The sequence below is a fragment of the Heterocephalus glaber genome, unplaced genomic scaffold (genome assembly GCF_053883595.1).
Source record: "Heterocephalus glaber isolate CG9 unplaced genomic scaffold, H.glaber_assembly_v1.0 deba00001472, whole genome shotgun sequence".
Taxonomy (NCBI): domain Eukaryota; kingdom Metazoa; phylum Chordata; class Mammalia; order Rodentia; family Bathyergidae; genus Heterocephalus; species Heterocephalus glaber.
The window spans coordinates 25,227,830-25,280,983 of NW_028258315.1; the positions used below are offsets into that span (position 1 = coordinate 25,227,830).

General features: G+C 37.3%; 2 protein-coding genes and 1 long non-coding RNA gene across 3 annotated transcripts in view; 1 reads left to right on the plus strand and 2 right to left on the minus strand.

Annotated features, from left to right (window-relative positions):
* LOC101723812 (olfactory receptor 2V2) overlaps positions 1–1,153 on the minus strand; it is a 3,992-nt gene extending 2,839 nt beyond the window's left edge. Inside the window, exon 1 of the mRNA XM_087181880.1 lies at positions 1–1,153. This exon is cut by the window's left edge and continues 2,839 nt beyond it. Coding sequence (XP_087038006.1) covers positions 1–711 — 711 coding nt within the window. The 5' untranslated portion in view covers positions 712–1,153.
* Positions 1,154–11,328: 10,175 nt separating this feature from the next.
* LOC147826259 (uncharacterized) lies at positions 11,329–51,228 on the minus strand. Its single transcript, XR_015439402.1, has 2 exons — positions 51,116–51,228; positions 11,329–14,042 (listed from the first exon to the last, which is right to left on the minus strand). It is a non-coding gene; the product is annotated as an uncharacterized LOC147826259 (long non-coding RNA).
* Or14j1 (olfactory receptor family 14 subfamily J member 1) lies at positions 23,032–24,053 on the plus strand. The gene has a single exon (XM_004847853.3). It carries the CDS (start codon positions 23,032–23,034, stop codon positions 23,992–23,994), a length of 963 nt encoding a protein of 320 aa, XP_004847910.1. The 3' UTR covers positions 23,995–24,053.
* Positions 51,229–53,154: the final 1,926 nt, after the last annotated feature.

The following is a 53,154-nucleotide window of genomic DNA, read 5'->3' on the forward strand; positions in this document are numbered from 1 at the left end:
CTTCTTTTGGGCCTGAGCAGAGTGCATACGAAGCACAGTCCCCAGAATTCGACCATAAGAGGCCACAATGATGGAGAAGGGAAAGAGTAGCATGAAAACACAGCAAACAAATATCACTGTCTCAAAAATGGATGTATCTACACAGGCCAGTTTCAACAAGGATAGCATCTCACAGAAAAAGTGGTTCACCTCCCTCAAGTCACAATAAGGGAAGTTCATTACTACCACCATCTGAATCAAGCCATCTAGTATCCCAAAAGCCCAGGAGCTCACAACAATCCAGAGGCAGACCTTCTGATTCATTAGGATGGGATAGTGAAGTGGATGGCTAATGGCTACGTAACGGTCATAAGCCATAAGTCCAAGCAAGAGCCCCTCAGACCCCACAAGACAGACAAAAAGGCCAATTTGTATACCACAACCTACAAAGGAGATGGACTTCATTCCAGATAGGAAGTTGAATGCCATCTTTGGAACATTGGTACAGAGCAACATTAGGTCCATGAGGGAGAGCTGACTGAGGAAGAAGTACATGGGAGTATGAAGTTGTGGATCAATGTAGATGAGGAAGATGAGGAGAATGTTCCCACATAGGGCCACTGTGAAGATTATCATGACCACAGAGAAAAGAACAAGATCAGTTAGGCTGTGGGAAAAAATGCCCACAAGGATAAATTCATCTGCTGATGATTGGTTTAACCATATCTCCATGGCTCAGTTCTTAGTCACCTAAAGAATAGGGATAAAAATATATTGAATTGAGTGACTTTTTTGACGTTGTCAGAATCAAACCCAAAGCACTTGTCATGCTAAGCAAGCACTACCATTTAGCAATATGCCTAACCCCTTTTTTGACATTTAAAAAATATTGCACTCTGTGTTCTACATTTTAATTCAGCTACTCATCAAACCTCAACAGTGTAAGCATTGGGACATAGATGAGGACCCACCTCAATGTTTTCATGACATAGTTATAGGAGCCCTCTTAGCTAATAGAATTGTACCATATATCTGTATTGGTTTGTATCATTACCAAGAAGTGAATAAATGGAGTGTTTTTTATGTGTTACATGAACTTTCAACAATCCCATTCAGCAGTCAAAGTCTTGGCTTTAATATATATATAAAATGGGATTGAATCCAGGGCCTTTACACTGAGCTACATTCCTAGCTTTATTTATTTTTTTTTACTTGTTATTTTTGAAACAGGGCCTCACAAAGTCACTAAATTGTCCAGGCTGGGCTTGGACTTTCCATTTTCCTGCCTCAGCCTCCTGAATGCTGGAAATACAAGTATATGACACCATACTCAGCAATACTGTCTTTTACCTGGGATCATACAGATTTGGTAAATTATCTGTAACAGTGTTTGAATGATTTTATTCCCAAGAGTTAATTTATATATGTTCCAAAAAGAAAAGGAATGATTCATGAGTTACTTGTTAGTCTGTATGTATTTAGATTCTGAGAGTTTATCATGGTAGCCTCTCTGTTATAATGTGGATAAAGGAAATGTTCTTTTAGTGCCCCACATTCACAGAGCTGACGGAAAGAAACAATGACTTGGGACTTCAGCCTTCTAAAACAATGAAGTACTCAGTTATACTGAGACTTTATTTTTTATTTTATTTTATTTATTCATTTGTATTCACACTTGTTTGTAGTACATAATGTTTATACTCCTTGTGTGCAGTTGGTACGTGGACATAACACAGCCTAATTCCTTCCCTACTCCTTCTATCTCATGGTCCCCTTCCCATTTGAGAAAGATGTATCTCCCTATTTCCTATTATCATCTATCTTTTATTTTGCTCCTTATTTGTTATTTGGGTTTCTCACATAAGAGAAACCATGCAACATTTAAGCTTGTGTGTCTGAATTATTTCATTTAACAGTGTGGTCTCAAGATGCATCCCTTTTTCTATAAATGACTCATTTATCTTTTTAATCTCACAATCATGACCACAGTAAATATGGCTTACAAACCAGTGTAAGTATGCTATGTTTAGTATAAATTAAAAAGCATCCTTTTAAAATCCTTCTAACTGATATTTTCTACCCTTTTAGAGGACAGGGTCTCACTGCACAGTATTGTCCAAGCTGGCACTGAATTCATTAGCTCCAGTGATCCTCCTGCCTAAGTCTTTCTAATTACTATGATTATAGATGTGCATCACAATGCCTATCTTCCACTTGTTTTCGTAAATCATTTACTCATTGTCTTATCAAAGTTCTAATTGATTTATTTGAGGCTTGTCAATGAAGAGAAATTTCTCTTAATGTTTGGCCAAGAATTTGTTCTAAACACCTTTTTATGGAAAGAAGTCAAAGATAAAATGTAATTTTACATGGGCAAAGCCAAATCAGATATAAATCTACATATTTAAAGTGCCAAGCTCCCTTGATCATAGTCAAAATATCAGAACTCAAGCCAAATACAAGAATAAATATTTATAAACAACTGGGTGGAAAACATCACCATACTCTGAAAACAACTCTTTTATCATTGGCCTTATAAGTCACCTGGCTGAATCTTGTCATCCCTCTCACAGGCATTTCAAGAGTACTACTCTGCCATAAGGAGGGAAATTTGATTCATTTGTAGGAAAATGGATGCACATTGAGACCATAATGCTAAGTAGAATAAATCAGACACAGAAGGTTAAATATCACATGGTTTTTCTTAAGAGAAACTCAAAATAGAAATAATTTAAAGAGGAAAAATACAAGACAGATGAAATGAAATAGGTATGTAGAATTTGTGGAGACTGGAAAGCGATCTGGGGATGGCAGGAGATGAGAGGGGGGAAGAGGAGGTAAAAGTAAAAAAGATTTGGATGCAATATATGTAGGTACCATTTCTCAAAGATGAATGTAATTACTGTATATCACAAACATATACTAATAAAAATAAAATACAATAATGAAAATTGTAAAAAAAAAAAAAAAAAAAGAAGAGTGGAAAGGTTTTGACTCATACCTCCAAGTTTTTCACAGGCCTCTTGTTCTATTTTCCTCACCCATCCAGTTTCCCTCCCTTCTTCATCTCTCCAAGGCTGTAGTGTCAAGCATTTCTGTGCTTCTGCAAGTAGCACAACAGTGTAGTATTTTTCCCATAAGTTTGAATCAGTTACATGTTGCTATGTAAGTTATTGTTCCAAAAGTTAGCAGCTTAAAATACAATAATACTTATTATCTCAGTTTCTGTGGGTCAGGAATCCCAGGGCAGTTTAGCTGAAACCTCTAATTTAAGGCCTCCCATGGGGTTACTGTCCAGCTGTTGTCCATGGCCAGTCCTCCAGAAGCATGACAGGAAGAGACTCCCCTTCAAGATCACTCATGTGGCAGTGGAAGGCTGCTCTCCTCACAGCATGGAAGCTGATTTCTCCCAGGGCGAATGATCCACAACTGAGGGGAAGCCAAAGCAGCCTAAGCAGAAGGGGAAGTCTCTTATCATCTAATATTAGAAGTAGCATTGCATCACTTCTGCTGCCTACACACAAGGGGATGGGAGCTCAGTGAGGGCTGTCTTGACCTATCACGTTTCCAGTCTCAAATCCTAATGACTGGAATAAAGTGGATTCTGAGGAATTTTAGCACGTATTCTCATAATACAGGATAGGGATTTGCAGGGAGCCTAGAAAGGTAGAAATCAACTACTTTGAGTTCATCAGTCTATCTTTAACCTACTGAGAAGAGGCAGGGATCCTTGCTTTGTTCTAGTAATGAACAGTTCATAATTGGTAAACTGGCATTTTACCTTCCAAGCTCTACAGTCCTAACATTCATTATTCTACTTTACCTCATAGTAATGCAGATTAAAGACAGAGAATATGCTGGTACATAAACAGAAAAGGGGAAACAAACCAACAACCAGCATTAAGAACTACAAGGAAGAGAGAAAAATGGAAGTGACAGGAAAATGACATTCACCTTTGGGTGAGGCCCTTGCAGGAAGTCAAATTCAGCAGAGATGTCCTATGGAGGAGATTCTAGCATCAAAGTAACTCCATTGCCCTTTTCCTGTGATTCCACCTACTAAGTCCTCCAGATAAGATCTCATTCTGTAGCCTCCACCAATCCCTTCAGCCCGTTTTAGATGTTCATGTCACCCTTGGTTTCCCTGGAAACTCTCACAACAGCCTCCTCCAATAGACAATAGCCTCTTTTCATGGGAAGGAGAAAGTAAAAAAAAATTATGAATGTTTGAGGTGATAGGTATGCCAATTATTCTGACCTGGTCATTACATATCATATATATATATATATATATATATATATATATATATATATATATATATTACAATATCACAATATACCCCATACACATCTATAATTATTATGTGTGTCAGTTTAGAACAGGATGGCAAGGGCAAAAGGAGACTTACGCAAGGAGATGGTGGGGATAAATGGGGTCATAGCCAGCATCTGGACACCCGCTCTGCCTACTCACCTTTCATAGTGCACCTTCCTCTCACCCATGTGTAGAGCTCCTCAGTGTCCACGCAGATACTTAGCATGGACACCGAGGGAGGAAGGTAAGGTTAACAACTCCCAAGGGAGCCTACACACACAAGCAGTGGAACAGGAGCTCCCAAGCTTACAATTAAAGAGAGCTCAGGAGGGAGCTTTGAGATATGACCGAGATTGAGGCCAGTGGAGACAGAGTGAAGAATCTTGGTAAGAGGAGTTCCACAGAGCCAGCCAGAGGACAGGAAGACAAGAATTTGAGGAGACTTTACCCTGAGTCTCCTACCGCTACATTTTAGCACTTCCTTTGTGACCCTAAGGTCCTCGTGGGTCTTTTTATATTTTCTTAAATTCTTTTCTTGATACATTTTAGATACACAATACATTTACATTTATCATTGTGTATTTGTACCTATACATGATGTGTCTTGGTTCTTATTTTTCCCCTATTCCCTGTTCTCCCTTCAGCACCTCCACCCTTCCCTATTTAGAAAGACTTTGTTTCCATTTCTTCACTTTCTCATAATTTTTCAAGTTATCAATTATTCATTTTAATCATTTTAATCCTTATTTAAACTTTCAGTTTCTCACACCAGAGAAACTATTTGGTATTTACACATGTGTGTCCTATTTATTTCACTTCTGAGTATGGCTCAATATGCATCCATTTAGCTATAAATGGCTCTAGTTTCTCATTCTTTATGGCTGAGTAGTACTCCATTTTATTAAAAAACCACATCTTCTTTATCCAGTTTCCAGTTGATGGGCAATTGGGCTGTTTCCAAGCTTTAGCTATTAGAAACTGTGCCGCTATAAACATGGGTGCACATATATCGCTGTGCTATGATTCTTTTAATTCTTTTGGGAAGATACCCAGCAGGGGAATAGCTGGGTCAAATGGAACCTCTAGTCCTAGTTCTTTGAGGTATCAGCATACTGATTTCCACAGCAGTTGAACCAGCCTGCACTCCCACCAACAATGGAGAAGGGTTTCTTTCTCTCCACACCCCTGCCAGCATTTGTTATTGGTTGATTTCTTGATAGCAGCCATTCTTTCTGGGGTGAGGTAGAATCTCAGTGTTGTTTTCATCTGCATCTCTTGAATGACCAGTTATTTTGAACATTTTTTCATATATTTATTTGCTGTTTTTACTTCTTTGTCTGAAGTATGTTCCTTTCACATGCTCATTTTTGAATTGGATCTTTAAATTTGGGGGGTCTGATTTTTAAAAAGTTTTTTATATATTCTAGATAGTAGTCCTTTGTCTGAGGTACAGCTGCTAAAAATTTTTTTCCCCATTGTAGGCTGTCTCTTAGCTCTGTTGGTGGTTTCTCTTGCAGTGCAGAAGCTTTTTAATAAGATGAGATCCCAGTTGTTGATTCTTTGTGTAAGTGCATGTCTACTGAGGTTTTGTTCATAAAGTCTTTTTCCTATGCCAATGTCTTCAAGAGTTCCACCTAACTTATCTTCCAGCAAATTTAGTGTTTCTGACTTAATATTTAGATCTTTAATCCACTTCGATCTTAGTTTACTGCATGGTGATAGATATGGGTCTAGTTCTAATCTTTGCCAGTTGAAATCCAGTTTTTCCAACACCATTTATTAAATAGGCTATCTTTCCTCCAATGAGGGTGGTTGGTTCTTTTGTCAAAGATGAGGTGGCTGAGTATGTCTGGAGTTGTTTCTGCATCTTCTAATCTATTCCACTGATCCTCGGGTCTGTGTCTTTTCCAGTACCATGGTGTTTTTATCACAGTAGCTTTGTAGTATAGTTTCAAGTTGGGGGTTGTGATACCCCATGCCATGTCTCTGTTGCCTAGAATCACTTTTGCTCTTCCAGGTCTCTTCTGGCTCCAAATGAATTTTGGATTGTTTTCTCTAGTTCTGTGAAATATACTGTTGGAATTTCAATTGGCATTGTATTAAATCTATATAATAGTTTTGGAAGTATGACCATTTTCACTAGATGGTTCTTCCTACCCAGGAACAAGGGATGTCTTTCCATTTTCTTACATCCTCCTTGATGTCCTTTTTCAGAGTGCTGTAGTTTACTGGGTAGAGGTCTTTTGCTTCCTTTCTTAGATTGATTCCTAGAAATTTCTTTTTTTTGGATGCTATTATAAAAGGAATTGTTTCTCTAATTTCTCTCTCAGTGAGTCTGTTATTTGTGTACCAGAAGGCTACTGTTTTTTGATTGTTGACCTTGTATCCAGCTACTCTACTGAATCTGTCAATTAAGTCTAAAAGTCTTTTGGCCGAGTTTTTTGGGTCTTCAATGAAAAGTATCATATCATCTGCAAATAATGACAGTTTAATTTCTTCCTTTCCTATCTTTATTGCTTTTATTTCTTTCTCTTTTCTAATTTCTGTGGGTAATGTTTTCAGAACTATACTGAATAGGAGTGATGATAGTGGGCATCCTAGTCTTATTCCTGATTTTAGTGTGAAAGTTTTCAGTTTTTGACCATTTAGTATGATGTTGGCTGTTGGTTTTTCATAGATAGCCTTAATCAGGTTAAGATAAAGACCTTCTATTCCAATTTTTGGTAGTGTTTTTTATCATGAATGGGTGTTGGATTTTGTCAAATGCTTTTTCTGCATCTATTGAGATGATCATATGGTTTTTGTCCTTGACTCTGTGAATATAGTGTATTACATTTATTGATTTATGAATGTTGAACCATCCTTGCATCCGTGGGATAAATCTGACTTGGTTAGGGTGTATGATCTTCTTGATGACCATCTGTATTCTGTTTGCCAGTATCTTGTTGAGAATTTTTGCATCTATGTTCATTAGGGAGATTGGCCTGTAGTTCTCTTTTAGAGTTGCGTCTTTCCCTGGTTTTGGAATCAAAGTAACACTTGCTTCCAGGAATGAATTCAGAAGTATTGCTTCCTTTTTAATTTCATTGATGAGTTTAAAGAGTAATGGTGATAGGTCTTCTTAAATGTCTTGCAGAATTCAGCAGTGAAGGCATCAGGACCTGGGCTTCTTTGTTAGTAAATTTTAAATTATGTTTTCAATTTACCCATTGTAATTGGGGTGTTTAGAATTTCTATATTTTCTTTATTTAACTTTGACAATTTGTATGTATCTAGGAATCTGTCCATTTCTTCTGTGTTTTCCATTTTATTATAGTACAGGTTCTCGAAGTAGGTATTGATGATTCTCTGGATTTCTGCTGGGTCTGTTGTGACTTCACCTTTTTCATTCTTAATTGCATGGATTTGAGCCTTTTCTTTCCTTTTTTGATAAGGTTAGCTAAAGGTTTATTTATTCTTTAAAAAACCCATTTTGATTCATTGATTTTTTGTATTGCTCTCTTAGTCTTCATTACATTGATTTCTGCTCTGATTTTTATAATTTCCTCTCTTGTATGAGTTTTGGGTTTGTCATACTCTTCTTTTTCTAGAAGCTTGAGGTTCAGCATTAGGCTGTTTACTTGAGCTCTTTCTGTTTTCCTAATATGGCATTCATTGCTATGAATTTCCCTCATAGAACTGCTTTCATTGTGTCCCATAGATACCTGTATATTGTCCTGGCATTATCATTTACTTGTAGAAACTGTCTAATTTCTTCTTTAATTTCCTCTGTGACCCTTTGGTGGTTCAGGAGAGTGTTATTCACTTTCCATGTGTTTCTGGGGTTTTTGTGGTTTCTTATGCTATTGATGTCCAATTTTATTGCACTATGGTCTGATAATTTACAGGGAGTAACGTTAATTCTTTTGAATTTTCTTAAACATGTCCCAAGAGCTGGCATGTGGTCTATTTTAGGAATGACCCATGTGCAGCTGAAAAGAATGTATATTCTGATTTTGTGGGGTGGATCACTCTGTAAACATCTCTTAAGTCCATTTGTTCAATAGCTTGGTTCAGTTCTAGAATTTCATTGTTAATTTTTTCTCTAGATGATCTGTGTATTTGTGATAGTGGGGTATTGATGCCCCCCACTACAATTGTATTAGTGCTTATTGGGTTTTTCATGTCCATTAATATTTGTTTTGTATAGTTGGGGCATTCATATTTGGTGCATATATATTTTTTTTCTTTTAAATTCTTTTATTGGTACATTTTAGGTATAAAATACATTTACATTTATCATTGTGTGCTTGTACCTGTACATGGTGAATCTTGCTTATTTTTTACCCCATTACCTGTGAACCCCTGACCCCCTCCACCCTTCCCTAATTTATATAGATTTCATTTCCATTTTTTTTCTTTTCTCATAATTTTTCCTTTCCCTTCTTTCCTTTCCACTTCCCCTCCTACCACCCCTACACCTTTGGACCTTTTAATATTTCAAATTACCAGTTATTCATTTTAATCACTTTAGTCCTTAGCTACACTTTCAGTTTCTCACACTAGAGAAACTATTTGGTATTTTCACGTGTGTGTCTTATTTATTTCACTTAAGAGTGTGACCTCAATATGCATCCATTTAGCTATAAATGGCTCTAGTTTCTCATTCTTTATGGCTGAGTAGTACTCCATTTTATTAAAAAACCACATCTTCTTTATCCAGTTTCCAGTTGATGGGCAATTGGGCTGTTTCCAAGCTTTAGCTATTAGAAACTGTGCCGCTATAAACATGGGTGCACATATATCGCTGTGCTATGATTCTTTTAATTCTTTTGGGAAGATACCCAGCAGGGGAATAGCTGGGTCAAATGGGACCTCTAGTCCTAGTTCTTTGAGGTATCAGCATACTGATTTCCACAGTGGTTGCACCAGCCTGCACTCCCACCAACAATGGAGAAGGGTTTCTTTCTCTCCACACCCCTGCCAGCATTTGTTATTGGTTGATTTCTTGATAGCAGCCATTCTTTCTGGGGTGAGGTAGAATCTCAGTTTTGTTTTCATCTGTATCTCTTGAATGACCAGTTATTTTGAACATTTTTTCATATATTTATTTGCTGCTTTTACTTCTTTGTCTGAGAAATGTATGTTCCTTTCACATGCCCATTTTTGAATTGGGTCTTTAAATCTGGGGGGTCTGATTTTTAAAAAGTTTTTTATATATTCTAGATAGTAGTCCTTTGTCTGAGGTACAGCTGCTAAAAATTTTTTCCCCATTGTAGGCTGTCTCTTAGCTCTGTTGGTGGTTTCTCTTGCAGTGCAGAAGCTTTTTAATAAGATGAGATTCCAGTTGTTGATTCTTTGTGCAAGTGCATGTCTACTAAGGTTTTTTCATAAAGTCTTTTCCTATGCCAGTGTCTTCACGAATTCCACCTAAGAGTCACGCGGAAGACGCCAAATCACCCTGCTGCAGACAGGCAGGTCTGCCCATGCCCTACCGAGGTCCCCAGTTGCGCGGAATACACCGAATCAGCCCACTGCACACAGGAAGGTCTGTGCACGCCCTACCGAGGTCCTGACTAGTGCGGAAGACACCGAATCACCCCGCTGCAGACAAGCAGCCACCTGGTTCCACACTACAAAGGCCCAGAGGACACCAGACCACCAGACCAAGGTACTGAGTCCCGCTGTTCCCGGCCCAGTTGTAGGGGCTTCTGAGCCATCGTCCCACTGCTCCTGGTCCAGAGGAAGGGGCTTTCTGGCCACCATCCCAGCGTCACACACCATAGATCCATCCACTTCTGAAACTTTCCATCTGTGAGCACATGAGGCTTTGGGGCTATCTAGATACAAGCCATAACAAGTGGTAAGATTAAAGCTCATTTATGTGCTCTAAAGTCAACTCATGTTGAAAATCAAAGCATGAATCTCATACCAAATTTAATCATTTCTCCTTTTGACCTTGCTTAAATCAGGTCTAACTTAGGTCTTGAAGATTCAAAGTAGGGGAAAAAAAATCTGTGAATAGCAGTTTCCTTGTTTATCCTTTAAGATTTTAAAAGCCTTGGAGATGCTCTTTGAAATTTCTGTTTTTCTCAAAAAATTTCCTCCTACATCTCAACTTACACTTCTTTTATTTAAAAACACACTATCTGTATAAAGTTTTTAAATATAATGTGCAAGTCTAATTTATTAATTTCCCAAGTGGTTGAGGGTATTTAAATATTTTTTCGAATATTTAACACTAGGGCTGGGGATTTAGTTCAGTGGTTCCTGCCCCTGCCTTGCAAGCACAAGGTCCTGAGTTTGATCCCTGGTACCAAAAAAAAAAAAAAAAATTAACACTAAATGAAAATAGTAAATATCACATACATGTTCATGAGATTTAATATTTTTCTGTTAGAAATTCTTTTTAAATGTCCATCCAACTCTTGTATACTGGGGATCAAATCCAGGGCTTCACACATCCAAGCAAAATGCACTACCACTAAGCTACATTCCCAATTCCTTATAATTTTTTTCCCCTCATTGTTTAGAGAAATGCACTAAAGTATTCATTCATGAAATTATATTATTTTTACATAATATGATTGTGAATGGACAGAGCTAAAAGAAGGGGAGTATAAATGAAATGTTATTGGCCCTGAATTGATAATTGTTAGAAGTAGATGATGACTACATGAAAAGTATATAATGTTTATGCAAGGTACAGTGTACACAGTATTCTATTCCTTATATATAAGAAAGGAAAAAAAATTGATGAAGTTTGTAATTGAATCCAGAATTTCTGCATGCTAAGAAAGCACTTTAATACTATGTTATAACCCTATCTCTAGAAAAGAAAATTTTACACATATTTCTTTATATTTATTTATTTATTTTATTTGGTACCTGGGATCGAACTTGGGACCTTGCGAGGCACGTGTCGCAACCACTGAGCTAAATCCCCAGCCATATTTGTTTATATTTAGAAAACCAAACAGCAGAAGATTAACAAAACCTCGTAAATGTGGTTATATAAAATGTAGGGCAGAAATATGAGGGAACAGAGATTAAAATTATGCACATTTGAGTATAATTTATTTCACAGTTTGGACTTTTATAAATATTTTATGAAGTTAAAAATGAAAATTAAATTAAAACGAATTTCCAGCTATTTTGAACTAGTTCTTATCAGAACAACTTTCACAGTTAGAAAAATTAAGTTGCATAAAATTCAAGTAAAACTTTTTGAAATCATCACAAAGATTCCACAATGTCCATGACATGAGAGGTGGCAATCCCAAGGAAGCCTTTTGAAGTGAGTTGAGCATTGTGTAGTGCCTTTCCTTTCAAGAAATTTACTGTTTCATAAGTGACACAGTGTTTCCTAGCTGCAAAGCTGAAGCATGGGAAACAAAAATTAGAATTCAGAGCCCTCAAAATATTCCAGATTTCCAGCTATACCTCCAGAAAAACTATACCTAAGAGTAGTTATTAATCAGAAATAATACACATGGCCTCTACAGTGGAATCCTTCCCAGCAGAAATCTCCCGAGCCTGTCCTTTGTTGCCTCCATTTCTATCATCATTCTGGTCCTCTGAGCTCTGATTAGTATCATGCATCAACTACCGCTTGCAACATTCTAGGGCTTCTGGAGCCCAGTTCTTCAAACTTTTCCAAACTCTCCCATGACCAAGTCCCAAAGGCTTCTAAACCACATATTAAAGTATAGTTACAATGATTCCACTTATGATACCAAAATCTGTCTTACATAGAGCTAATCTAAGAAGAGATGCCCAAAAAAGGTATAACTGGTTCACATGGAATTTCTATTATTAATATTTTGAGCAATCTCCATATTGATTTCCATAACAGTTTTGCTAGTTTACATTCTCGCCAACAAGTGGAAGGGCCTCATTTTCCCAACAACTGGACAGCATTTGTTGTTTTTTCAGTTTTTTGACAGCTCTTCTCTCTCTGGAGTAATGTGAAATCTCAGTGGTGTTTTGATTTGAATATCCCTGATGGGAAAAAAGGCTAAACATGTTTTCATATACCTATTACCCATTTCTATGTCTTCTTTTCTATTCATTCAAATTTCTATTTTTTATTGGGTCTTTTATTTCAGGGGGATCTTGGGGGTTTTTTTGAGTTCTTTATATATTCTAGATATTAGTCATCTGTCTGCGGAGTAGCTGTAAATTTTTCCCCCATTTTAGAGGTTTTATCTTCACAAGATTGCTTGGGGAAAAAAAGGTGTGAGTGTGATACTGCCTGTCACCTCCCCCCCATTCCTCTCTTACTTATTGGCACTATTTCTGGATTCCTGAAGCAGCATTCATGCTTCACATCTTCCCTTGGCCTCTCCACCTGAATGATGGCCTTATGAGGTCTTCTGCTTTCCATTCCTGCTCAGGATCGATGTTTCCCCGCTGAAAGCTTGTAACTGGTCTTGGAGCCTTAGCTCACTCACACCAAGGAGGGGGGCATGGACCAAGAGTTCAGGTTCTGCCCCAAATTTATCTTTGCAGACTAAGATTACGGCACAAAGAGCCTCAGGAGGGGTGGCAAATGACCTGTTTACTTGAATCAAGCTCTGCCAAGACAGGAAGAGATGGCATACAAAAAGCTTCTGGATTGTGGCAGGGCATCTGTGATTTCTGCAAGTCATGGTTGTATGAGAGAATAAGCCACAGATGGGTGCAAGGGGGACCATAGAACCATAGCCAGTGCACATGCCGGGGAGAGGGTTGAAGGAGCAGTGCTCACCATGTGGATGTGCAATTTCTGAGGCTCCAAACCACACATGGACGTTGGAGGGCCAAGGCCGCTAGCCTTGTTTTTCTGGGGTGTGTATGTATTCATGAACTCCAAGGAAGGAGGGGACTGCCAGCATCCACACCCTGAACCAGAAGAGTCAGAAACCTGTGCCTGTGTCTGTTCTGACCTCCTGGCCATCTAGCTCACTGGGAGGCATAGACTATAGGGCAAAGGAACGAGTGCTCTCTGGAGAATCCTTCTTGTACATCAGGGTTTCATGTCCCCATTATCCCATGAGAGAAGTGAGTTGGGAATCCAACATTGTGGTATGAAATTCTGCTAGACTGCCCTTTCATTCTGCATGTCCAGGTCCCTCCATGAGCCTCCTTTCTGCCATGTCACCAGAACCTGGGAACTGAGCACCTGGAGCCTCCTGGAGAAGATGGAGGCATTCACCTGGTCTTCAAGTCTCAGGTCCCATGTGCAATGCTGCTGCTGAATTCCTTTCTCTGTGGCTGAACTTGACTCATGAGTCTCCATATCACCCAGCATGAGAAACTTGATCTTATCATTTCAAGGCATTTCTGCTTTCACATTCAGCAGCTTTGGGGTGTCTGTTCAATCAGTTCAGATTCCTCCCTCCCCTTCTTGCCTGCATCTCCCAGGAACAGAATCCAAGTTCTTAGAGGTCTCATGTCTGATCCAGGGTAGAAAGTTTCCCTTAGGTTGTCACTGTCCTTCTTGCTGCAGAGTAGTCTCTAGGCCAGCAAACAAGTTCAGGGAGAGGTGTGGCAACGCGGTCACTCTGATCTTTTATTGAGTGTGAGTCTTGTCTCCTCCATCAAGGACCCTATGATCTCCTTCTTGAGGGACATGGGTCTTGGTTGCGCTTGGATTTCTTGAGCAGCAAGGCTCCCTAGAGCACCCAACAGGGCACTTGTTTATGTTGTGGACTCTGAAGAAAGATTGATGCTTGGTCTAGGCAGCTGAAATTCCTTTCTCGGCTGCAAATGTTAGAATTCCTACAGTCTAAAAGAAATAAAAGCAGCAAGTAAATATATGAAAATATGTTCAACATCACTGGTCATTTGAGAGATGCAGATGAAAACAACACTGAGATTCCACATCAGCCCAGAATGAATGGCTGCTATCAAGAAATCAACCAATGACAAATGCTGGTGGGGGTGTGGGGAGAAAGGAACCCTTATCCATTGTTGGTGGGAGTGCAGACTGGTGCAACCACTGTGGAAGTCAGTATGGAGATACTCACAGTTGCCACTGAAATATATCTGCCCTGTCCATGTGGGGTGTGCAGTCAACAGGATGAGTCAAGCTGAATTTCTATGTTTTACTACATTTTCTGTAGAATAAATGTATCCAGATTCTCTGGTATATATGAACTGCCAAAATTGAACCAAGAAAATGTAAAAATTTAATCCAATAAAAAAGGCAATGAAATTGAAACAGTAATTTAAAAAACCCAACCAACTTAAAAAAAACCCAGAACCAGGCTGGGGATTTAGCTCAGTGGCACCATGCCTGTCTCACAAACCCAGAACCCAGTCAAATGACCACTGAATTCTACATAAACTTCAGAGAAAATCTAATACCATTATTCCTCAGAATCTTTAATGAAATTGAAAGGGAAAGACCACAGCCAAACACATTCCTAGAAGCTTGATTACCTTGATTCCAAAATCAGACAAGAATTCAAAACAAACAAACAAACACCCAAACCAAACTACAGGCCAGTCTCACTCATGAACATAGATGCAAAGATTCTCAACAAGATACTTCCAAATATAATGCAACAAATCATCTAAAAGTTCATACATCATGTTCAAGTAGGCTCCATACCAGGGATACAAGGCTGGTTCAACATACTCAGATCAGTAAATGTAATACATACCATAAATAGAAGCAAAAACAAAACCCACATGATCATTTCAGTAGTTATAGAAGGAGACTTTAACAGAATCCAACATCCATTTATGATGAAATCTCCACTTCTCTTCAGTGTAGTACTTGAGATTTAGCCAGAGGAATCAGGAAAGAGAAAGAAATAAAAGGGATGTGTATGGGAAAAAAAGAAATCAAACCCTACTTATTTACAGATGACATTATCCTTTACATAAAAGACCCCCAAAATTGAACCAAAATACTCTTAGAACTTATAATTCAATTTAACAAGATAGCAGAATACAAAATCAACAAACAAAGGTCAATAGTGGTCCTGTCCTTCAATAAAGAACCTAGTGAGTAATTAGGAAAACAATACCATTCAGAATAGGTTTAAGAAAAAATTAGTACTTAGGAATTAGCCTAAAAAGAAAGCAAAAGCTCTCTATAATGAAAACTATAGCATAGTTAAACCTTGGATTGTGAGTAACTTGTTCTGCAAGTGTTCTTCAAGATGAGCAAACACTTGTAATAAATTTTAACTTGATAAACAAGTAACGTCTTGCAATATCAGTAGTATGTGACACCAAATGTCACATGATCACAACTGAGCCAATGGTTCTCTCTTTTCTGTGGGATTGTGGGTGATAAGCAAGAAGCTATAGAGAAAATCTCATGTGCAGAGGAGGTGGAGAAAAAGGAGGAGTTCCTCACTTCAAATGAGATTAAGCAGATGTGTAAAATGTGGGAAACAGTACAAAATTTTGTAGAAAAGCACCACTCAATAAGGCTATGACTGTGCAAACAATTTGTTTAAAGACAATGCAATGCCATAGTTCCACAAAATCCTCAAAAGGAAGCAAAAGCAAGTGTCATTGGATAAGTTCATTGTTAAAGTTGCACCAAAAGAAAAAGATTCCATTGAGCCAACCAATAGCAGTGATCCATTAGTAATAGTAAAAGTCGTCCTACACAATAACCAACCCTCTTCTGTCTTGTCTCTCTCACACTAGCCATGGAAGTTTTCTTTATATTTTGTATCATGTTACAAGGTTGCAATCATTTTATATGAATATTTGGGGGTTATGGAATGAATTATCTGAGTTTTCATTATTTCTTAGGGGGAAATTCATTTTGATATACAAGTGCTTTGGATTATAAGCATCTTTCTGAAAGATATCCCTGTTCCAGAATAGGCAGAATGAATATTTTTGAAATGGCCATACTTCCAAAACTAATATATAGATTTGATCCAATCGCAATCAATATACCAACAGTATTCCTCACAGAGCTAAAGAGAGCAATCCTAAAATTCAAATGGATGCTGAAGAGACTCCAAATAACAAAAGGAATTCTAGGTAACAAAAGTAAGGCAGAAGGCATTACAATCTCAGATTTCAAGTTATATTATAAAGGTACATGATAAAAACAGCATGGTACTGACATAAAAACAGACATATAGATCAATGGAGGAGAATATAGGATGCAGAAACAATCCCCAGCACATTCAGGCTTTGACAATAGGGCCAAAACTTATGCTGAAAAAAAGATAGCCCCTTGAATAAATGGTGCATAGAAAACTTGCTATACACATGCAGAAGACTGAACCTAGGCCCATGTTTTCACCCTGTACTAAAATAAAATCAAAATATATCAAAGACTTGAATATTAAAATAGAAATACTTAATTTATGAAAGATAAAGTAGGTAAAATTCTACAAGACCTAGGCATGGGCAAGGAGTTTCTGAACATAATTTCAATTGCACAAGAAATAATATTGAGTCTGGGCATGGTGGCTCATGCCTGTAATCCCAGAACTCGGAGGCTGAGGCAGGAGAATCACCATGAGTTTGAGGCCTGGGGTACATAGTGAGTTCAAGCCCAACCTGAACTGCATATTGAGACCCTGTCTCAAAAAAAATAACATTGATATGTATATGTAATAATTTTCCAAGATGATTGCTATTATTATGTATCACATACATATACCGATAAAATATATGTATTAAAATTATAAGAACTAGGAATTTAACTCTAAACTCCCTGGGATCAATTTCCAGTATTGCAAACACACACACACATGTGCGCATACACACACACCAAAATAAGAAGAAGAACAACAACAATAAAAACAAAAAGTGGAAAAGCCATTAGAACAAAGAAACCAGAAATAAATACCTGCACTTACAGCCAACTGACTTTCCTGAGGGGACTGAACCCATGGCTTCATACATGCTACTATTAATCTATATTCTCAGCCCTAATTTTAAAAATGTATTTTATTTTTAAAATTTTACTGATACCCCAAAACATGAAAATTGTACATACCAATGAGGTGTTATGTGATGTTTTGATATGTGTGTGAATTTTGTAATATTTAAATAAGTTTCAATATATTTACCACTCTGAAAATGTATCATTTCTTTATGATAAAAACATTAAAAGTCCTTTCCTCTAACTTTTGAAATATATATCCTCTACAGCCACTCAGTGTGCAATAACATGCCAGAACTTCTTACACCCACCTAATTTTAACTTAGTACCTCTCCATAAACTTTTCCTTATATACTACCTCCAGCATCTGGTAACCACAATTCTACTCTCAACATTCATGAGATCAGTTTTTTCAGAATCCACATGAGTGAAGAGCATGCAGGTTTGTCTTTCTGTACCAGGCTTCTGTTGCTTAACACAATGATCACCAAAACTAGAGCTTTATCTCTCAGCACTTATAAATATCAACTCAAAATGGATTAAAAACTTAAAAGTAAAACCTAAAGCTATGAAACTATATTGATTATTTTAATTTAAATTAAATTAAATTTTTTTTCCAGTACTGGGGATCAAACTCAGGACCTTACAAGTGCCAGATGGGCTTGTTGCCACTGAGCTACATCTCCTGCCTCTGATTATTTTTATATTTAGGAGTGTTCAGATGACTTTTAATATTTAAATTGCTTTCATTATTAAGAAGTTAAATTTCATGTTAAGGGTGATTATAACAATAGAAACGTTTCTTACAGGGCCTAGGATTTAGCTCAGTGCTTCTTCCGCCTCCCTCGCAAGCGCAAGGTGCCGAGTTTGATCCCCAGTACCTAAATAAATAAATAAAAGAAATGTCTCTTGCACACTCATAAGTATTTAAAAACTGAATTTATTTCCATTGAATGAAAGTTACACATTTAGGGGACTATTAAAATGAAGGCTTGATATCAAATTCTGAGTTGTTTTAGAAAAGACATGGTTTTTGGATGAAGCTTACATGAGGCTTATACAAACATGCATGATTTTAGTAATGACTAGTGAATGAAAAAATTCTTGGTACAGAAATCTGTGAACTTTATTGTAAACAAGTTATGAACAATATTCATTTTCTCTATGAATACATAAACTACAAGATTTAGTTAAACCAAGACAATACAGTAATTAACTATTTTCCACTGATGCAATTCCTTGAGGGATAACTCAATAAAGCCCCATGCTTTGAATTTCTAATATTTATCTGAACCACCAACTTCCCAGAAAACATTATTCCCCAGTGCCTGGAAAGTGCTGCCTTCATTTCAGTTATTATGGACTTAATGAGAATTTAAAATATCCCTGGGTCTATGCTACCTGTTCAATCTCATATAAAAAAATCATACTTCTTTCCTTGCATAAAAACTTCTCAGCTAGATTCTAGACCAAGATACCCAATTTCACAAATCAACTGAGATTTTTTTTTTTCCTACTCAGAGAAACTCTGGTAAGTGAGACTTCTCCAAATTTTATAGGATTCGTATGACATTTAAGTGATGCCTGCTAAAGTGTCATAGCTTATGTCAATCTTCATAGCTATAACTCCAAGTAAGATATATAATTTCTTACCCTGAAATTAAGAATAGTTTAAATAGACTGGGGAATATGTGCATATAAGTGAATATAATAAAATCAAATTATTTTTAAGAGATCTTAATGAATTCAATCTGGGCTCCAAAGAAGGATCAATCTTACTTGGGTTGACAAACTCAGAATATTTTATTTTATTTTATTTTATTTTATTTTATTTTATTTTTTGGTACCAGGGATGAACTCGGGTCCTTGTGCTTGCAAGGCAGGCAGCGGAACCACTGAGCTAAATCCCCGGCCCTAGAACATTTTAAATAAGAAGAAATAATCTGTTTCAAATAATAATTAAATATTTGTCAAGGAAACGAGGAGAGAGACTATTGGGAGAAATTCCAGGCAAAAGAAAATGTATGACTGGAAAAAAAAAAGAAAAACCCAGAACAGCATAATGATACACTGTGATTGGTTAATTGAAGGTAATCAAAGTAATTTTGCATTATTGCATGTGGAGTTTGACATGGTGTTGGAGAATACATGAGAGAATACAGGGAAGGTAACCAGTCAATCTATTGTGGAACATACTGTTTGCTATCCTAAGATTTTGGACATTATATCATAATAAAAATCAACAGAGTTACAAGCAAAATTAAGAATGTTGCAAGATGTCATTTGCGTCATTGATCATCCTAGCAACCGTATGAAGGTTGAATTGGAATTACATAAAGCTAACATATAAAATATTGCCAGAGATGATGGTTTCCATTAATCTATTAGTGTAATAAAAGTAATAATCACAAGAGATAGCCCATAAAATTTGATGTTTGATTTGACAGCAGATGAAAGAGAAGTTGTGCCTTCTTTGATATAGATAACAGTGATAGGAAGATAGTTGAAAAAAGAGATGTGCTATAAAGAGAAAGCCACAGTTGGAGGTAGCTGACTGTGGAGTTGGATATGAGAATCATGCACTCAGAAGACCTATGGTAGTGCTTTCAACTCTCTCAGTTTAGTGAAAATGTGTAAATGTGTAGAAAAGCTTTTAAACTATCTCCTTTAAATGTCAATTACAAGAATTATTTTAGTAAAACATGAAGAAAGGAAATCTGAGGACAGGTTATTTTAATATGATCAAAGTTCAATAAATGTGCAGAAAAGGAACTAGATAAGAATAGAAACTAAGAAAGAATATTTACCACTCACACACACACACAACAGCGAGTGGCTTAGAGCCTATGGAAGAGAGAAGTTTTAGAAGAAAAATTGTGTAATATGTCATTTATTGAGAAAGGTAGTCTTAAATAATGATGAAGTAACAAGAGCACACTGAATTTACCATTGGTACAGTGATCTATGGGTTTGGTAGAGAGGACTGGGTAAACTCATGGGATAAGCATAATAACCATGGTTCACAAAATGAATGAAATGTCAAAAAATACACAGAATTGTAGGTTATTCTACTCAGAAGCATGGTAATAAAGAGAAAGGAGACTATATGTAAGTATTAACTGTGGAGTAAGTGCTTTTCATTTCTTAAGTGGGTGAGATTTAAAACAAATCTATATCTTATATATAGATATTTATTTTGTGTGTTCATATATAAACAATATAGCGATCAATATAATTGGCTCATTGAAAATAAACTCAGTAAATCAAGTTTCACATGAGTTTTTATTTATATACACATATGTATAAAAAAGCAGTATGTAGTAAGAGAGAGAAAGAAGGGAAGGAAGGAGAGAGGGAGAATTAGTGTATAATAGTGAAGCAGCCATTTGAGATAGAAGAGTGGTGAGAACAAGGATAGTCACTGGTTTGGAAAGGAAAAAAGATATAGTTTCACCTCTATGTAGGTAAAAAATTGAGAGATTTGACAACTAATTATCTACATTTTGTCATTCATCCCAAGAGATAACATGATGGATACTAAATTTGCAGATGAGGTTCTGTAAGGAATTAGAAGAGCTGACTTACAGAAAGTAGGAGAATGACTTCTAGGAAAATACAGGATTTCAACAGTTGAGAGGTCAAAAACAGACGGAAAAAGTTTAGAAATATTTTGTAGAATAAAATAAAATTTGTGTATGTGTGGTTAGTGGAGGAAAAAATATTTAGGGAAGCAAATAGCATTGAAAGAATCACTATGCTCTGCAATAAATTTAGTTCTGTTACAAAATAAAAGATTTAATACAAGATGACTTTAAAGGATTGAATGCAAGTATAATATGGTCTCACAATACATATTCTCCTTCCTTCCTATTTGAGAATCAACACAACTGGCAAATAATGAAATTTAAATAATAAAATTATCCAGTTCTTATTTTTTTGTTGTTGTTTTTGTTTTTCTGGTACCTGGGATCGAACTCAGGACTTTGCGCTCGCAAGACAGGTACCGTGCCACTGACCTAAATCCCTGGCCCTTAAAATTATCCCCTTCTTAATCAAGATATAAAAATTATATTCTACTTCAAAAAGGAAAAATATTAAAATATATTGATGTGAGCTGCTGAGGGCAGATTATTATGCATGCACGTGTGTGTGTGTCTGTGTTGTATTAAATTTTTTTCTGATAGTCTTCCCCATTCCTCCTCCTATGAAGAAATATTTTGTGTAGAGGGAAAAAGAAGAAGATAATGCTTTTGGTTTAAAAGCCAGTGACAATTTTAAATATAAGTGAATTGCCTTAACATATTTGTATTTTATTTTAAATTCCAAACCTACCATCCAATGTTTGGAACAGGTTAAGCCATGTGTTAGCAGTAGTTTTTCATGCTTAATGGAAGAACAGGAAAATAGTAAGAACAAGAAGCTCTTTGAAGAATAGAAGCCCTACCTCCCTCAAATCCCTGTTGCCATTTTGAACAAGATGGACCCTGGGGTCATAGGCGATGAATTTAGGGAACTTTTTGTTCTAAGATTTCCTTGTGGAAAAGTATGTCTCCTTAAAATTACTTAATTATTTTTAGTGAGTTCTCTAAATAAATCACAGCAAAAACAGTAATATACCAGTACAAGTGATTTTTAATAATTTCACTTTAGTTAGAGATTAATAAATGGAAGAAATCACAATATCTGATAGAATAACTCATGTAATTTGATTGCTAAGTTGTCTGTATGGAATTGAAATCAAACATATAATTAATTAAGTAAATAGTTATTTAGTGCCTATATATTAGGCACCATTGTTGAGGTTGGAGAAAAGGATTGAGATGAAGAATATTCCTGTTGGTCAATTCAGTGATAAGGATACTTACTGAATTTTCAACAAATTTAAAACAAAATGAAACAAAACAAAACTGAACTAGAGTGATTCTGGTACTCAGACTTCTATAATACAAACACATTTAAATTAGAGTAGAAAAAGTAGCATTACTCAAACAGGACAATTACGTTACACCTGCTATCAATGTTTGTTTAGTTGGCTGCTTATTTTTAAAATAGACTCCTATACTAGAAGGAGAAAATAAATGTTTTTTTTCTCTCTTTGAAGAAACAACAATGAGGGATAATAGTGGAAATGTATAAACACCACCATTCTACTTATCACATAGAAAATAATAAATACATTTCAGAAAATTTTATTTTTTGCTTAAATGAATTTAATGGAAAAAAATAGCCCATGTCCTCCTAAGGGCTTTTAAAGTATTCTCTAAGGACAAGGTACTGCCACTCAGTTGCAAGATCTGTCAGTGTCCAAAGTTCGTGATTCATTGCCTGGTTTTCCTGGCACATGAATTTTACAAATTTTTTCTTGACACAATTAACTATTTATTTATGGAATGCAATGTGTTGTTACAATTTTGACATTTATTACACTCTTCAAGATTTTTCGGGAAAGCTCATTCCAACCAAATCTTTTTTAAATGTTAAGAGCATTTCAGAGGCAAGAAATACGACTGATCTGACATCCATCCTACATTTGTCTCTAGGTTGTTCTTAGATCCATTTACAAGGTCATATCATTAACTTCATTTTAGTATATCAGTATCATTTTCACAAACTTTATTCAAGGCCAAGACTTTATCATTTCCACCAATTTCTCCAACTTTGACAACCTAAACTCTTTTCCAGGAAATTCTCATGATTAGTTGATTACATTCAAGGTCTCTATTTCTGAATAATAGCTAACTTTTTTCTGAATTAAATGTTAACTAATTGCAATAATGAAAAATTCTTCTTGATATTAATATTTCTGGGGTATGGATGCTGATTTAGTTGACATGCAAACATATTAAATATCACACATTCTTTTCCAACTCTTCTTAAACAGAATTAAATTTGGTACTTTCAGAGTATGGTCAACTTGACCTCAAAGAATGGCTTCCTCCTCATGGGTTTTTCTGATGACCGTAAGCTTCAGATTGTACATGCGCTACTCTTTTTGGTAATATACCTGCTGGCCTTAACAGGTAACATCCTCATTATTACCATCATTACCTTAGACCATCATCTGCATTCTCCCATGTATTACTTTTTGAAGTACCTCTCTCTTCTGGACATCTGCATCATCTCTGTCACAGTCCCACAGTCCATTGCAAACTCACTTACAGACAATAATTACATTTCCCTTGGTCAGTGTATTCTTCAGGTTTTCTTCTTCATAGCTCTAGCCTCATCAGAAGTGGCAATCCTTACAGTAATGTCTTATGATCGGTACGTAGCCATCTGTCAACCACTACAGTATGGGACTATTATGAATCCCAGTACTTGTCAGCATTCAGTGACAGCTGTGTGGGTGGTGGGCGGCATCTGTGGGCTCATGCACACAGTAGTTAACTTCTCCATTCCTCTCTGTGGGGAGAGAGTTATTCACCAGTTCTTCTGTGATGTTCCTCAAATGTTGAGACTAGCCTGTTCTCATGAATTCATTAATGAAATTGCAGTGGCTGCATTCACAACCTTGGCAGCATTTATCTGTTTGATTTCCATTGTGTTCTCCTACATTCGCATCTTCTCAACAGTACTGAGAATCCCATCAGTAGAGAGTCAGACCAAGGTCTTCTCCACCTGCCTACCACATGTATTTGTAGTCACCTTCTTCCTCTCAACAGCAGGCTTTGAGTTTCTAAGGCCCCCTTCAGATTCCCCATCAGCTATAGACCTCATGTTCTCAATATTCTATACTGTGGTACCTCCAACACTCAATCCAATTATCTATAGTTTGCGAAATGAAGCCATGAAGGCAGTGCTGAAGAAGACACTGTCAAAAGAATTTTTTCAGAGAAAAATGTATTTAAAAACCATGTTTAAACGTTAAGTACCCACACGAATTAAAAATCATGTTATTATGCTTTAGATTGGCAGAGGAGTGAGTGTGATTTCTTCCCAGGACTCCTTCACATTTTTCAATTCTTATGTTCCTCAAATATAATTCTGCAAAATGTAAGATATCTTGCTCGTATAGATACTGGCCTTCCTTCCTCCAATTCAAGTGTTAAGACATCTTTTAGAAATTTCTGTGAAATAAAAGTTGGTTTTAACACATGTACACTAGTTTACCATCAGTTGACACTAAATTTAAGAAAAATTAATTTTCTTGAAGTTACTTAAAAAATGGTGATACTGTGATTCAAATTAATAATTTTCTGTCAGCTCCCTCATTTGCCTCTCAATGCAAATGCTTTGTGTCTCTACTGTGGGTTTGTGTATATTTATCTGATAAATAAGAATATATGACCATAATCTACTAATGAGAAAACCCTCAGATATTCTTCTATTCCATCATTGAAAATGTTTGTATTAATTCTCTGTACTTATACATAATGATTTTAGCAAAAAAATTTTGTAGCTGGGCAGGGATGCTTCTTGTGTCTATGAGACAGTATAAAGATGAATGGTACATGAACAGCTCAAACCAAAGTGTGTATAAGCTCAAATATTTGTGATTCCAATGTTTGATTCATTTTCGGATAATGTTCCACCATTTTTAAAAAGTCTCTGAGGTCAAAAAGGGGTAAAATTAGACTGTTTCCTTCTATTTTGAAGTAAAACAAAGTACACGTTCTAATGATGACATGAATGAGCAATTACCGAGTAATGGGAGAGGGGAATATTTTATATGGCTTTGGATTAATGATTCAGTTATAATATTCACACATGCATACACACGGATGAGAGGTTTTGCTTCTTTTTAAATGTTGTGCATTTCTTCTCTTTCATTATAAAGTTGGAATTTATGACAAAAATTTCATTAGTGCCATATTTTGTAGTCCTGAAGCTTAGTCAACAGCCATTCCCCTTTCTCTCTATATATGCACATTTCAAAAAAATACATATTATATAAAGAGGTTACATATTACTTGTAAAAAATTCTAAATTGGATATTAAGAAAAGTTTTTTAAATAAACCATTAATTCATTGGAATATATATTGTACTATTTATAAATGTACTTCTTGATGGTTTTTATTCAAGTGTATACATTTTAAAATATATTGTTATAACACCATACATAATGATTGATAAACTCTTATTATAAAATGTCATAATATTTCTAAATCAATATGTAAATATGTAAAATCTTTTAAACAGCTATGTTATATTTAAACCACTTCCTATTTAGAATGCTTAGTTTTTATTGTGATTATTATAAAAATAAACATCTGAATTCATAATGACTTTTGTACATGTGTATGGTTAATATTTTAGACCTCAGGCTTCATAGTAGAACTGCTTCTTCTGCAGTCTCCCATCTCCTACATGTGTTCAATAAATCATTGCATATGCCTGAGTGCTCACTGATCTTTTGGTTTGCCTTCTCTGAAATAGATAATCTTTTATGGAATGCATTATTAATCTTAAAATTTATTATGTGAAGTGTTTTTTACTCAGAAAAAAATTAAAATCTCAAGGGCAACAGAAGAAATGGTATGGTATGTATTTTTCCAATCTTCTTGCCTTGTCTTCTCACCTTTTCAGGTATATTTAGAGAAAAACCTTTTTACAAATTGTTATAATAGTTTATTGACATTTTATGATTCATGTTTTAATGTATGTGTGACAGTCACAAAGATGTTTTCTTTTAGAAAGTCATACTTTTAGCTTTTACATTGTGTCTGATCCACATTGAGTTAAATTTTGTGTATGCTATAAGTATTTTGCATGTTCATTATTTTAGTTTTTCTAATTTCTTCTTGAGATTTGTCTCTACTGAGTGGCTATAAACTCTAGCTCTGCATTGTGATGGCTGAAGGGGAAGGTGGTCATGATGTTTATAGTGATATATTTTATTCTGATGGACGGCCTCATGCCCCATGACCACTTGTCCATCTCACAGGAGACTTATTTGTACTAACAGTATGCCCTATGTTCTTGTCTGATTTGGGTCCACTTTATTCTTGTCAAGGTAGTCACTCTGCAGGAGAGCCCTAATGAGAAAGAAAATCAAGTTCTGTGTATCTCCATCAAGTGAGACAAAAAAAAGAGGCAACACAACAAAACACCTGAAATAACGAGTTTATTGCTTATAGGTCTGTGAGAGGAGACATATATTGATGGTGACTGAAGGCAAGTATGGAGATATCAGGGTGCTCAATCAATGGATAGGAAGTAGAAGAGAGAAGACTTACGTGTCATGTCCTTTGTTGAAGTCCAGATTTACACAAGCAGGTTTCCCATGGAAGTTCAAATTAGTGGGTAGAGCAAGCAGGGGTGAGTTCCAAAGAGTTATACTATGACTCACAGTTGCCACTGAAATATATCTGCCCTGTCCATGTGGGATGTGCAGTCAACAGGAGGAGTCAAGCTGAATTTCTATGTTTCATTGGAAAGAGGTCACTAGAAGGCCTCTTGTGTAAGGTAGACACATGATCTGCCACATTTAAAAATTGGGAGGCGATAGAAAATTGTAAACTCTATTAAAGGTGAACACATCCTTTTAGTATGTGAAAATTAAACTTAGACAATGTATGCCAAGACAATATAAAATTATAAAATTTACTGCTTCCATTCTCCCATTAATGAACATCTGGACTGCTTCCAGTTCTTCAGCACAACCAATGCTGAAGTGTACGTCTTCATTATGGGTCTCTGAAGATTAATTTGGGAAATTTACCAGAGAGCACAGCTGCTTATCTGCAATGTATAAAACATTCAATATAAATATTTATAGCCAAAATGTGATACAGGATGATTCCACCAGGCCACATTTCCACCAGCACAGTAGCAGTGTTTCCACTGTTATCTTTCTTGTGCTGCCAACTCCTGGCACTACACTGCATTCGACTATTTACTGCTCATATAAAATAAAATACTATGTCATTTAATTTTTAAAATTCAAATATAATTTGTAGAGATTATATTATCAAATATAATATGTAGAAACTCTGAAGAAAACTTGCAGATAACACAGAGACTTTTCACCATCCTCCCGCTGCTTTTCCTATTGCTAACATTTTGGATAATCACAATATTTCCCTCTTTGTGAACTAGCTTTGTGAACTTGTTTTATATACACTTATAACATCTTGAATATTCTTTTGTGTATATTTCTTGCTCATGACTAAAGGTTTCACTTACATATATATATATATATATATATATATATATATATAATGCACAATAACAACCACTAATAATAATACTGTTATTCTTTTAATAATCGCTAATGTCAAACATTATTCAAGTATTCAAATACATCATCTAATTTAATCTGCACAATAAATATTTTTGAAGCAAATGATATTATTATTCTTATTTTACAGATAAGAATTAAAGCTTGCCATTAATCAGTTTATCCAAAGTCATCAGCTAATTAGTAGCTAAGGTAAAATTAATGCCAAAGCAATTTGGACCTAAAATCACCATGCCTTACCTGTTTAATATTTTAAAATAAAAATTGTATATAATTCTATGAATATACTTCTAATATTTATAATTTAAATAGACCTTGGGCATTTTGGTATATAAAATATATTGATCAAAACTCTTCAGGAAAATGTTAACTTAGCAGAACTATATTGCTCATATCCTGCACATTTCCATTGGCAGTCTCCCAGGAGATGAACCATGTGCTCTTGGAATAGTCTACTCTACCCAAAAAGTGTTTGTTTAACCCTGAGATCTTAGATCATGTGCACCAGTTTGATCAGAAGTTTATGCAAACAAGTTGACTTATAGGAGATACTTGTTTTTGCTTTGATGTATTGGAGTCTTAGTACCTGCAGTCAACCATACAGGTGTTACAGGCTTACATGACTGACTCCTAGTTAAAGCCTTGGAAATCAAGGCTTACATGAACTTTCCTGGTTTACTTTATACATATGTCATGCATCACTTCCTGGGAAAATTAAACACATCTATGTGACTCCACAGGAATAGCCTCTATGAAAACTTGCATCTAGTTTCTCCTTGACTTGTTCCCATGGGCCTTTTCCCCTCATTGAGTTTAGCATGAGAAATGGTTAGTAGTTTTGTGGAAACAAATAAGTATATATAGATTCCATCCCGTGTATCTAGAGGCAAAGGCAAATGAGGGAAGCTCAGATTACATGCAAAGGGAAGCAGAGATATAGTACTTAGAAGTGGAGAAAGTAAACAAAGCCAGATACAGAAGGCAATCTGAAGGAGAAAACCAAAATATCAAGTCTAGCATCAGAGATGATTTGAAAGGGAAACCGGGCCACTCCTGGATTGTGACACCTCTTTCACTTCATATGTAGTCAACATACCATCAGAGGGCTGAAGAGTCTGCAATGGAAGTGAGGAGATGGATGTCCAAAGGTGGTAGTGAAGACTGGTGCTCCTCTGAAGAAGTAGAAGTAAGACTTCTTGCTTTTTTATTCCATCCAGATTACAAATTCATTGGTTGGTGCCACCACACCCCGGGTGGGTCTTCTGCCTTCAATAAGTTAATCATCCAGACAAACCCAGAACTGTGCTAAACCAATCTGCTAAATGTTTCTTATCCAAGTCGACACCACAACTATCACATCATAGAAAATAATGGGAGTTCTGAGATAGAAGTTTATAGTAATGAATGCATCAAATCAAAATTGATATCAATCAAAGACCTAGATATAAAAACAGAAACACCGAACCTGCTAGAAGAAAAAGTTGACGAAACTTTTGAAGATACAGGCAAGACAAGGACTTTCTGTACAGAAACCCAGGGCTGGGGATTTAGCTCAGTGGTTCCAGTGCCTGCCTTGCAAGCACAAGGACCCAAGTTTGATCCCCAGTACCAAAAAACAAAAAAAAAGTGTACAGAAACCCAGATGCACAAGAATAATATCAAGAAATGACAAAGGAGATTATATCAAATTAAAATCTTCTGTTCAGCAAAGGAAATAACCAACAGAATAAAGAGATAGCCTACAGAATGGAAAACATTTTCCTAGCTGCTATCCAAAGAACTAATACCTAGAATATCTATATCTATAATTATATATATAAATAAGCAACATACTAATACATATAATAGAATATATATTCTAGGTGTTAGTTCTCCCTTGTATACTCCCTTTTAATTCACCCCTGATGCTAGACTTGATATTTTGGTTTTGTCCTTCAAATTGCCTTCCTGTATCTGGCTTTGTCTTAATCATTTTTATTCTTACTGACCTCCACTCCCCTTTTCATCCATCTCCAGATCTTCATCCCATCTCTACAGAGTCTATCTGACTCTTTCTTAACATGTCTCTTTGATTTTGCTCTTTTGATTATTTTATGTTGGATCTCTCATATTAGGAAAATCATGTGATTTTTAAAATTTGTGAATAACTTATTTTACTTAGTATTATGATCTCTAAAGATCCATCCATTTTCCTACAAATTACAAAATTTGTCCTTGGTTAAATAATAATAGTTTGCAAAAATATGCCACATTTCCTTAATACCTTCATCTGTAGATGGACATAAGTACACATTCATGATGTAGCTATTTTAAACTGTGCAGTTATAAATATGGGTATACATATATCCCTGTAATTTGATGAATTTAACCCCTTTGGAAGTACACCCAGAGGAAGTGTAGCTGGATTAAATGGAATTTCTATTTTTAAATTTTTTAGGAATTTTCATAGGGTTTTCTATGATTTTACTAGTTTACATTCCCACCAACAGTGTAGAATGGGTTCCCTTTCCCCCCAAACCCTGCCAGCATTGTTTTGGAGTCCTTGATAATATCCATTCTTACCTGGAGTACAGTGGAATCTCAATAGTCTTTTAATTTGCATTTCTCCAATTGTCAAAGATGCTGCACATTTTTTCAGGCACTTATTGGCCATTTGTATTTCTTTTTTATTTCTTTTCCTTAAATTCTTTTATTGGTACATCTTAGGTATACAATACATTTATATTTATCATTGGGTGCTTGTACCTGTACATGATGTGTCTTGGTTCTTATTTTTTTTCCCCATTACCTGTGTGCCCTTCACCCCCTCCACTCTTCCCTATTTACATAGACTTTGTTTCCATTTTTTTTCTTTTCTCATAATTTTTCCTTTCCCTTCTTTCCTTTTTCCTTCCCATTCCACCACCACTACCCCTTTGGACCGTTTCTTCCTATTTCAGATTATCAATTATTCGTTTTAATCATTTTAATCCTTATTTACATTTTCAGTTTCTCACACTAGAGAAACTATTCAGTATTTACACTTGTCTCCTATTTATTTCACTTCAGACTATGGCCTCAATATGCATCCATTTAGCTACAAGTGTCTCTAGTTTCTCGTTCTTTATGGCTGAGTAGTGCCCATTTTATTAAAAAAAAAAACCCACATCTTTTTTATCCAGTTTCCAGTTGATGGGCAATTGGGCTGTTTCCAAGCTTTAGCTATCAAAACTGTGCCACTATAAACATGGGTGCACATATATCGCTGTGGTACGATACTTTTAATTCTTTTGGGAAGATACCTAGCAGGAGAATAGCTTGGTCAAATGGGACCTCTAGCCCTAGTTCTTTGAGGTATCTCCATATTGATTTCCACAGTGGTTGCACCAGTCTGAACTCCCACCAACAATGGAGAAGGGTTCCTTTCTCCCCACACCCCCGCCAGAATTTGTTATTGGTTGATTTCTTGATAGCAGCCATTCTTTCTGGGGTGAGGTGGAGTCTCTGTTGTTTTCGTCTGCATCTCTTAAATAACCTGTGATGTTAAACATTTTTTCATATATTTATTTGCTACTTTTATTTCTTTGTCTGAGAAATGTCAGCTCATTTCAGATGCCTATTTTTGAATTGGGTCTTTGAATTTGGGGGGTCTGATCTTTTAAAGTTCTTTACATATTCTAGATAGTAGTGTTTTGTTTAAGGTATAGCTGCTTAAAATTTTTTCCCATATTGTAGTTTGTCTCTTATCTCTTTTGGTGGTTTCTCTTGCAGTGCAGAAGCTTTTTAATAAGATGAGATCTCACACAAAAAAACAAGATGAGATCCCAGTTGTTGATTCTTTCTGCTAGTTTGGTATGGGTCTAGTTTTAATCTTTGGCAGGTTGAAATCTAGTTTTTCCAACACTATTTATTAAATACACTATCTTTCCTCCAATGTGGGTGGTTGGCACCTTTGTCAAAGATGAGGTGGCTAAGAATGGCTGGAGTTGTTTCTGCATCTTCTAATCTATTCCACTGATCTTCAGGTCTATTTTTTTGCCAGTACCATGCTGTTTTTTTTATCACAATAGCTTTGTAGTATAGTTTCAAGTTGGGGATTGTGATACCCACAGCCATGTCTCTGTTGCCTAGAGTTGCTTTTGCTATTCTAGGTCTCTTCTGGTTCCAAATGAATTTTTGGATTATTTTCTCTAGTTCTGTGAAGTATATTGTTGGAATTTCAATTGGCATCACATTAAATCTATATAGCAGTTTTGGAAGTATGGCCATTTTCACTATATTGATTCTTCCTACCCAGGAACAAGGGATGTCTTTCCATTTTCTTACATCCTCTTGGATCTCTTTTTTCAGAGTGCTGTAGTTTTCAGTGTAGAGGTCTTTTGTTTCCTTTGTTAGATTGATTCTTAGATATTTCCATATTTTGGATGCTATTATAAAAGGAATTGTTTCCCTAATTTCTCTCTCAGTGAGTCTGTTATTTGTGTACAAGAAGGCTGATGTTTTTTGAGTGTTGGCCTTATATCCAGCTACTCTACTGAATCTGTCAATGAAGTCTAGCAATCTTTTGGTTGAGTTTTTTGGGATCTTCTATGTAAAGTATCATATCGTCAGCAAATAATGACAGTTTAACTTCTTCCTTTCCTATTTTATTTCTTTCTCTTTTCTAATTGCTGTGGCTAATGTTTCCAGAACTATACTGAACAGGAGTGATGATAGTGGGCATCCTGGTCTTGTTCCTGATTTTAGCATGAAAGTTTTCAGTTTTTGACCATTTAGTATGATGTTGGGTGTTGGTTTTTCATAGATAGCCTCAATCAGGTTGAGATAAAGACCTTCTATTCCAATTTTTGGCAGCATTTTTATCATGAATGGGTGTTGGATTTTGTCAAATGCCTTTTCCGCATCTATTGAGATGATCATATGGTTTTTGTCCTTGACTCTGTGAATATAGTGTATTACATTTATTGATTTATGAATGTTGAACCATCCTTGCATCCCTGGGATAAATCTGACTTGGTCAGGGTGTATGATCTTCCTGATGGCTCTCTGTTTTCTGTTTGCCAGTATCTTGTTCAGGATTTTTGCATCTATGTTCATTAGGGAGATTGGCCTGTAGTTCTCTTTTAGAGTTGGGTCTTTCTCTTGTTTTGGAATCAAAGTAACACTTGGTTCCAGGAATAAATTTGGAAGTATTGCTTCCCTTTCAATTTCCTTGATGAGTTTAAAGAGTAATGGTGATAGTTCTTGAAATATCTTGTAGAATTCAGCAGTGAAACCATCAGAACCTGGGCTTTTCTTTGTTGGTGAATTTTTTATTACATTTTCAACTTCACTCATTATAATTGGGGTGTTTAGAATTTCTATATCTTCATTTTACCTTGGCAATTCATATGTATCTAGGAATCTGCCCATTTCTTCTGTGTTTTCCATTTTATTAGAGTACAGGTTCTCAAAGTAGGTAGGTATTGATGATCCTCTGGATTTCTGCTGGGTCTGTTGTGACTTCACCTTTTTCATTCTTAATTGCATAGATTTGAGCCTCTTATTTCCTTTTTTTTATAAGGTTGACTAAAGTTTTATCAATCTTATTTATTCTTTCAAAAAACCAACTCTTTGATTCATTAATTTTTTGTATTGTTCTCTTAGTCTCCATTGCATTGATTTCTGCCCTGATCTTTATAATTTCCTCTCTTGTATGAGTTTTGGATTTGTTATGCTCTTCTTTTTCTAGGAGCTTGAGGTTCTGCATTAGGTTATTTATCTGAGTTCTCTCTGTTTTCCTAATATGGGCATTAACTGCTATGAATTTCCCTCATAGAACTGCTTTTATTGTGTTCCATAGATTCCTGTATGTTGTATTGGCATTGTCGTTTACTTGTAGAAACTGTTTAATTTCTTCTTTAATTTCTTCTGTGACCCATTGGTTGTTCAACAGGGTGTCATTCAATTTCCATGTGTTTGTGGGAGTATTGCGGTTTCTTATGCTATTGATCTCTAATTTTATTGCACTATGGTCTGATAATATAATTCGTTTACATTTACTTAGATATGTCCTATGAGCTAGCATGTGGTCTATTTTGGAGAATGACCCATGTGCAGCTGAAAAGAATGTATATTCTGATTTTGTGGGTGGAACACTCTATAACCATCTGTTGAGTCCATTTGTTCAATAGCTTGGTTCAGTTCTAGAATTTCATTGTTAATTTTTTCTCTAGATGATCTGTGTATTTCTGATAGTGGGGTACTGAGGTCCCCCACTACAATTGTATTAGTGTTTATTTGGTTTTTCATGTCCATTAATTTTTGTTTTGTATAGTTGGGGACATTCATATTTGGTGCATATATATGTAGGATTGTCATCACTTCCTCTTGGATTGTTCCCTTCACAAGGATGTAGTGACCATCTTTGTCTCTCTGAATTAGTTTTGGTTTGAAATCTACTTTGTCTGCAAATAAGATTGCTACCCCTGCTTTTTTTCTTAATTCCTGTGGCCTGGAGAACTGTTTTCCAACCTTTTACTTTCAGTCTATGAGTTTCTTTTTGAGTTAGGTGTGTTTCTTGTATACAGCATATTTCTGGGTTTTGCTTCTTAATCCATTCTGTCAGTCTATTTCTTTTGATTGTTGAATTGAGGCCATTAACATTCAGAGTTATAATTGATAGATATTGACTCATCCTTGTGATGATGTTTTACTTTTGTTGGCTTTTTATTTCTTATTTTTCCCCCTTTCCCTTTAGTTTCTTACCTTACCTGGTGACTTCCTTCTGTTGGGCCTTATGGAGATGTGACCTTCATTGTCTTTTTCTAGGATATTGCTTAGAATTGTTTGGAGTGCTGGTTTGGTGTTCATGAAATTTCTCAGGTGTTCTTTGTTTTGGAAGTATCTAATTTCCCCATCAATTTTAAAAGATAATTTTTCAGGATACAGCAGTCTAGGTTGGAGAATATTTTCTTTTAGGGCTTGAAATACTTCACTCCAGGCTCTCCTTGATTTGAGGGTTTGTTTTGAGAAGTCTGCCATGATTCTAATGGGCTTTCCTTTGTAGGTGATTCGTTTCTTTTCTGTAACTGCCTGTAGGATTTTGTTCTGTTGCATTTCTGGGATCTTGACTATTATATTTCTAGGTGTAGATTTATTTTGATCATGGCTAGTTGGAGTTCTATATGCCTCACTTATCTATATGTCCAATTCTCCATCTCTGTCTGGGAAGTTTTCTACTATTACTTCTATGAAGTTTTTATGTCAATTGTACTTTCTCCTGCTTTTTTGTGGACACCCGTCAGTCTTATGTTATTCTCTTTTGCATCATCTAGTACCTGCTGGATTGATTTCTCGTGGTTCCTTAGTATTTTTTAAAAATCTCTTTTCATGGTCCTTAACCACAATCCTGTCTTCTATATCTGACATTCTATCTTCACATTAGCTTAATCTGCTCTGCATGCTTTCAATGGAGTTTTTTAAAATTCCTTTATTGGCACATTTTAGCAGTATACAATATGTTCACATTTATCATTGGGTGCTTGTACCTGTACATGATGTACCTTCATTCTTATTTTTTTCCCCATTACCTGTGTGCCCTTCACCCCCTCCACCCTTCCTTATTTACATAGATTTTGTTTCCATTTTTTTTCTTTTGTCATAATTTTTCCTTTCCCTTCCTTACTTTCCCCTTCCCCTCCCACCAGCCCTACACCTTTGGACCTTTTCCTATTTCACATTATCGAAGGAGCTTTTAATCTCCTGATTATCTGTTTGAATCTGTGGCATGGATTCCATTTCTTTCTTATTTTGGGCGATTATGGTTTCCATTTCTTTCTTATGCTGGGCATTCATGGCTTCCAACATATTTCTGAGCGCCTCTATTTTTTTTATGTTTCTGTTCTAGAGCCTCTAATCATGTCTTTCACTCTGCTCACCATCTCTGTAGTTATATGGGAAATTATTTCTGTTTTGAATTTTTCTGGAGCCTCATTCATCTCTTTTGTTACTTCCTGTGCTATCACTTCAGGGTGTCCAGGTGGTTGATTATCAGACTTTTCCACCTCGTTTCTCCCAGAATTTGCCCTTTGGGGGGGTGGAAGTCTGAGTTTGTGCCTTGCTTAAATGTCTTCTCATTTTTGTTTTTGGCACTGTCCTTGGTTTAGTTTCTGGATTGATACTTTGAAGTTGCTTATTGTAAGTATCTTTGTTGATGTATTTAGAACTCTTATGGAATGATTGTTTCTCAGAAGTGTCTTCCAGATATAGCTGGTCTTTAGGTTTTGAGTCTCTAATGGCTCTGAGGCTGTCTCCTTTTCATTATACCAGGAAGGACAATTGATTAGATCAATCAAAACACCTTAGCCAAAGTGATACACTCCACAACACAAGAGCATCAAGTACCTCTTAAAAATGCCAGTCTGTGGTAGTTATTCATCTATCATCTTTAACTGTGTGAATTACATAAAAAAACAAGGACCAACCAAACATATGTTTATAATGAATAAACTCTTCATTACAGCAAATTTACCCTTTGGGATGGGGAGTTAGAAGTAGTTGGGGAGGGAGGAATAATTAGGTACAAAGACAGGGGAAGGTTAGCAGTGACACCAGAGGACACAGGTGAGAGAAGGAAAGAGACAAAAAGAAAAATAAAGAAGAAATATGAATTAGGGCCAGAACAGGAACACAAAGGGAGATGAAGAACAATGTGGGACAGCAAGGGAGTGAGAGAGAGAGAGAGAAAGAAAAGAGAAAAGAAAAGAAAGAAAAAAGAGAAAAATAAAAATTTTAGAGGTCTGGAGACACCCTACCGAGGTTGCAAGTCACGCAGAACATGCCAAATCAGCCCACTGCAGACAGGCAGGTCTTCGGCCACCCTACCTAGGTCACGAGTTGCATGGAACATGTCAAATCAGCCTGCTGGAGAAATATTGTGAGAGTCAAGAAATTTGAATATGGGATGCCCTACTGAGGTTGCGAGTCATGCGGAACATGCCGAACCAGCCAGTGCCCTGGCAGCAATCCACTGGACACATCCCCTCTCCCCGCTCCTCTGTCCTCTTCTCTGTACAGACACCTGGTTCCACACTACAAAGACGCAGAGGACACCGGAGCACCAGACCACTGCACTGGGTAAGTTGGAATCATCTTCACCTCCCATCAGGACCGAGTCTATCTTCAGGAGAAGGGCAGCTGGAACCTGCAATACAACTCTGCAGAGTTTAACCCTACAGGAGGACAGGGAGCTCAACTTGAGACTTGCAGCCAGAAATCTGCCTGAATCTCATGGGTCTGCGACTAGCTTGCTGAGACTCATTGACTTATATCTGCACACTGCTACCCATGTTGTCTATTGTGACAGTAGAGACATAACCTGAAAGAGGCCCTACATTTTCACTGTTTTTTTTAATTCCCAAAATTAGTATTATTAGTTTTTTCTCTTTTCTTTTCTTTTGCTCCTCTTATCTTTAACTTTTTTTCTGACTCTTTGCAAATATTTGTTTTTCTCTCCTTTTTCTTCTTTCCTTTTCTTCTTTCTTTTCTCTTTCCTTTCTCTCTGTCTTACACTCACTCTCTTGCTCTCCCACATTGTTCATCTTCCCTTTTTGTCCCTGTTTTGGTCCTCATTCGGAGTTCTTCTTTATTTTACTATTATTCTCTTTTTCCTTCTCACCTGTGTCCTCTGGCCACACTGCTAACCTTCCCCTATCCTTCTTCTCATCTGTCCTGCCCTCCCCAACCCCTTCTAACTCCCCATCCCAAAGGGTAAAGTTGTTATATTGAAGAGTTTATTCACTATATGTTGGGTTGGTCCTCAATCTCAATTTAATTCACACAGCTAAAGGTGATAGATTAATAACTACCACAAAATGTTATTTTCAAAGATGTACTTGATGCAATGGTGTTGCTGATTGTATCACTTGGGCTAAGGTGTTGTTATTGATCTAGTCAATGAACCTTCCTAGTATAAGGAAAATGAGATAGCCTTAGAGTCATTAGAGACTCAAACCTTAAAGACCAGCTATATCTGGAAGACACCTCTGAGAAGCAATCATTCCATAAGGGTTCTAATTACAAGCAACAAAGATAACTACAATAAGCAATTTCAAACTATCAACCCAGGAGTGAAACCAAGGACAGTATTAAAAAAAATGAGAAGACATTTAAGCAAGGCACAAACTCAGACTTCCACCTCACCAAGTGTAAATCCTGAGGGAAATGAGGTGGAAAAGTCCCATAACCAACCACCTGGATACCCCGAACTGATAGCATGGGAAGTAACAAAACAGATGAATGAGGCTCTAGAAAAATTCAAAGCAGAAATAATCTCCCAGATATCCACAGAGATGGTGAGCAGAGTGAAAGACATGATTAGAAGATCTAGAACAGAAACAGATAAAAAAATAGATGAGCTCAGAAACATGCTGGAAGCCATGAATATCCAGCATAAGAAAAAAATGGAAAAAAAATTTTAAAAAAGAAAGAAATGGAAACTATGATCGCCCAACATAAGAAAGAAATGGAATCCATGAAACAGAATCAAGCAGATATTCAGGAGATCAAAAACTCCACTGAAAGTATCCACAGCTGATTAAGGGAATCTGAAGATAGAATATCAGATATAGAAGACAGAATCGTGGTTAGAGACCAGGAAAATAGAGATTTCTTAAAAATAGTAAGGGACCACGTAAAATCAATCCAACAACTGCTGGACGATGCAAAGAAGAATAACATAAGATTCATAGGAGTCCAGGAAAAAACAGGAGAAAGCACAATTGACATAAAAAAACCGTTGACAGAAGTAATAGTGGAAAACTTCCCAGACAGGTAGAGAGTTGGACATACAGATAAGTGAGGCATATAGAACCCCATCCAGTCATGACCAAAAAAAATCTACACCTAGACATATAATAGTCAAGATCCCAGAAACCCAACAGAAGAACAAAATTTTACAGGTGGTTAGAGAAAAGAAACAAATCACCTACAAAGAAAAGCCCATCAGAATCACAGCAGATTTCTCAACACAAACCCTCAAATCAAGGAGAGCCTGGAGTGAAGTATTTCAAGCCCTAAAAGAAAAAAACTTCCAACCTAGACTGTTGTATCTGGCAAAAGTATCTTTCAAAATCAATGGGGAAATTAGATACTTCTGTGACAAAGAACACCTGAGAAATTTCATGAACACCAAACCAGCACTACAAGCAATTCTAAACAATATCCTAGAAAAAAGCAATGAAGGCCACAACTCCATGAGGCCCAACAGAGGGAAGCCATCAGGCAAGGTAAGACACTAACAGGAAAGGGGGGAAAAATAAGAAATAAAAGGGCCAACTAAAGAAAAACATCATGACAAGGATAAATCAATATCTATCAATTGTAACCCTCAATGGTGATGGTTTCAATTCACCAATCAAAAGAAATAGACTGGCAGAATGGATTAAAAAAGGAAAATGCAACAATATGCTGTAAACAAGAAACACACCTAACTCAAAAAGAAACTCATAGACTGAAAGTAAAAGGTTGGAAAACAGTTCTCCACGGAACAGGAACCCAGAAGAAAGCAGGGGTAGCAATCTTATTTGCAGACAAAGTAGATTGCAAACCAAAACTAATTCAGAGAGACAAAGATGGTCACTACATCCTTGTGAAGGGAACAATCCAAGAGGAAGAGATGACAATCCTAAATATGTATCCACCAAATATGAATGCCCCCAACTATACAAAACAAATATTAATAGACATGAAAAACCAAATAAACACTAACACAATTGTAGTGGGGGACCTCAATACCTCACTATAACAAATAGATCATCTAGACAAAAAGTTAACAAGGAAATTCTAGAACTGAACCAAGCTATTGAACAAATGGACTTAATAGATGTTTACAGAATGTTCCACCCCACAAAATCAGAACACACATTCTTTTCAGCTGCACATGGGTCATTCTCCAGAACAGACCACATGCTAACACATAGGACATGTCTAAGTAAATGTAAAAGAATTGAAGTTACCCCCTGTATATTATCAGACCATAGTGTGATAAAATTGGAGATCAATAGCATAAGAAAGGGCAAAACCCCAACAAACACATGGAAACTGAATAACACACTCTTGAACAACCAGTGGGTCACAAAAGTAATTAAAGAAGAAATTAAACAGTTTCTACAAGTAAATGAAAATGCCAGTACAACATACAGGAATCTATGGGACACAATGAAAGCAGTTCTACAAGGGAAATTCATAGAAGTGAATGCCCATATTAGGAAAACAGAGAGAACTCAGATAAATAACCTAATGCATAACCTCAAGTTCCTAGAAAAAGAAGAGCATAAAGAATCCAAAGCTCGCACAAGAGAGGAAATTATAAAGATCAGGGCAGAAATCAATGCAATGGAGACTAAGAGAACAATACAAAAAAGCAATAAATTAAAGAGTTGGTTTTCTGAAAGAATAAATAAAATCGATAAACCTTTAGTCAACCTTATCAAAAAAAGGAAAGAAAAGGCTCAAATCCATGCAATTAGGAATGAAAAAGGTGAAGTCACAACAGACCCAGCAGAAATCCAGAGGATCATCAATACCTACTTCGAGAACCTCTACTCCAATAAAATGGAAAACACACAAGAAATGGACAGATTCCTAGATACATATGAATTGCCAAAGTTAAATGAAGAAGATATAGAAATTCTAAATACCCCAATTACAAGGAGTGAAATTGAAAATGTAATAAAATATTTACTGACAAATAAAAGCCCAGGTCCAGATGGCTTCACTGCTGAATTTTACAAGACATTTAAAGAAGAACTAATGCCATTACTCTTTAAACTCATCAAGGAAATTGAAAGGGAAGCAAAGATTCCAAATTCATTCCTTGAAGCAAGTGTTACTTTGATTCCAAAACCAGGGAAAGACTCAACCCAAAAAGAGAACTACAGACCAATCTCCCTAATGAACATAGATGCAAAAATTCTGAACAAGATACTGGCAAACAGAAAACAGAGAGCCATCAGGAAGATCATACACCCTGACCAAGTCAGATTTATCCCAGGGATGCAAGGATGGTTCAACATTCATAAATCAATAAATGTAATACACTATATTCACAGAGTCAAGGACAAAAACCATATGATCATCTCAATAGATGCGGAAAAGGCATTTGACAAAATCCAACACCCATTCATGATAAAAATGCTGCCAAAAATTGGAATAGAAGGTCTTTATCTCAACCTGATTGAGGCTATCTATGAAAAACCAACACCCAACATCATACTAAATGGTCAAAAACTGAAAACTTTCATGCTAAAATCAGGAACAAGACCAGGATGCCCACTATCATCACTCCTGTTCAGTATAGTTCTGGAAACTACAGCAATTAGAAAAGAGAAAGAAATAAAATAGGAAAGGAAGAAGTTAAACTGTCATTATTTGCTGACGATATGATACTTTACATAGAAGATCCCAAAAAACTCAACCAAAAGACTGCTAGACTTCATTGACAGATTCAGTAGAGTAGCTGGATATAAGGTCAACACTCAAAAAACATCAGCCTTCTTGTACACAAATAACAGACTCACTGAGAGAGAAATTAGGGAAACAATTCCTTTTATAATAGCATCCAAAATATGGAAATATCTAAGAATCAATCTAACAAAGGAAACAAAAGACCTCTACACTGAAAACTACAGCACTCTGAAAAAAGAGATCCAAGAGGATGTAAGAAAATGGAAAGACATCCCTTGTTCTTGAGTAGGAAGAATCAATATAGTGAAAATGGCCATACTTTCAAAACTGCTATATACGTTTAATGCAATGCTGATTGAAATTCCAACAATATATTTCACAGAACTAGAGAAAACAATCCAAAATTCATCTGGAACCAGAAGAGACCTAGAATAGCAAAAGCAATTCTAGGCAACAGAGACATGGCAGGGAGTATCATAATCCCCAACTTGAAACTATATTACACAGCTACTGTGATAAAAACAGCATGGTACTGGCAAAGAAACAGAATTGAGGGTCAGTGGAATAGATTAGAAGATGCAGAAACAACTGCAGACATACTCAGCCACCTCATCTTTGACAAAGGAGCCAACCACCCTCACTGGAGGAAAGACAGCCTATTTAATAAATGGTGTTGGAAAAACTGGATTTCAACCTGCCAAAGATTAAAACTAGACCCATGTCTATCACCACGCACTAAACTAAGATGGAATTGGATTAAAGATCTAAATATTAAGACAGATACCCTAAACTTGCTGGAAGATAAGTTAGGTAGAACTCTTGAAGACACTGGCATAGGAAAAGACTTTATGAACAAAACCTCAGCAGCACTGGGATCTCATGTTACTATAAAGCTTCTGCACTGCAAGAGAAACCACCAATAGAGCTAAGAGACAACCTACAATGTGGGAAAAATTTTTTAGCAGGTGTACCTCAGATAAAGGACTACTATCTGGAACATATAAAAACTTTAAAAAATCAGACCCCCAAAATTTAAAGACCCAATTCAAAACTGGGCATCTGAAATGAAGATACATTTCTGAGACATAGAAATAAAAGCAGCAAATAAACATATGCCAAAAAATGTTCAAAATCATTCATCACTCAAGAGATGCAGACAAAAACAATACTGAGATTCTACCTCACCCCACAAAGAATGGCTGCTATCAAGAAATCAGCAAATAACAAATGCTGCTGGGATTGTGGGGAGAAAGGAACCCTTCTCGATTGTTGGTGGGAGTGCAGACTGGTGCAACTACTGTGGAAATCAGTATGGAGGTACCTCAAAGAACTAGGGCTAGAGGTCCCATTTGACCCAGCTATTCCCCTCTGGAGCATATCTTCCCAGAAGAATTAAAAGAATCACACCACAGCTATATATATGCACCCAGGTTTATAGTGGCACAGTCTGTAATAGCTAAAGCTTGGAAACAGCCCACATGCCCATGATCTGGAAACTGGATGAAGAAGATGTGGGGTTTTTTATAAAATAGAATATTACTCAACCATAAAGAATGAGAAGCTAGAGAGATATAGCTAAATGGATGCATATTGAGGCCATACTCTTAAGTGAAATAAATAGGACACACATGTGTAAATACCAAATAGTTTCTCTGGTGTGAGAAACTGAAAGTGTAACTAAGGATTAAAATGATTAAAATGAATAATTGATAATTTGAAATAGGAAGAAAAGGTCCAAAGGGGTAGGGGAAGTGGGAGGGGAAGCGGAAAGGAAAGAAGGGAAAGGAAAAATCATGAGAAAAGAAAAAAAATGGAAACAAAATCTATGTAAATAAGGAAGGGTGGAGGGTGCATAGATAATGGGGAAAAAAATAAGAACCAAGATTCATCATGTACAGGTACAAACACCCAATGATAAATGTAAATGTACTGTATACCTGACATGTACCAATAAAAGAATGTATGGAAAAAATATATATATATGCAGCAACTACCACCTATATTGTTCTGGAATCGTGGGAAGAAATACAGGGAGACACAGAATTCGAGTAAAATAATAAAAGTTTACTCTCAAGCAGGCAGGATTGCCAGAAACTGGTCTGGTCAGAGTCCATGGCCTGCATTCTTTGTCCATCACCTTTTATACTTTTGTCAGTCATTATCTCATCCCTAGTGGTCTCTGTTAAGAAAATAAAGTTCCAATTCCTGTTTAATGGTTAGACACAGGTGGTTTCTATCATTGATTACAGTCCTAAACACATGACAGGTAAGGCACATACATCACAAGTTTGTTCAAGGATTCCCACTTTGTTCTTCAGAGCTAGGATGTTATCTATAGTGGAGCTACAGATCAAAGGAGCTATATAACCTTCACTTTAACCAACAAAAACAATGGGCTAAGGCAAGCTTTTAAAGGGATACACTACCTATTTTGCTTCCACAACTACTTTAATAGCTAATGTACTAAACTTACTTTAAAACTTTTCCCTATCAATATAAACCAATATTATCAGACATGAAAAATGAAATAAGCACTAATATAAATCTAATGAGGGATCACAATACTCCACTCTCACAAATAGATCAACAAGACAAAAAAAATCAACAAAGAAATATCAGAACTCAACCAAACTTTCGAACAAATGGACTTACTAGATGTCTACAGTGTGTTCTACATCACATCAGGATACAAATTCTTCTCAGTTCACATGGGACAATCTTCAAAATAGATCACATACTACCTCATAGAACATGCATTAAGTAAATGCAAAGGAATTGAAATTATTCCATAATTATTAACAAACCATAGGGCAATGAAAGTGGAAATTAATGTTAAATGAATCCACAAGAACTTCATAAACACATGCAAATTGTGTCATACCCTCCTGAACAACCAATAGGTTACAGATGAAATTTAAGAAGAAATTAGACAGTTTCTACAAATAAATGGTAATGTCCATACAACATACCAGAACTTATAAAACTTCTAAGGATAGCCATGAAAGGGGATGAGAGACTGTCCACTCTGTTTTTGCTCTCAATTTGGGCTGACAGTTTTATTTATTTATTTATTTATTTTGGTACTGGGGATCGAACTTGGGACCTTGCACTTGCGAGGCAGGTGCTGGAACCACTGAGCTAAATCCCCAGCTGGGCTGATAGTTTTATAGAAGAAAGATTTCCTCATATATCACTGTAAAGGATTTTATTAACACCTAGAAATAGTCATACATCTGCAAGCATTTATATAAATATATAAAAACTTATGGAGTAATTCTTTTAAAATCTGCAACCTATTCATAGACAAAAATACTATGTGAAATTAAAATTGGATAGTGATGTGTAGGGCACATGCATGTAATCCCAGCTCTTGGGGGTCTGAAGCACATAGATCACCACTTGGTCAGCCTGGGCTCCATAATGAATTCAACATCACCTGAATTACATACTGAAACCCTGTCTCAAAAACTCAAAAAAAAAAAAAAACAGTGGAGAGAATGATCTGAATATGTGGAAAATAATGTAGAGACTTAGATTACATGATGTGATATGCTATACATTCTTCATAGAACTATATCTATAATACCAGGGAATCAAATACAAATGTAACAAAAACCTACTAGAATCTCTTTTGAAGAACAAAGGACAGCATTATATATTTCACATCTTATTTTGTTTGTTTGTTTGTTTTTGGTACCGGGGATCAAAGTCGGGACCTTGTGCTTGAGAAGCAGGCACCAGAACCACTGAGCTAAATCCCCCACCCTATATTTCACATCTTAAATAAAATAGAAAAAAAAGTTTCTCTTGCCATTTTGGGGAACAATACACTATAGCGTTACAGTCAATGAAGTCTGAATATGAGATAACATATAGAAATGCTCAATTGAAATTACATGTCAAGAAGCACTTCTGCTTTCTTCTAACCTTACATTAGATATGGCTGGCAACACAAATCAAGAGGAAGAGGTAATGGGTCCACTTAAGCTGGTAAATTGTGAATTTTATGGGCCAAGTAAACCTGATTATTCCATCACAAACACAGATGCATTCCATGTAGATATGACAAAACTATAAAATAAGAAACATTAAACTACAGAAGAAAATTACATTCAGATCTAGGAGCAGAGAAAATGTCAAGCATAAATTGGAAAACCCACAAAAGTTAAGTTGACTTTCAAAAGATGCAAAAAGCACAACAGGACTTCTGTTTAGCAAGGAAAATTCTAATGAACTTAATTTGCAGATAAAAAAAAAATCACAGAAAGTATTTTCATACTCTATAAGTAACAAAGAAATAACTGGAAGAGAAAAGATTTTATAAAAACAGGCCAGGGGAATGGGGAAAAAAATGAGAACCAAGACATATCATGTAAAGGTACAAATTCCCAATGATGATTGTCATCATATTGCATACCTACAATGTGCCAATAAACTTAATGAATTAAAAAAAAACTTTTAAAAACACATTTCATTAACGATGTTGATATGACCACACACCAACATATCGATATTGATATGACCACAGGATATAAGCAGATGATTCACAGAAAGCCTTTCACAGGAAAGAGAAAAAAGAAGTCATAAAAGAAAGAAAAATGAGGGGCTGTGGATTTAGCTCAGTGGTTCCACTGCCTGCCTTACAAGTGCAAGGTCCCAAGTTCAAATCCTGGTACCAAGAAAGAAAGAAAAATTAAACTGAGTATCAATTCAATCCATAATATTCATCAAGCTAAAAAAAGACTGTTGATAATTATCATGAGAAACAGGAGTTACTGCCCACTGGTGGTGACAGTGTGGATAGAATGTATTAGAGTTTAAATGGACACACACTCTGTACACTTGAAAATATGCTCCTGAGCACTTGTGGCATTTTCTCAAATCTGTTTCTAGAGGAGAAGAGAATACTCGCTGTATATTTATATCAGTGACAGACCTGGAAATTCCTACTTTCCCATAACCTTGGAAAAGGCAAATATGGTGTCATGATACAATCCACATGTTTTCTGAAGTATGGACTCACCAGTGGATGAAAAGCTCTGATTTTGCAGGTGCACTGGACACATAAGGGCCTGAATGACATAGTATTCTGAGAGGGCAATAAAAGACCCTAAATCTGCCATATCTCTAGCTCCGCACTCCAAACCCAAAATGAGTGACAACCTAAAGTACTCTGAGTCGGAACTTGCACACTCTCCTTCTTGTGCTCCCCCTTGGCTGCCTTTCTGAAACCACTAGAGTGAAAACCCACATAAAGTTCCACTGCTTCTTGTGCTATGAAGAAACATGCTGGGGTACAGAGGCCAGGCTAAGGAGGGAGTTTGAACTCAAGCTCTGTGCATTATCGCAGCTGTGCCCTTCCTTTGCATAGGCCATTCCCTTGGGTTTCCAGGGCATCAACATGAGAGTTGTCCACAGAGCGTGAAGAATTCAGGAGAATCGCAGGACAATCTCAGAGATTTCAGTTTCCAACTATATATGGAACCCATAACAAAAGATCATGATCACCATATTCCCAGAGGGATGTAATGCCCAGCATGGGAAAAAGAGCTCCAAGTCATGGGGGTGACAGTGCTAGACAGATATGACTTCCAGCCCTTAAGAGCAAGAAAGAGGCAGTGGGAAAACAGAAAGAGTGAAGGAGGAAGCCAAGTACTTTCACCCAGGGGTGGCAGCTTAATGGGTCCCAAAATCAGCAAAAATTAAAAAATAGCACTGGAAGTGTTTGCTCTTCAGCATCACATACCATTGGTATGTGGTCAAAATGCTCGGCCCTGGGTCTGTTCACAGACAATTTCTATCCTATTCCCTTGTCCTAGTGAAGCATGCCAGATGGAATGACCAGAGTGGTGCACCTCTCTATAATACAAAATGAATAAACAGCAAGACCAAAACAAACCAAATCAAAACCAGGAAACAAAACTCAAAGCTTTACTCTTTTATCCAAAGAGTACTCATATGTCCCAGTTCAGTTCCTCCTGAAAACCTGATTAATACAGCTCACAACACCATAAACTATCTGAGAAGGTTGTTTGTTTGATCTTTTCTGTCCTTTATTTCCAAGTCTCACCTTTACTCCCCCTAAAAAGGCAAAAATGGAAGAAATATCCTGGAGAGTCTCAGTGTGAAAGTGTCAAATGCACACACGCCATTATGTCATCAGTGGAAAAGTGACAGAGGGCAGGTAAGGAGCAGCTTTTCCCTCTTCCTTTCCTTGCCCCATCTTTTCAGTCTTTTTGTTTTTTCCCTTTTGCAGTAGAGGGAATGAACCCAGGGTTTCATAGGTGCTAACCAAGTGCTGTGCCACTGAGCTGCACCCAGCCCCTCTGCCCACCTTTGGTGTGGAAGCACCTCATTTGGATGACCTGCAGCCTTTCACCTGCCCATGGCTGAAGTGGCCTGTCCCACAGGGCTGTGGCCCCTTGTTCCCTAGCAGTGCTGAAAGCCTGGGTCCCTCTGAGACAGTCCAGGACAGTTCCCACAGTTCAGTTTGGTTTGATTTCTTTTTCTTTTTTTAGTTTTTAAATTTTACATATAGTTTAGTCAATAATATGTCATTAGCTCTCACTCTGATAAATTTTATGTTCTACAGAGCAACACTGTTGACTGAATGCGTCTATACATGCTGCTTGAGTTACCAGGGGAAAATATCCAGATCAACCCAAAGACAGTTGAAAATAAAAGTTACTGAGAATGCACTGAATGCACTTAATCTAGCAAACATTATTATTAAGCCTTGGCTCCTTTAAAACAGCTCAACACACTTATATTCACTGGTATTTATGTGGCACATAGCCTATTTCATAATAAAATACTAAATGGCTCGAGTACTTTATTGAACATGATGCACTCGAAGTCACTGGCTGTTTTCACATGGTGTCCTGATCCTGACAGAGCAGTGACTCAATGCTGCTCCTCAACATCTTACCGAGTATTGTACCACATACCATGAGTGTGCAGCCAGCATAAAATTCAACAATTAAAGTAAGTTTTCTGCGGAATTCCTATTATTTTTTTTATACTTCAGTACTGAAGTATAGTCGAGGCCTTGTGCACATTACACAAGTTACTTTAGATTAGAGACACAGCCCCAGTGTTTTTACTTTATGTTGTATGGGGCCTGGCTTCACTGTGAAAGCTGGCCTTGAGATTGCAATCCTCCTGCCTCAGCATTGCAAGTGGGTGAGATGAAGTTGGGCACCACTATGCCATAGGAAAGTTTCATTTAACAGAACACTGTAATCCCGGTTAACAGTGTTGATTAAAGAATCCCAGTTTACCAAGGCATAGTGGCACATGCCTGTCATCTCAGCACCCTAGGAGGCTGGCAAAAGATTAAAATTTCACTGCAAACTGGGCTTAGTGCCCTACAACTTTAACCCCAGCACTCCAGAGGCTGAGGTCCGATGATCTCTCAGTCTGAGGCCCATATGGGCTACATTTCAAGTTCAAGTCCAGCCTGAAAAACATAGATACCCTTGTCCAACCTCCTTCCCCTGAAAACAGCTTCACTGTAGCCTGGGTAATTTAGTGAGACCCAGTCTCAAAAAAAAAAAAAAAAAAAAATATATATATATATATATATATACATGGTCGGGGATTAAGCTCAGTGGTTCCACTGCCTGCCTCTCAAGTACAGGGACCTGAGTTCGATCCCCCCCCCCAAAAATATATATATATCTTTAAAACTGTGGGGAATGTAGTTAAGAGTGTAAGAAATACCCTTCGTCTTTAGTGTCAAAGCACAAGGCCAAAGCAATTCCAATTTGGGTTTAAATAACCAGGCCATCTACTCACTATCACCAAGCCCCACCCCACCCCACCCCCACGCTCGTGCCCCCATTAATATCCTGAGCTCCACACAATGGTGACTATGTACCTTTGCCCAGAACACAGCCAGTTCCCAAGATGAAGAACCAAGAACTTTTCATTCCAAATCACACAACCCCTTTCTCTCTAACCACCCCCTCTCCGACAATAAGAACCCAGGAATTTGCATCCCAACATACCTCACCCCACACCCCTCAAACTGGTCAACCAAAATAGATTGTAAGCCTTTGAATTCAGCCAATGAATGCAAGGTCAGCTGCTTCTCCTGCATTATGGATAAAAGAGACAACCCTCCTTTGTCCTGCATGCCTGCTACCTCTTCCTTGCACCCTGATGCAGAAGTAAACTTTAAACTGCTTGTCCAGACCTCTGGCTCCCTGTTTGAAATCCATTCATTTGAGCACTGTCCTCTTGAGTCTGGGGGCTTATTTCCAGCAAAAGCATAATCTTGAGTTCAATTTTCTGTACAATACAAACATAACCACACATTGCAATATTTGTACCCTGCAGAAATCTGTTCCAATCACACTTAGATGACATCCATCCATTTTTAAGCCAGAAGAGGCCAGAGAATTTCCTAATTTTCAAATTGTCCTCAAAAATGATTTCGGCCCACAGTGTTTCTCCACACCTCTAATCTCAGCCCTTGAGAAGCTGAGGCAGGAAGGTGGAGAAGAGAAGAGTTGGAGGCCAGAGTGGGCTACGCAATTACATCAAGTCCAGCCTAAACTACATAGTAAGACCCTGTCTTAAAAACAAAACAAAAAAATGATTGGGTTAAAGGAGTAGTAGTAACAGAAGACAAATTTATCTAACTTTTACTAAGTTTTTCTTCCTTAAATTTTGGGGGTTTTCCTTTCTTTCTTTCTTTCTTTCTTTTTTTTTTTTTTTTTTTTTTTTTAGGCAACCTCTGACTATATAGTTCAAGATGGCCTTGGGATCACTATATAGCCCTGGCTAGCCTCGAACTTGAAGGGGTCCTCCAGCCTCAGCCTCCTGAGTGCTGGAATTACAAGCCTGTGCCACCTCACCTATCTCTCCTTCCTTAAGGCATGTGATCTTTAATACACTTTCAGATTAAGCACAGGGTTCTACATTTTCTTATTGTCACACTAAGAAAAATCTGACTCAGAGGACTTTCTCTGTTGCCACATTCACCATTTTGCCACCTTCACCGGCCCCTCCTCTCCCATTTTATCTCCCTTCCTATTTGCCCCTCCTAAAGAGAAAATCCTTTTATCCCCAACCATTCATATGTCTGAAGACCTCACATTTAGGGCTTTACTCCCTACTGCAGTACTCTATTTAGTATAAGGTCCACCTCAATCTGCATTTCATTTCTTTAAAAAGTCTACAAACAGTCCAAAGAATATAGCAATTGCATGGGATGACATCCCTGTCCCTTTCTACTCCTACCAAGCCACATTTACATGTAGATGCCTGAGCTCAATGAGCTTCACACTGTGTGTTTAACAGGCAGGCCTGCAAGACCTGGTAACCAACACCCATAATCTCAGCACTTGGGAGGCTGGGGAAGAAGGATCATCTCAAGATAGGGCCAGCCTGGAATGCAGTGAGATCCTGTCTCAAAACTCCAGAAATAAATAAATAAATATAAAACAAATCTCAGCAAGTGAAAGGTTAAGGCAGGGGAACTGCTGTGAGTTCAAGGCCTGCCTGGGGTACATAATGAATTCAAAGCCACCCTGAACTACATAGCAAAAAGGAAAGCAAGAAAGAGCAGTAAATAAACAAAAAACAACAGACAGCCTCTTCAGATACTAATCCTTAGCTGGAACACTTTCTCCTTCTCTTGCTAAAACATTAACATCTCCATTTTTCTCAGCACTCTAAACTCCATGGAAAGGCCTCACTTAGATGGGCTCTTTGTTAGTAGATGTGCCACCTAAGGAAATTAAGATGATTTTTTGTATCAAAAAATCCTGTATGAAACACAGGAGTTCACTGCATGCTTGGCAAGCACTCCACCACCAAGTCAGATTGCCAGCAATCTTAAATCTTTCTTTGGATTCTCATGGAATTATAATCACCTATCACTAGCGTGGCAATGTGGGGCTATAATGGAAATTTGGAAATTCACTCTCAACACGAAGGAGCATTGGCCTCAGAAGCTAAGCTGTGAGTGTGAGACCCTGTATCACAGACCTTTATAAAAGTGATGTCCACCGGGTCTGCTGGTGGGAGGACTGAGGGCAGGGAAGCAGCACACCACAGCTCCCCAGCTCCTCCCTTTCCGGAACAGGGTCGCCCCACAACTCCCACTCTCTAAACACACGGGTGGTGAGGGGCTGCCGGAGACTGCACTCTGCCGGTGGGGTGGCTATGCGGAGACAGGGTGTTGTGTACTCAAAATGGATCGGCCATAGGCAGGGCAAGGGGAACACCGGGTACACGGTGCTAAAGACCAGGAGGAACTCAGACTCTGGAGTGCGCAGCGAGGCTCCAGACCACCTTTGCTGCTTCTACCTCTTTCATCCAGGCCTCATGTCCGTCCCATCCCGCTCATCTCAGGGCGCCCATTTCCAACCTCACCATTTCGTAGCTTGAAGGTCTCCTAGGGTTCTTCTCACGAAGCCTGCAGCCAGTAGAGGCCCTCAAGCAAGGTAGTGCAGCGACATGAATCAGCTCCCAACAATGCGCTCAGGATAGGGACTTTGGCAAAAGCACCACCTCCCTCGGCCCACCTGATTGGACAGTTTATACTGCCCGCCTCCTTAACACTGATTTGCTCCTTCTCCATGGCCCGCCCTCTGAGCCAAGATTGACAACAGAAGCCAATCCTACTGGTCTGAGTGGAGCACAAACATAGATTGTAACCCATTTTCTCTGTGCCTCTGTGCACCCTGGATCTTGAACCATGGCAAAATTCAGTCTTATATCTATTCTCCACACACAGTGAAAACATATTATTATTCTTGCTGTGTCATTGATGGGAACTCCTGTTGAGATTTTGGGCCTCAAGGGGTCACCTCTCATAGGTGAGTTTTTCTGTGAAGTGTACAGGTTGGATCATCAACTCAGGAAGCCCTGTGACCAACTGAGGGCTTGTGAAACAGACAACAGTTGAGGTGTCCAGTGGGGCCATGGCTCCTGCTACGCAAATGAATGAGTTATCACACCAACTTTTTGGTTCCTGGGTCATTTTCTGTTTTGCCAGGATGGGTAGAAAGGAAAGGATCAGCCTGGCATGGAGGCACACACCTGTGATCCCAGTACTGGAGGACAGCTTGTGCTACATAGTGAGGTCAAGGCCAGCCTGAATAGCATAGTGAGACCCTGTGTCAAAAGATTAAAAATTAGAAAGGAAGAAACAAACAAATGAATAAAGCAAAGTATCAATACACACCTAGGAGCATGGGCAATGGCACTTTTTCCAACCATCAGGCTGATCATTTTTGGCAAGAAAAGTGATTTCACCACTGAGGCAAGGGGCCAGTAAGTTGTAGCAACAATAAAATTATGAGAAGTGTCCCTATCAGAGCACATGACCAGAAGAGGGGGAGTCTAAAGACCCTTTAACAATCATTACTTACCTTTGTCTTCTTGAAGAGGAGCTTGAGATCTTCTATAGGGAACAGGGACAGGGGACATTCCTAGAACCTCTGCATCAGGTCCTAGTCTCCTGCAAGCCACGGCACAAGGCAAATTAATTAATATGTAGACAGAAATGAGATTTAGACAAGAAGCTGAGCTTTGGTCTGATCAATGCTGCACTAGGCAGCAAAGACCCCAGACCCAGTGCTGCCACATCTTTATTCAGTATGTCAGGAGAAATAAAACAGCACATGACTCAGAGGGCTGCTGCCATAATCCTAGAACAATGAGGAACTATGCAGATGAAGATTTGATTCCTCCCAGGATGTCTTTAGCTGGTGTAATCCTGCCCTGGAGCATCACAGCATCACTTGACCATTGAGGTATAGCTGTGACTAGAGGTGAAAACAGAGTTATGTCTCCACATGCCAACATGCCCTAGCTGGCTTGTAGGTGGGAAAACTGTGAGACCAATGTGAACCTAAGAAATGCCATCTTGGCCTGTGAATGAACTCCCTCATACCCCTCCCCTTATAGAGTGCTGGAATTCCCCACAAGATAGCCGCTTGCTCTGCTTCTGTGAACATGCTTTATCGCTCCCCGGGAACAGATGGTGCCTGGTGCCTCCCTGTAACCACCGAACCCTGTAGCCACAGAATGCTCTATCTTGACAAGATAGGTGGGATGAGAAAGAACTGGGTTGTGAAAGATATTTTGCAACTGGCTGAAGGACATATTGGCTTCTCCCTCAACTTCTTTGTTTGAGTTACCTATAAAAAAACTGTACTGTCCCCTGCTTCGGGGCTTCACTTCGCTTAGGAAGTGGAGTCCATGCGTGTGAATAAACTCCTTTCAGTTTTAACTTTGTTGTTTGTCCCAGTGTTTGGTGATTTACCGGCTCGCTTGGTACAACAAAAACTAGGCCCTAATCATGATTTAATTATAAAATGATTTTTCCCCAAAACCATGTAGAATTTCTCCTGACAATTCTCCACTGGCTCACTAGTGTTGATGGATTCCTAACCAGCACCAGTGGT

What these genes read in the sequence shown, in the direction of transcription:
- Or14j1 (XM_004847853.3), top strand. Translation starts at nt 23,032, where the DNA reads ATGGTCAACTTGACCTCAAAGAATGGCTTCCTCCTCATGGGTTTTTCT.